The sequence below is a fragment of the Anomaloglossus baeobatrachus genome, chromosome 5 (genome assembly GCF_048569485.1).
Source record: "Anomaloglossus baeobatrachus isolate aAnoBae1 chromosome 5, aAnoBae1.hap1, whole genome shotgun sequence".
NCBI classification, from domain to species: domain Eukaryota; kingdom Metazoa; phylum Chordata; class Amphibia; order Anura; family Aromobatidae; genus Anomaloglossus; species Anomaloglossus baeobatrachus.
In genome coordinates this window covers 571,010,231-571,080,681 of record NC_134357.1, presented here as the reverse complement: position 1 = coordinate 571,080,681, position 70,451 = coordinate 571,010,231, and the positions used below count along the sequence as shown (strand labels likewise).

At 47.4% G+C, this 70,451-nt stretch overlaps 1 pseudogene; it reads right to left on the bottom strand.

Moving 5' to 3' along the window:
• Positions 1–41,098: 41,098 nt before the first annotated feature.
• LOC142313066 (uncharacterized) lies at positions 41,099–59,928 on the bottom strand (annotated as a pseudogene).
• Positions 59,929–70,451: the final 10,523 nt, after the last annotated feature.

Sequence of the window (70,451 nt, the reverse complement as noted above, 5' to 3'; positions counted from 1 at the left end):
GAAAGGCACGCGTATTTTTGAGAGTGCTTCATGCAAAGCATCTTTTTCTTTTTCAAAAGGGGGCTCAACCGATGCCAGTCAAGTGGGGTGTGTGTGGCCCAGTTAGTGGAAACGAGGGAGACTGTGGTTGGAGTCCCCTCGCTGTGTCTCTAAAAGAACCAAGATGAACAAGTCATGGCTCTCAGAGGACTTTTCTTCCCCTGGGTCAGCCAGGGGACCGGAAAGGCACGCGTATTTTTGAGAGTGCTTCATGCAAAGCATCTTTTTCTTTTTCAAAAGGGAGCTCAACCGATGCCAGTCAAGTGGGGTGTGTGTGGCCCAGTGAGTGGAAACGAGGGAGACTGTGGTTGGAGTCCCCTCGCTGTGTCTCTAAAAGAACCAAGATGAACAAGTCATGGCTCTCAGAGGACTTTTCTTCCCCTGGGTCAGCCAGGGGACGGGAAAGGCACGCGTATTTTTGAGAGTGCTTCATGCAAAGCATCTTTTTCTTTTTCAAAAGGGAGCTCAACCGATGCCAGTCAAGTGGGGTGTGTGTGGCCCAGTGAGTGGCAACGAGGGAGACTGTGGTTGGAGTCCCCTCGCTGTGTCTCTAAAAGAACCAAGATGAACAAGTCATGGCTCTCAGAGGACTTTTCTTCCCCTGGGTCAGCCAGGGGACGGGAAAGGCACGCGTATTTTTGAGAGTGCTTCATGCCAAGCATCTTTTTCTTTTTCAAAAGGGGGTGGGCAAACGATGCCAGTCAAGTGGGGTGTGTGTGGCCCAGTTAGTGGAAACGAGGGAGACTGTGGTTGGAGTCCCCTCGCTGTGTTTCTAAAAGACCCAAAATGAACAAATCATGGCTCTCAGAGGACTTTTCTTCCCCTGGGTCAGCCAGGGGACGGGAAAGGCACGCGTATTTTTGAGAGTGCTTCATGCAAAGCATCTTTTTCTTTTTCAAAAGGGGGCTCAACCGATGCCAGTCAAGTGGGGTGTGTGTGGCCCAGTTAGTGGAAACGAGGGAGACTGTGGTTGGAGTCCCCTCGCTGTGTCTCTAAAAGAACCAAGATGAACAAGTCATGGCTCTCAGAGGACTTTTCTTCCCCTGGGTCAGCCAGGGGACCGGAAAGGCACGCGTATTTTTGAGAGTGCTTCATGCAAAGCATCTTTTTCTTTTTCAAAAGGGAGCTCAACCGATGCCAGTCAAGTGGGGTGTGTGTGGCCCAGTGAGTGGAAACGAGGGAGACTGTGGTTGGAGTCCCCTCGCTGTGTCTCTAAAAGAACCAAGATGAACAAGTCATGGCTCTCAGAGGACTTTTCTTCCCCTGGGTCAGCCAGGGGACGGGAAAGGCACGCGTATTTTTGAGAGTGCTTCATGCAAAGCATCTTTTTCTTTTTCAAAAGGGAGCTCAACCGATGCCAGTCAAGTGGGGTGTGTGTGGCCCAGTGAGTGGCAACGAGGGAGACTGTGGTTGGAGTCCCCTCGCTGTGTCTCTAAAAGAACCAAGATGAACAAGTCATGGCTCTCAGAGGACTTTTCTTCCCCTGGGTCAGCCAGGGGACGGGAAAGGCACGCGTATTTTTGAGAGTGCTTCATGCCAAGCATCTTTTTCTTTTTCAAAAGGGGGTGGGCAAACGATGCCAGTCAAGTGGGGTGTGTGTGGCCCAGTTAGTGGAAACGAGGGAGACTGTGGTTGGAGTCCCCTCGCTGTGTCTCTAAAAGAACCAAGATGAACAAGTCATGGCTCTCAGAGGACTTTTCTTCCCCTGGGTCAGACAGGGGACGGGAAAGGCACGCGTATTTTTGAGAGTGCTTCATGCAAAGCATCTTTTTCTTTTTCAAAAGGGAGCTCAACCGATGCCAGTCAAGTGGGGTGTGTGTGGCCCAGTGAGTGGAAACGAGGGAGACTGTGGTTGGAGTCCCCTCGCTGTGTCTCTAAAAGAACCAAGATGAACAAGTCATGGCTCTCAGAGGACTTTTCTTCCCCTGGGTCAGCCAGGGGACGGGAAAGGCACGCGTATTTTTGAGAGTGCTTCATGCAAAGCATCTTTTTCTTTTTCAAAAGGGAGCTCAACCGATGCCAGTCAAGTGGGGTGTGTGTGGCCCAGTGAGTGGCAACCAGGGAGACTGTGGTTGGAGTCCCCTCGCTGTGTCTCTAAAAGAACCAAGATGAACAAGTCATGGCTCTCAGAGGACTTTTCTTCCCCTGGGTCAGCCAGGGGACGGGAAAGGCACGCGTATTTTTGAGAGTGCTTCATGCAAAGCATCTTTTTCTTTTTCAAAAGGGAGCTCAACCGATGCCAGTCAAGTGGGGTGTGTGTGGCCCAGTGAGTGGAAACGAGGGAGACTGTGGTTGGAGTCCCCTCGCTGTGTTATACATGCTTTTAGAAGGGCATGACATGGCTTGGAGGTTGACTTTCATAAAATGCAAACTGTTGGCTACCAAAATGCTGCCTTTCCAACAACTGTGGTTATAGGCAATGAGGAACATACTGATGAAGATGAGACGCAGATACCCGATTGGGATGACAACTTAAATATTCGGTCAGGGCAAGAAGAGGCTCGGTCTGAGGGGGAGGGGAGTGCAAACACAACAATTGATGATGAAGTTCTAGATCCCACCTACTGTCAACCCCCAGTCAGGCACTCGAGGAGGTCAACAGAGGCGGTGGAGGAGGATGCAACCGACGACGAAATTACCTTGCGCCTTCCTGGACAGAGTCGGAGCACTGGTAGCACGTCTACAACTGCATCCTCAGCCACCACTCTGCCTATGAGCATTATTCGGGGTGCATCAACAGGTCGCATGGCCTCTAAGCCTTGCCTAGCCTGTTCCTTTTTTGACATAGAAAAAGATCGCCCAAATCATGTGATATGTAAAATTTGTCATGATTCTCTTAGTAGAGGTCAAAACCTCAGCAGTTTGACAACTTCTTCCATGAATCGTCACATGAATAAATATCATAGGTCCCGGTGGGAAGCTCACTGTGCTGCAATGCGGCCTAGCGGAGCGAACCATCCACCGCCCGCCCCTTCCAGTGCATCCGCGCGCTCTTCATCTTCTAGGACTGTGGGGACAGCTGTCACACCTGTTTTTCCACGCAAAACTTCCACCACTGTAACCGCAACAGGCAGTTTGCTTGGTAGGTCGTCAGTTGGTTTGGAAGGGGAAACAAGTGAGTGTGTACAGCTCTCTCAGACATCGATAGCACCTACGTTGGATGAAGGCAACATCATGTCTCCGCCTGCACTTTCCTCACAAACCTGCATTTTTCCAGGGACACCCTACTCAACACCGTCTACACACAGCAGCCAGATCTCTGTCCCTCAGATGTGGTCAAATAAAAGGCCACTTCCTCCGACCCATGACAAAGCTAAGAGGTTGACTCTATCCCTCTGTAAGCTGTTGGCTACCGAAATGCTGCCTTTCCGCCTAGTGGACACACAGGATTTTAGAGACCTTATGTCTGTCGCTGTGCCCCAGTACCAGATGCCTAGTCGCCACTACTTCTCTAAGAAAGGTGTGCCCGCGCTACACCAGCATGTCGCACACAACATCACCGCTTCCTTGAGAAACTCTGTGTGTGAACGGGTGCATTTCACCACCGATACTTGGACCAGTAAGCATGGACAGGGACGTTACATGTTGCTGACTGGGCACTGGGTAACTATGTTGATAGATGGTGAAGGGTCTGCTGCACAAGTCTTGCCGTCCCCACGACTTGTGTGTCAATCCTCTGTCTGTCCAAGTTCCGCCACTGCTTCTGCATCCTCCACCTCATCTGGGTCCTCCACCTCCGCCCCAAGCCTGCCTGGTCAGGCCACCAGCGTTCTCACTGCGCAGAAGGAATCACGCACCCCTCATTACTATGCTGGCAGCAGAGCGCAACGGCATCAGGCGGTCTTTAGCTTGACATGTCTTGGGAATAAGAGTCACACAGCTGAGGAGTTGTGGTCAGCTCTGCGGTCCGAGTTTAATAAATGGTTGTCTCCACTCAACCTGCAGCCTGGTAAGGCCGTGTGCGACAATGCTGCAAACCTGGGTGCGGCCCTTCGCCTGGGCAAGGTGACACACGTGCCTTGTATGGCTCACGTGTTGAACCTTGTTGTCCAGCAATTTTTAACACACTATCCCGGCCTAGATGGCCTTCTGACCAGGGCACGTAAACTGTCTGCAGTGCTCACTTCCGCCGTTCAACCGCCGCAGCTGAGCGACTTGCATCGCTCCAGAAGTCTTTCGGCCTGCCGGTTCATCGCCTGAAATGCGATGTGGCGACACGCTGGAATTCAACTCTCCACATGTTACAGCGACTGTGGCAGCACCGGCGAGCCCTGGTGCAATACGTCATGATGTATAGCCTGGGCCAACGAGATGCAGAAGTGGGGCAGATCACCCTGATGGAGTGATCTCAGATCAAGGACCTATGCACCGTTCTGCACAGTTTCGACATGGCGACGAATATGTTTAGCGCTGACAATGCCATTATCAGCATGACGATTACAGTCATTTACATGCTGGAGCACACGCTAAACACTATTCGGAGTCAGGGGGTGGGACAACAGGAATGGGAGGAACTACAGGAGGATTCATATGCGCAAGACACAACAACATCACCAAGGTCCAGACGTTCATCATCACCAACGCGGCAGGCATGGGACCATGGGGGACAGGGATCAACAAGGGCGCATGGTAGCAGGCGAGATGTTGAGGAAGGTGCAGGAGGACATGAAGATATGGAGGACGAACTGTCCATGGACATGGAAGACTCAGCGGATGAGGGAGACCTTGGTCAAAATTCAGTTGAAAGAGGTTGGGGGGAGATGTCAGAGGAAGAAAGAACGGTTAGCACCTCTATGCCACAAACACAGCGTGGACTTGGTCCGCATGGCTGCGCAAGACACATGAGTGCCTTCTTGTTGCACTACCTCCAACATGACCCTCGGATTGTCAAAATTAGAAGTGATGATGACTACTGGCTTGCCACACTATTAGATCCCCGGGACAAGTCCAAATTTTGTGACATAATTCCACCCATAGAAAGGGACGCACGTATGCTGGAGTATCAGCATAAGCTGTTACTCGATCTTAGCTCGGCTTTTACACCAAACAACCGTGCAGGTGAAGGGAGTGATTCTCCCAGTTGTAACTTGACAAACATGGGACGGCATCGTCATCTTCAACAGTCTACCCGTACCAGTAGGACCGTATCTGGTGCTGGTAACAGCAATTTTATGGAATATTTTCAGAATTTTTTTAGACCCTCCTTTGCAAGGCCACCAGAGACAACAAGTCTGACACATAGTCAACGGATGGAGAGGATGATACAGGAGTATCTCCAAATGAACATCGATGCAATGACTTTGCAAATGGAGCCTTGCTCCTTTTGGGCTTCAAATCTAGAAAAATTGACAGAGCTCTCCAGTTACGCCTTGGAGATTTTGTCGTGTGCAGCTGCCAGCGTTGTCTCTGAACGTGTCTTCTTCAGTGCTGCTGGGTGTGTGCTGACAGATAAGCGCACGCGTCTGTCCAGTGACAATGTGGACACACTGACGTTCATCAAAATGAACAAGTCATGGATCCAGAAGGAATTTACTACCCCTGTGTCAGCCTGGGGAGAGTAAATGCTTGTGGATTTGGAATGTGCTTGATGCAAATCAAAACATCCTGTTTGCAACTAGGGCACAAGTGCTGCCACTGATGGGGTGTCTGTGTGCCCAATGTTGGGAAAAAAGGTAGACTCCGCTTGGAGTAACCCTTGCTTGATGTGTTTTTTAAAAATGATACAAGATGAACAGATCTGAAGGCAAGATGAAGGCAACATCATGTCTCCGCCTGCACTTTTCTCACAAACCTGCATTTTTCCAGGGACACCCTACTCAACACCGTCTACAGACAGCAGCCAGATCTCTTTCCCTCAGATGTGGTCAAATAAAAGGCCACTTACTGCGACCCATGACAAAGCTAAGTGGTTGACTCTATCCCTCTGTAAGCTGTTGGCTACCGAAATGCTGCCTTTACGCGTAGTGGACACACAGGATTTTACAGACCTTATGTCTGTCGCTGTGCCCCAGTACCACATGCCCAATCACCACTGCTTCTCCAAGAAAAGCATGCCCGCGCTACACCAGCATGTCGCACACAACATCACCACTTCCTTGAAAAAATCTGTGTGCGACAGGGTGCATTTCAACACAGATACTTGGACCAGTAAGCATAGACAGGGTCATTACATGTCACTGACTGGGCACTGGCAAACTATGGTGAGAGATGGAGAAGGGTCTGCTGTACAAGTCTTGCCGTCCCCACGAGTTGTTTCAATCCTTGTTCTGTATGTAGAAGTTAATACACTGCTTCTGCCTCTTCAACCTCGTGTGGGTCCTCTACCTTGGCGCAAACCCTGTGTGGTCAGGCCACCCTTCCTTGCAACTGCGCACAAGGACTACCACACACCTCCTTACTATGCTGGCAGCAGAGCTCAATGCCATCAGGCGGTCAAAGCTTTACTTTGAAATGTATGGGAAATGTGAGTCACACCGCTATTACAGAGAATAGTAGTCAGGCAGGGTCAAAACATTAATTGAGGAACAGGAACAGAATGGGACGGCCAGGAAAGAATCAGAAAACAAGCAGAGTTGAAATGCGTATCGGCCAACAAGGTACATAAACAGCAAGCAGGAAAAGTAGTCAGGTAACAAGCACACAAAATCATAAAACTGAACTGGGGGTAAAATTAACCAGAGGTTCATAGCTATGTCTGGCAGTGGTCTGCAGACAGGATGGGCATAAAAAAGGGTGTGGTGTCTTCCCATTGGTTGTAGCTGAATGATGGTATTTCATCTGTGAGATACCCACCAGCTACATTCAGCCAGAGATTCTGCATCTGTCAAGGTAATGCAGCCCAGTGGGTGAGCATAACCTGCGTCCACCTGCGCCGCTGGCATCGACTACTCTCACATCATCAGCACTATTCATGAAAGGAACACGTTGTCACCTGGCAACCGGAGTACAAATTGACGGAGCGGACTACGTTGGTGACTTAACAGCCGTGTGCGGCAATGATGCAAACCTGGCTGCGGGCCATCCTCAGGGCAATGTGACACACGTGCCTTTTAGGGCTCACGTGTTGAACCGAATTCGCCAGCAATTTTTAAAACACCATCACGGCCTACATGGCCTTGTGCAGTGGGCACGCTCGCTATGTGCTCACTTCCATCGTGCGCACACAGCAGCTCAACAACTTTCATCACTCCGGAAGTCTTAGGGTCTGGCAGTTAAACGCCGTAAATGCGATGTTTCGACACGCAGGAATTGGAATCTGCACATGTTGCAGCGTGTGTGGCAGCACCGCAGAGCCCTGCTGAAATACGGTAAGACATATAGCCTGGGATAACTTGATCCAGAGGTGGTGCAGATCACGCTGCTGGAGTGGTGTCAGATCAAGGACCTATGCACCCTGCTACACAGTTTTGAAATGTCAACGAAGATGTTTAGCACTGGCAATGTCATTCTCAGCGTGACAATTCTGGTCATCTACATGATGGAGCACACTGTAATTATTATTCTGAGTCAGGTGTTGGGACAAGAGGAAGGGGAGGAAGTACAGGAGGAGTCATATGCGGAAGGGATAACAAGATCTACGAGGTCCAGATGGTCAGCGGCACCTATGCGGCATTCATGGTGAGGGAGAGGGATTAACAAGGGCGCATAGTATCAGCAAAAAGTGTTGATGAAAGTGCAGGAGCCCATGAAGAAATGGAGGACGAACTGGCGATGGGCATGGAAGACTCAGCAGATGAGTGAGAGCTTGCTCACATTTCGGTTGTGCGAGGTTGTGGGTAGAGGGCAGAGGAAGGATGCACGATTCTCACCTCTCTGCCACCAACACACCAAGGACTTGGTCCTCCTGGATGCACAAGACACATGAGCGCCTTCTTGCTGCACTACCTACATGACCCTCGGATTGTATGAATTTGAACTAATCCTGAATACTGGGTTGCCACACTGTTAGATCCCCGGTACAAGACAAAATTTGGCGAACTAATTCCTGCCATAGAAATAGACGCACGTATACAGGAGTATCTGCAGAATGTGGTACGCAATCTTAGATCTACTTGTCCACTAAACACCAGTGCTGCACAGAGTGAATCTCAACGCTTTGTCATGGATAGGAGGAAATGGTCTTTTACTTGTCCACATCGGAGGGACCGAGGGATGGCTGCTGTGCTGAGATGGCGTTGAGTACGGTGTCCCTGCACAGTTGCACTTTTGGTCATATCCCAAAATGAGTTGAAAAAGGACAGATGCTGTTGGAAAGGGGAACAGGTGTGTTGGAAAGGGGAAAAAAGTTTTGGTCCGTGGATTTGGTGGTTAAGCAACTGTAACATTTGCTGAAGAAACAACATCTGTTACAGTGGGACTGGCAGATTTGGATAAAGTGGTATATAATCTGTGACCGCTATATAACGAAAATTAATAAGAAAAGAAAGAGAAAGGTATATATCCCCATCAGCAGTCAGTGTCCACCGTGCTCCCAGTTGGAAAAGGAGAGGTTGGCAACTTGAAGGTTTGGTGGAGGATACAGAGCTGTGTGGCTATGAAACTAATAGTAGCCTGAACCGAGTTAGACGCCATTCGGATCTGGAGACTGTGAGCCCTGTTAGCGTCACAGGGTCCACATGCCCACCCAGCCCAGGAACTCCCTGTTAACAACACAGGGGCCATTGAGTACGCTGACCGTGTGCGTAGGGGCCACACCTGTGGACAGCAGGCGCATCAGCAGCAGCAGGCCTGTTAATGCCACTGGGCTGCACAAGCAGGACTGTTAGGACAGGAGCTGGTCTTAACCGTTCTGCGTTACCAACTGTGGTGGTGGCCTGCATCCACCACCCGATCCCTGCCTACCTCTGGCCTAAAGCCGCAATGGGTTCAACACATGGAGGTGTGCTCTTTCGGAGCATAATAGAAGACTGCGCACCTCCTTGTTGGCTCCAGCCCCTTTTATAACCTGGGTCCGCCCCAAACCAGGGTGAACCACAATGCACCTCCTGGAGACAAAAGTAGAGTGACACGTCATGAGTGGCATAACTAGCGTCCTATTTGGAAACGCAACTTCAATGATGACCTCATGGCTGCCATGACCCAAACACCTCACCAGTCATCGTCTGAGCATCAATAATGCGGTGACAAGTCATAGGTGTGGGCCTCTGCAAGCCATTTGGGAGGACACCTGATGCCCTGTGGTCTATATGGGACCCCCACATCAGGGCCAGGGCCAAAGAGTTCATTACCGGACCTAGTCTCTGATGCAGGAAGTGCCTGAGCATGCTCAGTAGCATGAAATACAGTCTCTGAAAAAAGACTATCAGCTTTAGCATGGTGTCTATGCCCAAAACAGGACTTAGACCCGGCACGGAATGCAAGCACCTGTGCAAAGAGGCTTTTCACACTTAGTGTGGGAGCATGCGCTGTATCCCGAAATGAAAACTTAGCGTCAGGAATGGCACAGTCAGGCTGAGCATACTCACTAGGCGAAACACTGTAATTATGCTGCAGCTGGGGTACATCGGCACACGCATGCGCACTAGCTGCCTCTCCAGACTTAGACGTGGAGGGGAAATTTGTCTTGGAGATGCTGTCTATGAACAGAAGGAAAAGCTAAAGGAAGCCTGACTTTCTATCCCTCCGAATTATGAAATGCAGCAATGAATTCCATGAGTTTGCTATAACATTAGCGTAGCAAAATGTGCATGAGGGTGTGATGTAGAGGTGCTAGAAATAGCTTGTCACCAGTGGGGCACTAATGGAATACAACAGCCAGTTCTATGATGCCACAAAATGGCAGTATTTTGTGCTATCATTATAGCTTATTAAAAACAGAGCACGAGGTTGTCATGCAGAGGTGCTGCACATAGATTTGCAGTAGTGTGAATTGACAAAAGTACAATAGCCACGTTTAGGATACAACTAGGTACAGTGAGTGTTTGCTAGTAAAATTGCTTAGTTTAAAAAAGTTGTAGTGTGCAATGCAGGCAGACGTGCTATGCAAATGTCTTTGCACTAGTGGGACTATAGCAAAGTCCAATAGCCACGTATAGGATGCCACTAGGTACACTGAGTGTGTGCTAGTATAATGGCTTCGTTATAATTTGTTGGAGTGTGCAACGCAGGCAGATGCGCTCTGCAAATGTCTTGGCACTAGTGGGACTATAGCAAAGTCCAATAGCCACGTATAGGATGCCACTAGGTACACTGACTGTTTGCTAGTATAATGGCTGAGTTTAAAAAAGTTAGAGTGTGCAATGCAGGCAGACGTGCTGCAAATAACGTTCCAATACTGTGAATTGACAAAAGTACAATAGCCACGTATAGGATGCCACTAGGTACACTGACTGTTTGCTAGTATAATGGCTGAGTTTAAAAAAGTTAGAGTGTGCAATGCAGGCAGACGTGCTGCAAATAACGTTCCAATACTGTGAATTGACAAAAGTACAATAGCCACGTATAGGATGCCACTAGGTACACTGACTGTTTGCTAGTATAATGGCTGAGTTTAAAAAAGTTAGAGTGTGCAATGCAGGCAGACGTGCTGCAAATAACGTTCCAATACTGTGAATTGACAAAAGTACAATAGCCACGTTTAGGATGCCACTAGGTACACTGACTGTTTGCTAGTATAATGGCTGAGTTTAAAAAAGTTAGAGTGTGCAATGCAGGCAGACGTGCTGCAAATAACGTTCCAATACTGTGAATTGACAAAAGTACAATAGCCACGTTTAGGATGCCACTAGGTACACTGACTGTTTGGTAGTATAATGGCTGAGTTTAAAAAAGTTAGAGTGTGCAATGCAGGCAGACGTGCTGCAAATAACGTTCCAATACTGTGAATTGACAAAAGTACAATAGCCACGTTTAGGATGCCACTAGGTACACTGACTGTTTGGTAGTATAATGGCTGAGTTTAAAAAAGTTAGAGTGTGCAATGCAGGCAGACGTCCTGCAAATAACGTTCCAATACTGTGAATTGACAAAAGTACAATAGCCACGTTTAGGATACAACTAGGTACAGTGAGTGTTTGCTAGTATAATGGCTGAGTTTAAAAAAGTTAGAGTGTGCAATGCAGGCAGACGTGCTGCAAATAACGTTCCAATACTGTGAATTGACAAAAGTACAATAGCCACGTTTAGGATACAACTAGGTACAGTGAGTGTTTGCTAGTATAATGGCTGAGTTTAAAAAAGTTAGAGTGTGCAATGCAGGCAGACGTGCTGCAAATAACGTTCCAATACTGTGAATTGACAAAAGTACAATAGCCACGTTTAGGATGCCACTAGGTACACTGACTGTTTGCTAGTATAATGGCTGAGTTTAAAAAACTTGGAGTGTGCAATGCAGGCAGATGTGCTCTGCAAATGTCTTAGCACTAGTGGGACTATAGCAAAGTCCAATAGCCACGTATAGGATGCCACTAGGTACACTGAGTGTGTGCTAGTATAATGGCTTCGTTATAATTAGTTGGAGTGTGCAACGCAGGCAGATGCGCTCTGCAAATGTCTTGGCACTAGTGGGACTATAGCAAAGTCCAATAGCCACGTATAGGATGCCACTAGGTACACTGAGTGTTTGCTAGTATAATGGCTTCGTTATAATTAGTTGGAGTGTGCAACGCAGGCAGATGCGCTCTGCAAATGTCTTGGCCCTAGTGGGACTATAGCAAAGTCCAATAGCCACGTATAGGATGCCACTAGGTACACTGAGTGTTTGCTAGTATAATGGCTTAGTTATAATGAGTTGGAGTGTGCAACGCAGGCAGATGCGCTCTGCAAATGTCTTGGCACTAGTGGGACTATAGCAAAGTCCAATAGCCACGTATAGGATGCCACTAGGTACACTGAGTGTTTGCTAGTATAATGGCTTAGTTATAATGAGTTGGAGTGTGCAACGCAGGCAGATGCGCTCTGCAAATGTCTTGGCACTAGTGGGACTATAGCAAAGTCCAATAGCCACGTATAGGATGCCACTAGGTACACTGAGTGTTTGCTAGTATAATGGCTTCGTTATAATTTGTTGGAGTGTGCAACGCAGGCAGATGCACTCTGCAAATGTCTTGGCACTAGTGGGACTATAGCAAAGTCCAATAGCCACGTATAGGATGCCACTAGGTACACTGAGTGTTTGCTAGTATAATGGCTTCGTTATAATTAGTTGGAGTGTGCAACGCAGGCAGATGCGCTCTGCAAATGTCTTGGCCCTAGTGGGACTATAGCAAAGTCCAATAGCCACGTATAGGATGCCACTAGGTACACTGAGTGTTTGCTAGTATAATGGCTTAGTTATAATGAGTTGGAGTGTGCAACGCAGGCAGATGCGCTCTGCAAATGTCTTGGCACTAGTGGGACTATAGCAAAGTCCAATAGCCACGTATAGGATGCCACTAGGTACACTGAGTGTTTGCTAGTATAATGGCTTAGTTATAATGAGTTGGAGTGTGCAACGCAGGCAGATGCGCTCTGCAAATGTCTTGGCACTAGTGGGACTATAGCAAAGTCCAATAGCCACGTATAGGATGCCACTAGGTACACTGAGTGTTTGCTAGCATAATGGCTTCGTTATAATTTGTTGGAGTGTGCAACGCAGGCAGATGCGCTCTGCAAATGTCTTGGCACTAGTGGGACTATAGCAAAGTCCAATAGCCACGTATAGGATGCCACTAGGTACACTGAGTGTTTGCTAGTATAATGGCTTCGTTATAATTAGTTGGAGTGTGCAACGCAGGCAGATGCGCTCTGCAAATGTCTTGGCACTAGTGGGACTATAGCAAAGTCCAATAGCCACGTATAGGATGCCACTAGGTACACTGAGTGTTTGCTAGTATAATGGCTTCGTTATAATTTGTTGGAGTGTGCAACGCAGGCAGATGCGCTCTGCAAATGTCTTGGCACTAGTGGGACTATAGCAAAGTCCAATAGCCACGTATAGGATGCCACTAGGTACACTGAGTGTTTGCTAGTATAATGGCTTCGTTATAATTAGTTGGAGTGTGCAACGCAGGCAGATGCGCTCTGCAAATGTCTTGGCACTAGTGGGACTATAGCAAAGTCCAATAGCCACGTATAGGATGCCACTAGGTACACTGAGTGTTTGCTAGTATAATGGCTGAGTTTAAAAAACTTGGAGTGTGCAATGCAGGCAGATGTGCTCTGCTAATGTCTTTGCACTAGTGGGACTATAGCAAAGTCCAATAGCCACGTATAGGATGCCACTAGGTACACTGAGTGTGTGCTAGTATAATGGCTTAGTTATAATTCGTTGGAGTGTGCAACGCAGGCAGACGTGCTGCAAATGTCTTGGCACTAGTGGGACTATAGCAAAGTCCAATAGCCACGTATAGGATGCCACTAGGTACACTGAGTGTTTGCTAGTATAATGGCTTCGTTATAATTTGTTGGAGTGTGCAACACAGGCAGATGCGCTCTGCAAATGTCTTGGCCCTAGTGGGACTATAGCAAAGTCCAATAGCCACGTATAGGATGCCACTAGGTACACTGAGTGTTTGCTAGTAAAATTGCTTAGTTTAAAAAACTTGGAGTGTGCAATGCAGGCAGATGTGCTCTGCAAATGTCTTTGCACTAGTGGGACTATAGCAAAGTCCAATAGCCACAGATAGGATGCCACTAGGTACACTGAGTGTTTGCTAGTATAATGGCTTAGTTATCAGTTGGAGTGTGCAGAGGACAAGAGGGTACAGTGGCAGGATTGTGGTGCTCTGGGTAGAGGAATGGAAGCCTGCCTTTCTATTCCCTCCTAATGGTGAAATGCAGGGAGGAAATCCCTGACCTGGGCTACACAGACGCTGTTGCTGTTTGCAGGACCTGTCACCTATGGCTCTCTGACCCTGCCGGTACGAGCCCTTAAAAGGACTGCTAGAATGTGCTCTCCCTAAGCTGTCTAACGCTGTGTATGCAGCGCATACAGCTGTATCGGCGATAGGACAAAGGACGGAACTGCGACAGTGATGTCTGACACCAAAGACGCAGAAGGCAGATAATGGCGATCGTGAAGAAAATGTCCGGTTTTATAATGCAGGGACATGTGACATGCAGATCCTATCACACATGCCGTTGCTTCTCTGCCTCAAAGTCCACTTAGGTGTGTGTGTGTCTGTGATTGGCTGACATGCTGGCCAGCCCCACAAGACGCGCGCGCTTAGGGAAGGAAGACAAGAAAAAAAAAAAAAAAAAATGGCGATCGCCATTATAGAAACAGCAGTGATCTGAAGGCGCTGTTCACGCACACTATACACTGAAATGTGATAATAGTTTGATTCACAGAGTGACTTACACTATTACAGCAGAAACCAAGCTAAGATTTAGCTGTTTTTTGGCTGCTAGAACCGTTCTCGAACGTTTCTAGAACTATCGAGCTTTTGCAAAAAGCTCGAGTTCTAGTTCGATCTAGAACATGCCCCAAAATCACTCGAGCCTAGAACTGGAGAACCACGAACCACGAACCGCGCTCAACTCTACTAAACAGTAATGCTGGCAATAGTTTGCAAGTTACATCATACCATCAGCATATATTTCATAGTGAAACGATACAAGTTACATCATAATGCAAGTTACATCATATCATCAGCACACACTTCATAGTGAAACGATACAGACCTAGGTAATGGTTGCGGTTCCCACCCACCGCGCCTCAACGCGTTTCACTGCCTGGGCTTCGTCAGGAGGCGGACACTTACCCTGCCAGGCCGTTGCTCCTTATATATCCACCTCAGAGTGTATCCACGTGGTTAGTGATTGCGGGCGCCGCTCCATGCCTACGTTGGCGCGGGCATACTTCCGGTCGGAGGAGATAACAAAAGTGACCTCACATCACTTCCGGCCTGGGGCGGGACGCACGCAGGCCCCGCAGCCACGGCAACGCAATGCCGAAGCTGCAGAGCATGCGCACAGCCCACATCCAGCGGCCGTACTATGAAGCGAGGTGTCCCCCAGCCTGAATTCAGCCGTGCACAGTAGTGATGGTACAGCGGTACAAAACCTCCTACAGCCACCAACCACGTCTATCCGAACATAGGATCGAGGCTAAGCAGTCACCATCATGTATTTTAGGCCGTCCCCGTCCCGCATAGCAACTGCTACTTTGTTTAACCCTTAATGGGAACCGCAATCACTACACAGTAGATAAAGGATAACTATGGACGGGGGCAAGGATAAATCAATCATGAACATTGCAGCACACATATCCATGTATAAAGGGTTTCCCATAATGTACACTTAGTCAAAAAACCTTAACATGGCATAACGTATAATAATTTGCCCCTACCATGCAGCTGGATACGTTCACGGCTATCAAAGATGTGCATTTATTTGCCCGCAAGCTGTTGTTCAAACGAATATTTAATCAATCTACTACGGGGGGGCCAACAGCGGTGGAGAGGGAAGAGGAAGCACTAGAGGCACTTGAGATACTAGCGGAGGAAGCAGATGGTGCGACTATAAGTAAGTTCCCCACCCATCTCTACTCTAAATCTAAAAGGTTTCCGCCCCTAAGCCAATGTCCTGCAGTGGATGTCTTTGTGAATATGGTGTCACGAGACATCGAATATCTTAACCATAACCCCAATAGATTTTCAAACCTAAGTATATTAGAGCGGAGGGCGTTGGAGGAATTAAAAGGATGGACAGATGTACAGTTTAACCCCTTCACGACCATGGACGGATCTTTCCGTCATGGATCGTGTCCCGGTAAGCCCCGCCCCCTGCCGCGGGCAGGCGGCGTGGATCGGCACACATATCAGCTGTTTTCAACAGCTGACATGTGTGCCTACATGTTCCGAGTGGAATCGCATTCCACCCGGAACATTAACCCCTTAGATCTCGCTGCCAAAGTCTGGCAGCGAGATCTATATGCGCGCGGCCATGTTTTTTACTTACCGCCGCCCCCTCCGGACGTCACGTGAGTGATCACGTGACGTTCGGTGGTTGCCATCGTAGCACAGGGTCATGTGATGACGCCTGCTGGTACGAAGTTTCACTTTCATTCTTCCTCGGCCGGGAGCAGAGGAAAAAAGAAAGTGACTATTTCTGCTGTTTACAGCGGTATAGCTGTGATCAGCAGATAGCGATCAGCAATCGGATTGCTGATCGCTATAGCCCCCTAGGAGGACTAGTAACATAAAATAAAAAAAGTAAAAAAAAAGTTTTAAAAAATTTAAAAAAAAACAAAAAACCTAAAAGTTCAAATCACCCCCCTTTCCCCCCATTGAAAATTAAAGGGTTAAAAAATAAATAAATATACACATATTTGGTATCGCCGCGTTCAGAAATGCCCGATCTATCAAAATATAAAATTAATTAATCTGATTGGTAAACGGTGTAGCGGCAAAAAAATTCCAAACGCCAAAATTACGTTTTTGGTCGCCGCAAGTTTTACGCAAAATGCAATAACAGGCGATCAAAACGTAGCATCTGCGCAAAAATGGTACCATTAGAAACATCAGCTCGAGACGCAAAAAATAAGCCGTCACTGAGCCATAGATCCCAAAAAATTAGAACGCTACGTGTTTCGGAATATGGCGCAAAATGTGCGCCACTTTTATTGGACAAACTTGTGAATTTTTTTTAACCCATTAGATACAAGTAAACCTATACATGTTTGGTGTCTGAAAACTCGCACCGACCTCAGGCATCATACCCACACATCAGTTTTACCATATAGTCAACACCGTGAATAAAACTATTGTGCCATCACACTTTTTTTGCAATTTTTCCACACTTGGAATTTTTTTGCTGCTTTCCAGTACACCATATGGTAAAACTTATGGTTTCATTTAAAAGTACAACTTGTCCCGCAAAAAACAAGCCCTCATATGGCAAGATTGACGGAAAAATATAATAGTTACGGCTCTCGGAAGAAGGGGAGCAAAAAACAAAAACGCAAAAACTGAAAGTGCCCCGGGGCTGAAGGGGATAAGCCAGCTGACAAGGGTGGCAACCTTGTCATCTGGCCTAATAATATGTACGAAAAAGAAGCCAGCAGACAACTTAATAATAAAGCATGCTACAGGAGACTGTATATGGACTCGTTGTCGGGGTTCCAAAGCGAACTAGTCAGTATCCTGGAGAGTGCTTTGAGGGAAGGCATCATTCCTAAAAAACTATTTGAGTGTTTAATTGTTAAGCACCCAAGGATGCCAACCCTGTATTTAACACCCAAACTTCATAAGGACAATTGCTGCCCACCTGGACGCCCAATCGTATCAGGGCTAGATGGATTATGTGAGGGAGTATGCCAGATGCTCGATTACTATCTGAAGCCTCTGGCTGCCGCCCTCTCATCATTTATCAGGGACACCACTGAGGCATTAAAAAGATTGGACAATATCATACTTGAACCCGGGACCGTCATGGTGACTGCGGACGTAGAAACTCTATACACGTCCATCGGTCACCAGGACGGTCTCAGGGCTGTAACACAATTTTTGAACACCAGCGGGCTTGATGGCAGCCTGGTTGAACTCTTATTAATATTATTAGAGTTCATTTTGACTCATAACGTGTTCACGTTCAAAGGAGCGACGTATATCCAGAAGCAGGGCACAGCCATGGGGGCGGCTTGTGCCCCGGCGTATGCAATCTTTTCTTGGGGGCCTGGGAGAGGGAGCTATTCCTTACGGAACCAGATGTCAACATCCATAAAGTTAACAACTGGATGAGGTATATTGATGACATCTGGTTCCTGTGGGATGGCACCCCCAAGGAATTGGCTGAGTTCATCGAGAGGCTTAATCATAACCCCATCAATATCTTCCTCACATATCGGTTTGGGAGGGAGATTGATTTTTTGGATTTAAAAATCCAAACAACTGATGATGGTAGGCTTACAACAGAGATCTTTAGAAAGCCGACGGCGACCAACTCTTTTCTGCATGCCCAGTCGTCACATTTCCCGGCAACGATTAGAAGTATTCCTATCGCCCAATTTCTGAGGGCCCGAAGGATCTGTTCGACGGAGGAGGCATTCTCGGTGCAGGCAGAGGACCTAACACAAAGGTTCCTGCATCGAGGATACAGTAGACGAACGATCAAGAAAGGCTATGATAGAGCCAGAAAATGTACGAGGAACTCGTTGCTGTACGCTAATTATGTGCAACCCGAAAAACAAAAGCAAAATGTGGTTCGCCTGATTACGACGTACAACAATCGTTGGCATGATATTGTGAAGATTGTTAAAAAACACTGGGGGATTCTAACAACAGACCCTGTGTTGAAAAATAATATCTCACAATATCCACTGATTACAGCACGTCGGGCTAGGAATGTGAGAGACCATCTGGTGCGGAGCCACTATGGGGGTACACCAGGTAGCCAGCAAAAAGATGGCCCTGTGGGCTTTTACCCATGTGGATTATGCAAGGCCTGCAACAACATGCGTAAGGCAAAGACGTTTCATGGTGCCAAGGGTGATAAGGAATATGATATCAGGCTACTGTTAAATTGCTCCTCTAAAGCTGTTGTATACCAAGCCACCTGTCCCTGTGGGCTGTACTATGTCGGTATGACCACTAGGGAATTAAAAATTCGAGTTGGGGAACACGTTAGAGATATAAAAAACTCAAAAACAGCATCTAACGATGAAAAACTTAAAACGATTCCAAGACATTATAAGGAGTTCCACAACTCTGACTCCCGCCAACTGATCGTTAAAGCTATTGATCAGATTAAAATTGATGTGAGGGGTGGAGATATTGGGAGAATCCTTGCACGTCTGGAAAGCCGGTGGATTTACCGGTTGGGAGCAGTGGTTCCAGACGGTCTTAATGAAAACTTTGGGTTTAACGCCTTTCTGTGAGCATACAATAGCCTATACTGCTTGATGTCTTTTTATTCTCTATTTTAATTATTTATGTCTATGTTGGGGTTTATGTGAATGTACTATAAGGGAAGACACGCCCTGCTCAGGTTGTTAATACTATCTCCTGTGTTTTTTCGAGGTTATATCCATTGTGCATGAGGTCCCTTAGTCGGCTAACAAAGATTGGTGACAATATATATGAAGATCCTGCACCAAGGGGACCGAGTCATCTTTTTCTGGATATTTACATACTTGGAATGAATCTGCAGGGATGAATCACATTATATGTATATGCAGCACCACTTGTTGGACTACCCATAGTATTCTACATGCATGACTTGCGATGCTGAAGCAATTGTTGACAAACGACCACTGAACTTAATCCCAGATAGTCAATATGTGGACTCTACACCCGCTCATTACATCGCAATTGGATGGAGTATACATTTCCATCTTTGTAATAACTTATTCCACCACAGGCTTGGCTTGTAGGATTTATGTAAATCTGGATCTAATTGGATGTGGAGGTGGGATGGTTAGGTCATATAATTGTGACTGGGTATGTGGGGAGGTGGGGTTTAATATACCCTTCCTACCACTTCTTTGGTATGGTTTCTACATAAAAATGGTTTGAAAATGCGAACAGGCTGGGTATTATTCTCATTATACGTTATGCCATGTTAAGGTTTTTTGACTAAGTGTACATTATGGGAAACCCTTTATACATGGATATGTGTGCTGCAATGTTCATGATTGATTTATCCTTGCCCCCGTCCATAGTTATCTTTTATCTACTGTGTGGTGATTGCGGTTCCCCTTAAGGGCTAATCAAAGTAGCAGTTGCTATGCGGGACGGGAATGGCCTAAAATACATGATGGTGACTGCTTAGCCTCGATCCTATGTTCGGATAGACGTGGTTGGTGGCTGTAGGAGGTTTTGTACCGCTGTACCATCACTGCTGTGCTCGGCTGAATTCAGGCTGGGGGACACCTCGCTTCATAGTACGGCCGCTGGATGTGGGCTGTGCGCATGCTCTGCAGCTTCGGCATCCCATTGCCGTGGCTGCGGGGCCTGCGTGCGTCCCACCCCAGGCCGGAAGTGATGTGAGGTCACTTTTGTTATCTCCTCCGACCGGAAGTATGCCCGCGCCAACGTAGGCATGGAGCGGCGCCCGCAATCACTAACCACGTGGATACACTCTGAGGTGGATATATAAGGAGCAACGGCCTGGCAGGGTAAGTGTCCGCCTCCTGACGAAGCTCAGGCGGTGAAACGCGTTGAGGCGCGGTGGGTGGGAACCGCAACCATTACCTAGGTCTGTATCGTTTCACTATGAAGTGTGTGCTGATGATATGATGTAACTTGCACTATGATGTAACTTGTATCGTTTCACTATGAAATATATGCTGATGGTATGATGTAACTTGCAAACTATTGCCAGCATTACTGTTTAGTGTGGTAGACGCCTTGCTCAGCTTCTGTGCTCCAGAGGTTAATGATTGGTGGGTGTGCGCTTTCCTGCCTTAATTCAGTGTGGGGATACTTAGTACCCACCAAGTTATAGTATTTGGCTAATAGGAGATTTGGGGGAGTAACGGTTTGCATATAATTCCTAGCCCAGATATTACAACTCAGAAGCTGAGGAACTCCAATTGGTATATGATATGATGGTGACATGGCTAGAATGGACTTCCGCATACCTCTCACTGTGACCTTTAATTGTGCGACACAGTGAGGTAATATTTATGTAATGGAATTTTTTCCGTGTATGAGGGTAACTGTTGCTTGCGGTATGCGGTAGGGAGATCCGGTGGTCAATATACTAACACTTATTGGTGCCATCTATTAAAACTACTTGGTTAATAAATGTATGAAATTAGGAGTGATCCATAAGTCTCCCCCTATACCCTGTGTATGGACTCTGAGCATCTCGTCTATCAATACTATGACTAGTTTTCCAGCATAATTATTGCTATACAGGCCAATAATCCCTATTTACTCATTCTTGGTACTTTGCGTGTCCCAACCCACCTTTTCCCCAATGTATGGGAGTCACAGTTGTACTTCTTCCTACCCTGTTGTGCCTTTTCTGTTTGTACGTATAATTTTTATACTTAAAGTTTCATGAATAAAATAATTTTTTTAAGGAATTTTGGCATCATATATTCCTGGTTAGGATATAAGTGGTTTCATTGCTGATTAAGATGCAATTCTGATCACGGTTAGACAAAATATGTGGAGTGTGTGTTTATAGCAGGAAAAAAAATACTGCAGGACACTAAAAAACAGACACCCCCAAAAGAGAGAAGACAGAAGTCCCTGCAATCATACTCACCAGACAAATGGGAGGACCTGCACATGCATACATATCAGATTGCGCGCGCGCACACACACACCACATCCAGTGATACGGATTGTTTCTGGCCAGCAGAGAAACCTGGGATGCAGTGCACTGGAGTGAGAGGACCTGCGGTGGAACCCATGGAGGACCTGCGGTGGAACGCATTAGAGGACCAGCGATGGAAAGCATAGAGGACCTGCGGTGGAAGGCCGGAAGCAACCAGTATCGCCAGATGTGGTGAGTGTGTGTGGGTGTGTGACCTGATGTTTGTACGATCAGATGTAGGTGTGCAATCTGATGTGTGTGTGTGTGCGATCTGATGTGGTTTTGCAATCTGATGTGGGTGAGTGTGTGTGTGTGCAATCTGACGTGTGTGCGATCTGATGTGGGTGTGCATATGTGTGTGATCTGATGTTGGGGTGTGCTTGATCTGAAGTGGGTGTGTGATCTGATGGGGGGGTGTGACGCCCTGGCCTATCAGGTCGTCACAGGGTATTGTGCAATCTGCCCATCTGCACAGTATCCAACCTCCTTGGTTACGGATCTGTGATACCAATGTGATATGACTGAAGACTGAATGTGATTTAGATAGGGATCATAATCAAAAGATATAGTGATCCCAGATATTATTTGATTCATCAATAATTCAGTATCAAAGAGAAGATGTCCTCTGGATAACCAATTTCACTATGACCAAAGAATACAAGTCAAACAGATCTTAAGCAAAACTACAATAATGAGGAAGTAACGTTTACAGTTCCACAGTCAGGAAATTTGTGGTTATTTGACAACAGTTGCAAGGAAGCTGGCCTGTAAAATTAACGTCTCCTTGCAATATCTCCAGGAAACTGTGGTCGACCAGTTGTCAACTGGCAGGATGTACAAGTAAATGTGCAGGGAGCTGCTGGTGCCCACAGCAGTTTGTGGTCAAGTTACATGAACATGACTCAGCTGTCACATGCTGGTGACCATTTAAACACAACCTACAAAGTTTTCCTATAAAATTACACCGGACTCGCTTAATGGTAGGGAAACCTTCCAGGACATTGAAGTGTACGCACTGCTCCTGTGATGCAAGATGCCATGTTGTTTCCTTATCATTAAATCGAGTCCCTCCGATGTGAAAGGATTGCTACAACAAACGGTAATGTTAATGCATATTTCTGTTATTGTATAAGATTCTATGCTAATGCCTATATCTACTATTGACTATTCACGTGCTATTAAAATAAATAGTATCTTGCTATAAAGAATATTAGTATTCGTGCCTGATTAGGATATCAGTGAGCGCTTCGTAAGTACGGGCTTTCAGCCCCCTTTTTAGTAGAATTTAGCAAGACATAAATTGGTGTAGTCGGCAGGATTACTTCTATAAGAAGTAATTAACACATTTTTGTAATTTAGAAATTAAAAACATATATTTGGCAAAATTCCAGATATTTTTTCAATCTTTTTGCATAGTGTCAAAATGTTCAGAAAACGTAAGTATAATGTTAAGGAGGTTGTTGTGGAGATCCCCAGCTGGACTGAGGCTCCCTACAATCTTATAGCACATGAATTGGTCAATTGTGGATTGGCAGAACAATGGCAGAATAAGCTTAAGGGTTGTGAAGCTACTGATGTTGTGAATGTACTCAGTAGTGCCCCTGTGAAAACAGGTGATGTAGTGTCTTGTGGATTGGCAGAACAATGGCAGGACAAACTTAAGGGTAGTGAAGCTACTGATGTTGTGAATGTACTCAGTAGTGCACCTGTGAAAACAGGTGATGTAGTGTCTTGTGGATTGGCAGAACAATGGCAGGACAAGCTTAAGGGTAGTGAAGATACTGATGTTGTGAATGTACTCAGTAGTGCCCCTGTGAAAACAGGTGATGTAGTGTCTTGTGGATTGGCAGAACAATGGCAGGACAAGCTTCAGGGTAGTGAAGCTACTGATGTTGTGAATGTACTCATTGGTGCCCCTGTGAAAGCAGGTGATGTAGTGTCTTGTGGATTGGCAGAACAATGGCAGGACAAGCTTAATGGTAGTGAAGCTACTGATGTTGTGAATGTATTCGGTAGTGTCCCTGTGAAAACAGGTGATGTAGTGTCTTGTGGATTGGCAGAACAATGGCAGGATAAGCTTAAGGGTAGTGAAGCTACTGATGTTGTGAATGTATTCAGTAGTGTCCCTGTGAAAACAGGTGATGTAGTGTCTTGTGGATTGGCAGAACAATGGCAGGATAAGCTTAAGGGTAGTGAAGCTACTGATGTTGTGAATGTATTCGGTAGTGTCCCTGTGAAAGCAGGTGATGTAGTGTCTTTAGGGCGGCGCATCTGGATTTTGGCAAGTGCATATAGTGTAATGCATGAGCGTAATCTAAAGATGCAGAAGAAAAGTTCCCAGATGGAACAAAAGATGATAGAATTAGGTTGCCTGAAAACAGTTCTGGAATGTAATACCAGACTGTTGAAGGATAAATTGGAACATTATCAGAATGTGGCAGAAAAAGCTGCCATAAAAATTGCTCAAAATAAGTACAAGAAAAGAAGAGGAAAAGTAAATAAAACCAAAATACATAAAAGTATCGCCTCAGCTTCTATAAACTGGAATCCCGATACTTGGGATGGGGATGTGTGGGATTCATCTTCATCATCTGATGAGGAGGATTACCATAAAGGGAAGATTCAGGCTAATCCCGTAAGGAGGCGCCTAGAGAGGACAGAGAATGAGATCATCCGGGAACATGTCCGGGATGGTCAGGGGAATCTGCAATATGACGAAGATGGTAATGCCATCACAAATGAGAGAACAATTCCTCATGTAAAAAATCGAGTAACCATTGAAGATTACTCTCAGGGAGAAGTTGATAGCATTTTAACACAGTTTAGACAAAAACCAGGAGGAGAAATTCCCTGGTTGGTCAGGGTGCACGATCTCGGAGGAGGTGGAGTGCACTTTGACGCCGGAGATGTGGCAAAATTTGTCACCATGTCTCGTGACCCAGTAATTCAGAGATCAATAAAAAATTATTTTGTTGATCATAATGAGCATGATACTCAAAACTTAATCATGATGATCTTAGCTCATGCTTTTCTGGACAAATACCCATCAGAAGCAGACTTTCCTATCAATGATAAACCTTGGTATACCTTAAAAGATGGTATGGAAAGGCTGAAGGAAGAAGCAATGAGGAATGCTCTTCCTCTTTTGGGAATGGATGATGATTATCTCCACTACCCATTGACAGCCAGCATAAGAAATAGGCTGGTTAAACATGCTCCTACAGCATACAAAACAGTTATTTTAACCTTAACATGTAGCGCTGACTGGAGAATCAATCGGTGTAGTGCTAGGGAGGATGAGGGAGTTACAGGATATGGGACAGTGGGATAAATCGTCCCCTGGAGGCCATGTTGGTAACAGTAAGCCAAACAATCCTGATTGGAAAGAGAAATCAGAAGGAAAGGCCCCACGAGTGTCTTGCAAAGACATGTTCCAGGCTTTGCTTAAAGCCGGGATCAATAAGGAAAGGATTGATGGAAAGGAGACAGGAGAATTATGGAAGTTGTACAAACAGAAAGTTCTATCCGCAAAGAAAGTGACCACTACAAATGTGGAAGGGGGTTCAAAACCCCCCAAGGTAAAGAAATCAGAGGGAAAAGGGGAAAACCCCCCAAAGAAAGTGTCTTGGGAAGATTTTCAGTCAGTTTACCCATGGGAAGAACTGGCTGCAGCCGTGGCCACAAAGGTCACGAAAGGAAGGGCTAATACACAGACTGAAGTCTGTGTAAATGAAAGTTCAGAAGGAAGTGATTTACCATAGATAGCTAGCCAAGCCCCCCTATTAATAAAAAGGGACGAACCTCCCTACGTCAATCTTAGCATACATTGGAAAGGGGGAAATGTTCAAAGAGTCCCAGCTTTGATTGACACGGGGGCGGAGGCTACTTTAATTCATGGAAACACAGAAAAAATAACAGGACCTCGAGTAAAAATTGCTGGACTAGGTGGTCAAGTGATCACCGGGGTTCAGACACAGGTAGCTTTGAAGATAGGTAATTTATCTATCAAGCAGCATATGGTGCTGGTAGTTCCTATACCAGAATATATTTTGGGAATTGATGTCCTAAAAGGGATGACTCTTAATCTAACAGAAGGAAAATTCTCCTTTGGGGTTATGTCTTGTCATAAGGAAATGCAGATCTCACATTATATCAATGATATAATGATACAAGGACAAGATGAGCCAAGTGTGAAAGATCGATTGACAAAACTGGTTGCTCATATGAGGAGTAAAGAATGGGAAATCAATGATGCCAAGGTTCAAGGACCGTCTCAGGTGGTAACATGTCTAGAGATTCAGTGGAACAAGGGGCACAGAGAGATCTTGCCCAATGCCAGACAGAAAATTATTAATTTTCAGGTCCCTAAATCCAAACAGGAGACTCAGTCTTATATTGGATTGTTTGATTTTTGGAGACAACATATCCCTCATTTGGGACAAATGTTGGCTCATTTGTACAAAGTAACGAGGAAAAAATATGAGTTCCACTGATGAGAGGAACAGCAAAATGTGTTTGAGATGGTCAGGAAAGTGTGGCAAGACATTGAAGGGATTATTCAATCTACCAAGATCAGTGTATTTCATGTCGATGCTCATGTCCCTACTAACTCACTTGAACGTTTGTTTAATTCAGAAGCAGATAAAGCAGCAGCCATCAGACAAGTCAGTCCAACAGTTGACAAGGCAAGGTACAGCTGTTTGGGCACACCAGAAAGAGCGACACCTTATTCAGCAGGTTTAGATCTCAGTACATTGGAAACTGTCGTGATACCTCCAGGTAAGGTAAAACCAATTTCAACAGGATTGGGTTGCCGTACACCAAAGGATCATTATGGTCAAATAGCCACTCGTTCTAGTTTAGTGTTAAAAGGAGCCATAGTGGTGGGAGGGGTAATAGAGGCAGATTATCAGGGAGAAATCAAGGTACTGATGCTAAATTTGGGAAATGAACCTTTGATATTGGTGAAACACCAGAAGGTGGCAAAGATGTTAATAATTCCAATAAACTTGTCTGAAAAAGAGAAGGAACTGCCCCGGCAGAATTAACAATACGGGGTACTAAAGGTTTTGGATCCTCTAATATTACAAATGTAGGAGCAAAAATATGGATTCAAAACCTCCAAGGACCGCCCTCAGAGACAGAGGTAATAGCGGTCGGAAAAGATCGTACTCTCCTGATAATGAGACCAGGAGTGGAGAAGTGGGAATATGTCCCACAAGAAAAATGTTATTTACGAGAATAATAGTGTATCTTTATTTGCAGATGGTGTTGTAAATAAGCGGAATCCATGGTATCGGTTACTGGAAAGAGCTCTATAGTGATGAGATGGAGAAATTCCTGTGTTTGATGTTTGCCTCTTTGGTCGTTGGATGGACGTCTACAGCAGGAGGAACCTATGGCGAATAAATTTCTGATGCACCATCACATTTTCAACACACAGATTGCTGGATCTGTACACATTCTTCGCTTACAGCCACCAGTATCCCTTATCTGGATGTCCCGGTATCGATGGAGGAAATCTTAAAGTGCAAAAGTTGTTCTGATCATTTTGCTGATAAAGACACTCGAAATGTTCGTCTATAGAATACTACAGTACCCATTTCCGTAGTGGGATGGATCAATCTTCCATGGTGGCAAGGCAATTTGAATGCAACAGTCACCAATTTGCAATATCTGGCTTTTAAGGGAGGAATTCGGGTACCAAGAAATAAGACTGGACTGACTAACCTGAGATTCATCCCTATGGGGAATATAAAAATAAGTTTTGGGACAGCTATAAATACTGTAGATGCTTTAAACCCAGCTTAGTGGAAAGGACAATTCATGATATGTTATGGCCTTATGCCAATATGTTCATAAATGGGACTAGTGAAACTTGTAGTAACATATCGGAAATGTAATGTGTAATGATTCCTTTGAATATCGAGCAAATGCCAAAACACATGATGTTCAAGGGAGCTTTTCAGATAATATTGCTTTTAGTTTTAATATACATAGTAGTGAAAGTGATTATATTTGTGATTCAACGTTTATTTAAACAAATCAAGAAAACAAAATTTGTGGCAAACGATATTTCTTGGTCATGGTATGGTATATTCCAAGTGATCTGCCTCTAGTGGAATACTGATGATGGAAAATAATCCCTGGGATCAAGGACCGATTGTAATACCAATGTGATATGACTGAAGACTGAATGTGATTTAGATAGGGATCATAATCAAAAGATATAGTGATCCCAGATATTTGATTCATCAATAATTCAGTATCAAAGAGAAGATGTCCTCTGGATAACCAATTTCACTATGACCAAAGAATACATGTCAAACAGATCTTAAGCAAAACTACAATAATGAGGAAGTAACGTTTACAGTTCCACAGTCAGGAAATTTGTGGTTATTTGACAACAGTTGCAAGGAAGCTGGCCTGTAAAATTAACGTCTCCTTGCAATATCTCCAGGAAACTGTGGTCGACCAGTTGTCAACTGGCAGGATGTACAAGTAAATGTGCAGGAAGCTGCTGGTGCCCACAGCAGTTTGTGGTCAAGTTACATGAACATGACTCAGCTGTCACATGCTGGTGACCATTTAAACACAACCTACAAAGTTTTCCTATAAAATTACACCGGACTCGCTTAATGTTAGGGAAACCTTCCAGGACATTGAAGTGTACGCACTGCTCCTGTGATGCAAGATGCCATGTTGTTTCCTTATCATTAAATCGAGTCCCTCCGATGTGAAAGGATTGCTACAACAAACGGTAATGTTGATGCATATTTCTGTTATTGTATAAGATTCTATGCTAATGCCTATATGTACCATTGACTATTCATGTGCTATTAAAATAAATAGTATCTTGCTATAAAGAATATTAGTATTCGTGCCTGATTAGGATATCAGTGAGCGCTTCGTAAGTACGGGCTTTCAGCCCCCTTTTTAGTAGAATTTAGCAAGACAGGATCCTAGTCCTTTGCTGTTGTTAACAGCTTGGCCAATCATGCCACTTGAACCTACCAGACACACCATTGGGAGGCCTGAAGGGAATAGGGCCACCCACATGGTGGGTTGGTGAGGAGAAAGTGAGGACAGTGACAGTTGAGAGTTGAGAGTGGAGAGTGAAGGAGAAGGAGGTGAAGTGGCTCTCGTGAGGAGAGGCCACGGAGGAGAGCTCCTGTATACTAGGTGGCAGATGTTGGTCTGGGCCTGGTAGGAACTGGAACCAGGTCGCAGGGGACAGTGTTAAGGGGCATGGACTGCGGAGGAGGGCAGCCGGCGGTCTTGAGCTATCACTGGGCAGGGGCCAGGGCACGATGAGTTACGTGGACCCCAGGCCGGAAAGTAGCTTCATGCGTTCCGGTAATTTACCCGACGGGGGTGAAGACTTCAAGTGTCATCCCCAACCCGCTCCAAAATTGGGGTACTAGCGCACCAATGGGATAGGACTTTCCCACTACAGTCCAAAGAAATCCTACGCATGAACCCTGAGAGCAAGCTCACTCCGTTAGCCATACGGGAGAGCGGGACCCGGGAAGTTTCATACCAACAGGTCCAATCGAGACTAAGGTGCCAGGGATAGGGCCACAGACCAACAACAACACCAAGGGCACGGATCCAGTCATGCTCCCCGCAGACTACAGTGGTGCTCAGAACTTTGGTTTACAAGTTGTCGGTGTGGTTATTCTGGGACTGAGTGAGTACATTGGAAACCCCTGTACCTATTCCCTCAACGGCACCCAAACACTATCCATCATCAACGGGCCCCGGGACACAAACCCCCTACCCACGGAGGGGTTAAACATCAGGCTGCCACACCATCGTCACCGGGCTCCCCAACAGCAGCCGTGGTCCCTCACATTACCACGCACTGTGGGTGGCATCACGAACTTTCCAAAATCCCCCTGTACATATCTTCCCCCCTTCTTTCAATCGAGTGGCCGCACGACCCCCAGGTCCGGAGACCCCTCGTGCCACCGCGGATCCGCATAAGAGCAGCGGCAGCAGCCCGGCTGCTTGCCCGGGGGCGGTACATGTGTGTGTGCGATCTGATGTTGGGGTGTGCGATCTGATGTGGGGGTGTGTGCAATCTGATGTGGTTGTATGCAATCAGAATGTGTGTGTGTGTGTGCGATCTGATGTGGGGGTGTGTGCGATCTGATGTGGGTGTGTGTGTGCGATCTGATGTGGGTGTGCGATCTGATGTGGGTGTGCGATCTGATGAGGGTGTGTGCGATCTGATGTGGGTGTGTGCGATCTGATGTGGGTGTGTGTGTGTGTGCGATCTGATGAGGGTGTGTGCGATCTGATGTGGGTGTTTGCGATCTCATGTGGGTGTGTATGTATGCGATCTCATGTGGGTGTGTGCGATCTGATGTGGGTATGTGTGTGTGCGATCTGATGAGGGTGTGTGCGATCTGATGTGGATGTGCGACCTGATGTGGGTGTGTGCGATCTGATGTGGGTGTGCGATCTGATGTGGGTGTGTGCGATCTGATGTGGGTGTGTGCAATCTGATGTGGGTGTGTGCAATCTGATGTGGGTGTGTGCGCGATCTGATGTGGGTGTGCGATCTGATGTGGGTGTGTGTGTGCGATCTGATGTGGGTGTGCGATCTGATGTGGGTATGTGTGTGCGATCTGATGTGGGTGTGCGATCTGATGTGGGTGTGTGCGTGTGTGCGATCTGATGTGGGTGTGTGTGTGTGCGATCTGATGTGGTGTGCGATCTGATGTGGGTGTGTGTGATCTGATGTGGTGTGCGATCTGATGTGGGTGTGTGTGATCTGATGTGGTGTGCGATCTGATGTGGGTGTGCGATCTGATGTGGGTGTGTGCGATTTGATGTGGGTGTGTGCGATCTGATGTGGGTGTGTGTGTGTGTGCGATCTGATGTGGGTGTGCGATCTCATGTGGGTGTGTGCGATCTGATGTGGGTGTGTGCATGCGATCTCATGTGGGTGTGTGCGATCTCATGTGGGTGTGTGCGATCTGATGTGGGTGTGTGTGTATGCGATCTGATGTGGGTGTGTGATCTGATGTGGGTGTGTGTGTGTGCGATCTGATGTGGGTGTGTGTGTGTGTGTGTGCGATCTGATGTGGTGTGCGATCTGATGTGGGTGTGTGTGATGTGGTGTGCGATCTGATGTGGGTGTGTGTGATCTGATGTGGGTGTGCGATCTGATGTGGGTGTGTGCGATCTGATGTGGGTGTGTGTGCGATCTGATCTGGGTGTGTGTGCGATCTGATGTGGGTGTGCGATCTGATGCGATCTGACGCCGAAGATCACAGAAGGACCTGGGAGCCACGCAGGCGTCCAGGGTCTGGTAAGTATGATTCTCCTGGGGAAGGGGGTCTGCTTTTTGGGGAGCTAAATTTCCCCCAACCGTGTTTAACCAAGAATAAGCCCTACCCCGAAAACAAGCCCTAGCGCTTTTTTCGGGGCAAAAAATAAAAGTAGACAATGTCTTATTTTCGGGAAAACATTGTATATGTATATATAAACCTATTAAGTCTGTTACGTCCTTTTATCATGCGGCCCTGGAGAGACGGCAGCGCTCAGCTATTTCCTGTGCTCCCATAGTTAATGATGGAGCAGAGGCCGAGCACAAATGTGAAAGGGAAGGAAAAATTAAAGATGAAAGACAAGAGAATATTAGAGCCCCTGCACCTACCTCCACCTGCAGAGCCGCACACTAGATATATGGCCGCTCTGTGCTTACAGGACCTGTGATGATGTCACATGGAGGGGAGGAGTCAGGGGTCACATGATCAGCTCCTCAGTGTATGCAGTGTTTACAGTGTGGATGTAGCAGAGCCGTGTGTGTACGAGGTGTACGGAGCAGAGCCGTGTGTGTACGAGGTGTACGGAGCAGAGCCGTGTGTGTATGAGGTGTAGGAAGTGGAGCAGCATGTATGCGACTTGTACGGACAGGAGCAAGATGTGTACGGAGCCCAGCAAAGTGTATACAACACGTAGGGAGCGTAGTCCTGTGTGTATGACGTGTATGGAGTGGAGCCGTGTGTGTAAGATACAGGGAGCGGAACCGTGTATGGAGGGGATCCGTGTTTGCACGATGTGTAGAGAGCAGAGCCACATGTGTATGGAGTGAAGTCAAGTCTCTACAACGTGTACGGAGCAGAGCCGTGTGTAAGGAGCAAAGCAGCTTGTGTATGTGGCAGTGCCTCATGTACGCTGTGTAGGGTGCGTACCTGTCTGTGTACATTGCGTATATAGTGGAGACTTGTGTGTATGTGCCGCCCCCGTGGCAGCAGCCGAGCTGCTCGGATCCGGGTTCTCAGTGGCTCGAGGGTCTCTGGACCCGGGGGTCGTGCGGTCACTCAAATGAAGGGGGTATTTACAAGGGATTATAACGTTTGTGACGTCACCCGTGGTGTGTGGTAATTAGGAGTACCACCACTGCCTGCAGTTGGGAGTACCCGGGGATGATGGAACGGGGCAGCAAGGTGTTAGAACCCTCCACGGATAGGGCGGAATGCCCCGGGACTCGGTGTGTGGAGAATAAGGCCGTGGGATGCAGGAATCACTCTTGTACTCACTCAGTCAATTAAGCAGACACCGACAACCAAGTAAACCAAATCTCTGGACACCGCTGCCGCTGAGGGGAGCAAGTTCGGGTCCCGTCCCCAATGGTGCTGCCTGATGATCCGTGACCTTCCTCCTGGCACTAAGTTTACTTCTCTGGTGGTCCCGGTAGTGTGAAACTTGCCGGGTCTCGCTCCCCACTATGGCTAAGTGTGGGAGCTTGCTTACCCCGTCGTGTCTTGGTCTCAGCCCGGTGATGGTGCAAGGCCGTCGGCTGTCCTGCTCGACATCCGTGCCCCTTGCCACGATCCCCTGCGACCGGGGGTCCAACTCCTCTAGGCTAAGACCACCGTATGCCACCTAGACAGCCTTCTTATGGGAGTCCCCGCTCCCGGCCTCCTCAGAGCTCCTCACAGCTCGAGGGCCACTCTCCAACCTCTACTCTTCTACACAACAACTGACTACACTCCTCACCTCCCCTCCCTGATCCCCCAAGTGGGCGACTCTATTCCACTCAAGCCGTCCACTTGTGTGTCTCGTGGGTGTGGTGCAGGGTGTTTCTAGGATTTGATTAGCTGATGTAGGCAACACCATTTGGTTAGGGACCCATAACCAAGAGGGAGGTGGTACTGCACGGGAGGGTAGATTGTGCAATACCCTGTGACGACCTGATAGTCCAGGGGTGTCACATGTACAGTACATTGTGTGTGTGTAGCGGAGCCACGTGTATCTGTCATTACTATGTTATAATAACTGATGTCCACTCCGGTGTTTTCGCCCTGAGACTTTTCTCTAGAAATACAATCACATCTTGTCCTCCCGATCTCTGTGCATCGCTCTCGTCTTTCTCTGATCGGGATCTGCTCATCACTCTGCAGCTTTCTACAATGGAGAGAAGAGCAGAAGTACAGGAGATGGAATGTGATGATGAGTGGGAGGAGCCTTCATGAGGGCAGCGTCATGTGATCAATCAGAGCTGACAGAGTGCGATAATAATTGTTATACAGCAGGTGAAATAAGTATTGAACACATCATCAATTTTATAAGTAAATATATTTCTAAAGGTGCTATTGACATGAATTTTTCACCAGATGTTGATAACAACCCATGCAATCCATACAGGCAAAAAAATCAAACCATAGATGTCCATACATTTTGTGTAATAATGAGAAATGACACAAGGAAAAAGTATTGAACACATTACTGAAATTGATTTAATACTTCATACAAAACCATTTATTGGTGATGAAGCTTCCAGGCGTCTTCTGTATGGAGACACTAATCGCCTGCATTGCTCAGGTGTGATTTTGGTCCATTCTTCCACACAAACACTCTTTAGGTGCTGGGCTCCTTCTATGAACTCTGAGCTTTAGTTCCTTGCGGAGATTTTCCATTGGATTCAGGTCAGGTGATCGGCTCGGCCATTCTAACAGCTAATGAACAGTAATAGTAAGGAAGGAAGAATAATCCAGCCCAATGGCCATGCAATGACTTTTTTTAAAATATCTTAAATTGGACAATTTTCTGATCCTGCTAATTGCCTTTGTCCTATTTGTAGTACAATGGGCTGCATATAGCCCTGCAAATGGTATAATGGCCCCCACATAGCCCTGTACACTGTATAATGACATCCACCTGGCCCTAAAAATAGAATAACATGCGGGACCCTCGCCTCAAGTTGATCAGAAAATAGTTAGAAAAATAAAAGAATGAAGTTCATAGAACATCAAAAAGTATTAGGTTATAGAAAGAAAAGCATTCTGTACGGTTCTTACATATCGTTTTGTCAATTGGAGCTTGATGGGACCCTTGGGAGATTCTAAGGATTTGGAGAGATCTGAAACCACTTTTCGTCCTAGGAGGGAGGGAGATCTGGTGAATAAGAAGGGTGGTCACCAGCTGGAAGCCCAGCTCTGCCAGTTTTGCAGAGGCATTGTTTTGCAGGAACAACTATTCCTTTGGGTAGCTCGCCACGCCTTTTGGCCTTCAGAGCTGCCTTCAATTTGTTGAAAAGTTCAATGTAATACCTTGCATTGATGGTGGAACCCTTTTGAAGGTAGTCCACTACCAGCACTCCCTCCTTATTCTAGAACACAGACGCCATCACCTTAGTGGCTGATTTTTGCACTTTGAACTTCTTTAGATGAGGAGAACCACTGTGCCTCCACGCTTTTGACTGCTCCTTTTGACCGGGAAGTTTTCACTCTCATGCTTCTCTGATCTGTTGTGAAACATTTGGGGAGCCACTTTGCAGATCGCTTCCTCATTTCCAAATGTTCATGGATAATGACACAAACACGTTCATGGGAAATCCCCATGATGTCTGCTATTGCTTTAGCTGAACTTCGTTGATTCTCTAGTACAGGGGTGGGCAATTAATTTTCCCATGGGGCCGCATGAGAAATTGGGATTGGTTTAGAGGGCCGGACTAATATAATTACCTCAGTTCTACCCAATATATTACATCACTACACCCCCTCCATATACTACACCTGTAATAAACTACACCACTACACCCCTATATACTACACCTGTATTATACTACACTCCCTCCATATAAATGTAATATACTACACCCCCATATACACCTGTATTATACTACACCACTATATAATACACCTCCGATATACTACATCATTACACCCCTATATACTACACCTGTAATATACTACATCACTACACCCCATATACTACACCTGTAATATACTACACCTCCATATAGCACACCTGTAATATACTACATCACTACACCCCATATACTACACCTGTAATATACTACATCACTACACCCCATATACTACACCTGTAATATACTACACCTCCATATAGCACACCTGTAATATACTACACCTCCATATAGCACACCTGTAATATACTACATCACTACACCCCTATATAGCACACCTGTAATATACTACACCTCCATATAGCACACCTGTAATATACTACACCTCCATATAGTACACCTGTATTAAACTACACCCCCCCATATGTCACACACCCTGCTCTCCATACAGCCTGCACCCCCATATCACACACACTACACCCCCATATGTCACACACCCTGCCCACATATTTCACCCTGCCTGTACCCCAACTTACCCCTCTCAAACACTCTGCACCCCTTCACATCCTTCCCTCATATGCCACTCACCCTGCAACTCCATCTTCCCTCATATGCCACTCACCCTGCAACTGCATCTTCCCACATATGCCACTCACCCTGCAACTGCATCTTCCCACATATGCCAATCACCCTGCAGCTCCATCTTCCCACATATGCACTCACCCTGCAGCTCCATGTTCCCACATATGCACTCACCCTGCAGCTCCATGTTCCCACATATGCACTCACCCTGCAGCTCCATGTTCCCACATATGCCACTCACCCTGCAGCTCCATGTTCCCACATATGCACTCACCCTGCAGCTCCATGTTCCCACATATGCACTCACCCTGCAGCTCCATGTTCCCACATATGCACTCACCCTGCAACTCCATGTTCCCACATATGCCACTCACCCTGCAGCTCCATGTTCCCACATATGCACTCACCCTGCAGCTCCATGTTCCCACATATGCACTCACCCTGCAGCTCCATGTTCCCACATATGCACTCACCCTGCAGCTCCATGTTCCCACATATGCCACTCACCCTGCAGCTCCATGTTCCCACATATGCCACTCACCCTGCAGCTCCATGTTCCCACATATGCACTCACCCTGCAGCTCCATGTTCCCACATATGCCACTCACACTGCAACTCCATGTTCCCACATATGCCACTCACCCTGCAGCTCCATGTTCCCACATATGCCACTCACCCTGCAGCTCCATGTTCCCACATATGCACTCACCCTGCAGCTCCATGTTCCCACATATGCCACTCACACTGCAACTCCATGTTCCCACATATGCACTCACCCTGCAGCTCCATGTTCCCACATATGCCACTCACCCTGCAGCTCCATGTTCCCACATATGCCACTCACCCTGCAGCTCCATGTTCCCACATATGCACTCACCCTGCAGCTCCATCTTCCCACATATGCACTCACCCTGCAGCCCCCTCCCTCTCATGTCCCCTCTTTTCTCATTACCAGTCATCATGTGTCCATTATCTCCTTCAGGATTCAGTATCTTGCTTTCTGCCTGGCATCCTGTGTCTCCTCCCACACAGTCACATGGGCGTGACATCATCGCAGGTCCTACAGTGCAGGATGAATTATTCCTCTGCTGTGCTGCTTCTTCTCCTGCCCGGCGGGAACTTTTGAAATGACACACGCAGCGCAGTACTGACAACGTCAGAGCGCGCGCGTGTGTCACTGACAATTAGTGCCGGCAAGGAACAGAGGAAAGACTCCTGCGTTCCGCTGCCTGCACTGACTGTGCGGACCTGCACAGGATCTCTTCCTGCTCGGCACGCTGCAGCCCGGCTCCACTGCACCGGCTGAAGACGGGCGGGCCAGTCACAGAGAGCAGGCGGGCCGGATGTGGCCCGCGGGCCGCCCCTTGCCCAGGTCTGCTCTAGTATGAGGTTGTGAACAGCATCGTCGATCACCGGAACAACAACCACTCTCGATCGTCCAGAACGTTCCCCATCATTGGTGCTGAAGTTGCCCGGTTTAAATTTGGCAACCCAGTTCTTAACTGTGGAATATGAAGGGCATTGATCCCCCAATGTCTGCGACATATCACCATGAATATCCTTCGCTGACTTTCCTTACAGAAACAAGAATTTTATCACTCCTCTGCTCTCAGTTGATGTGAATATCGCATTAGACTCCGCCATCTTGTTTTCCCGCATGTGTAGAACACTGTTGCCATAAGCAACACAAAATGTTGATAACATTTATTAGACACATAAGGCTTTCATGTGATGTAACATTAGTTACCATAGAAACAAAAAAGAATTTACAAAGCCCAAGACTTATCAGCAGCCCCTTGTACAATTCATTTGTTCTTATAGAAACCATCTTGTCTTATAACTGAATAATGTCATAGGGCTCAGTTACCACTGATGAGCTGGGAGTTTTCCCATTTCTACACACGTCTGCGGATCTTATTGGTGCATAGTTATTTCTTTGTTTGGGATACTATATAAACTGGTCACATAGTGTAATTAAGCAGAAATTTCAGTACACCACAAAGCGTGTGCGCTGCAATGATTTCCCAAGCGCTTGTAAAACTAATCTTATCAATTTGGAGTTCCAATGGCATAGATGGTGTATCTTGTTCACAAATATCAAACCGTATTTGGTGAGTCTGGCAGCACAGAGATGTTTTGCACAAGCCTGGTTGAGCATACAAGTGAATGAATGTGATTTTGTATTGTAAATGTGCAGTTGAGTATCATGTCTGTTACTATGTCTATGTTCTGCCACAGCTGCCCTCTTATAAGTGGATTTAATTGTAACATCCAGGTTAGTGCTGGTCCCCTCTGCTTCCATCTCGGTTGCTGGGAGGCGCCTCGTCTTTGCTGCGGGTGATGCGGAGCAGCGGTCCTGTGACTGCTGGGTCTGCTGGTGCTTCTTAGTCCTAGCTCCTTTCTGTGAGCCCTGGGTTGGGCTGTCATCTATTTACACCCTTGAAACTCTGACTCTCACTACCAGTTAGTTTGGCTTCTCTGGCTCTAGGTTGTGCTTTACTTATTGAATTTCTATTGTCTGACCACGGCATGTTTCTTACCCATTCTTTGTCTTTTGATTTTGTACCTTGACTGCCCTCCTAGTTCTGACCCGTCTAACTTGACTTCTCTTGCCTCTGGTTGGCTCCTCCGGCCAGCAGCTTTTCTATGGAAGCAATCTAGTGCAATTTGCTGTAACACCAGATCCCTATACAAGGATTAAAGTGACTCCATCACCATGTTTTTGCTATGTCATCTGAGAGTAGCATAATGTAGTGACAGAGAACTTGATTCCAGCGATGTATGACTTACTGAGCTGTTTGCTGTCAGTTTGATAAAATCAATGTTTGCTGCAGATCTGCCATTATTTGAATGTAGAGCAGGGTTATAATGAGCTCATGCACACGCCAAGTAGTCATCCAATGGTAATCTCCTGCTAATTAAACAGTGATTTTATAAAAGCTACACTAAGCAAGCCAACAAGTGACACACCAATGGAATCAGTGTCTCTGCCACTTAATTGAGAGAAGCAAGATGAAGGAACAAAAACCTGGTGACAGAGCCCTGTTAAAGGGCGAAGCCTGGGATTCCTTTGGAGTGGCTATAGCCAAGTCTGTCCAAGGTTGTCTTTTTGTGCCAACAGAAGTGGCAGTAATGAGTCACTGTTTAAACCCATCCAGTTGGGTAAGAATTTCCTATGAAGGGCTTGTTGTCATCTGACAGGTCCAATGCTATGCAGATAGTATATCAGGTTTTAGCTACTGGAACAGTTATTCTTGATCTGAGAGTTCCAGGTTGCCTTTTATTTCTTAATTCATAAATCCAAATACATCTTGACAGAGGAGAGTAGGAAAGTGTTTGACGGGAGGCAGCCGTTTCGCATTCGCTAACTCTTTGTATAGCTGAATGAAAAGAGGTTCTGGAACTCAATGGTGGATGATGAATTATTTAAAATTTTATAATGTTATTCATTTGTTAGGCATCACCAAATGACTAGATCAATCTGCACCAAATTAGGCACATCGGTAAATCAGGCACTTAGGAAGGCACAACACAAAGCCAAATATTAATTTATGATGAAATGATTGGACCGTTCTGCCCCAAATTTGCATCATAGGGAAATCAGGCCTTTTCGAAAATTTTAGAACGGGATTCAGATCTGTAGAGGCAATCATTCTCGACAAAAAGGAACACAAAAGCAAAAATAAATTTACGGTAAAATGTTTGGCCCAATCTGGCACAAATTTGCTACATAGGTAAATCAGACACTTCGGAAAGTGTTAGACCGGATACCAGCTCGCTAGTATTTTCTGTTCTCAACATATTTGCAAAAACTGAAATACAAAAGCAAAACTTTTTAAATTTCTTCAGGATACCATTACAGAGACCTAAAATTTCTCCCATGTTGGACCAGATTTGATCAGAGTTTGACCAGATTGTGGTCCGAGTATCATCAGTTTTTCTTGAATGGTAAGAAAAAAAAATACAAAATTTTCATTTATCTTTGTAACAATTTATTCTAACATGCTGTATATAAGAGCCCAGGCCGCTGTGTAGAACGTAAAAAAAAAAAATTTATAATACTTACCTAACGGTCGCTCTGCGGTGGATTCTAGTCAGATGGGCGTCTCCGTTCTCCAGTGCCGGCGCCTCCTCTTTCGGCCATCTTTGTTCTCCTTCTTCTGTAGCCAGGGTGCATGACGCATCCTACGTCACCCACACTCGCCGGCATTGAGGTCCTGCGCATGCACACTTTGATCTACAGGGCAGATCAAAGTATTGTAGTGCGCCTGAGCAAGACCGGCGAGTGTGTATGACGTAGGACACGTCATGCACACAGGCTTCAGAAGGAGGACGAAGATGGCCGAAAGAGGCAGCGCCAGCACCGGAGAACGGAGACGCCCATATGGCTCAACTCCACAGAGCGACCATAAGTATTATAAATTGTTTTTTTATGTTCTATACAGCGGTCTGGGCTCTTATATGTACAGCATTCTAACATGCTATATAAGAGCCCACTGGTGGTGGCCACGGCTTATAGGCCGAAAAACTGCAACGTGGAGAAGACTGTGGAAAAACCAAGCGCAATAGGGTTTTACCCCAATATGTACGGGGTGGGGAGGGGGGAGTCAAGGTACTCACCAAATGCAGTTGTGCAAGCCACAACTACTATAAAAGCATGTATTTTGCGGATCCCAGGCAGAAGCCACCAGCAGACAGCAGATCACAGAGAGTAAAGGAGGAAGGTGTTCACTTGCTGCGCCAAAGAGATCACTCCAGCAGATGTTCAGATTAATGTCACTTTATTAATCATATGGGTCAACGCGTTTCTGGAGCTTCTGCCCCCTTCATCAGGACCATCAAGAACAAGAAACATCAATCAGGGATTTGATGTTTCTTGTTCTTGATGGTCCTGATGAAGGGGGCAGAAGCTCCAGAAACGCGTTGACCCATATGATTAATAAAGTGACATTAATCTGAACATCTGCTGGAGTGATCTCTTTGGCGCAGCAAGTGAACACCTTCCTCCTTTACTCTCTGTGATAGGCCGAAAAACTGGTGACAGGTTCCCTTTAATGTAATTCCTGCTTCTATTTTATACAAACTTGATACCAGCTCTCCCTCAACTATACAGGTTCTAAGGCAAGATCTTAACATGTAAACAGTAAACAAATATACATGCAAACAGATGACTATTAGTATTAAGGGTAGATGTATATTAATCTTTGGTTACCAGTTTTGAAATGGTGGTCCAACGCCTGACTCTTCCATGAGAGCTGGCATCAGGTGTGGGTAGATGCTTTTATATTTGATTAGGACAGTAGAAAAGGGAACCATCCAATTTCCTAAATATTTCCCCAATCTCAATGTGAAAATAGTTTCTCCTCTGTGTGTATTATTTGATTCATACCAAGAGTTCATTTACAGGAACAATAATTCCCAAATTCTGGACATCAAAATGGATTATTTCTTGTATGAGTTCTCAAATGTAACAAGAACAAGGAGTATAGCATGTAAACATTTTTATTTGTATAAATATTATTCTAATTTAGTTCAAGTGACAAAGGTTATGTCAAAAAAAGTCAAGCACAAATAAAACAAAAGAACAGTGATCATGTATAAATTAGGAAAATGGCATATCCTAGGCAATATGGGGGATAAAAGGCAGCCTAAAGTACTTGGTATATGTTAATAATAAAGTGCAAGTGCAAAGTTACCAAATATAGCAACATAAATAACATGGACAAAATAATCCTGGTCCCATATTAGTCACTCAGTGATAATACACAAAGCTGCATAGGAACCCACTCCATGTTGTGGAAAAGGAATCCAAGACTGCACTATGTATTTCATGTATAAATAGGCCACCTCCCCCCCTAAATAAGACAAGAACATACGTTTCGCTCTGTTACCAAATTGCCATGTAAAAATAGTCAGCTTCCTCAGGGGGATACTAGGACTGTCTGTGGTGAGGGGCTATATATACTATCCATGATCTAATTAGTAGACACAGCCGTGCAAATGGCGTCTGCGCATCTCACTACCGCACTCATATCCGGCCGCGTGTATGGCGTATGCGTGGACCGCCGAGAGGAAACACAATCTGGCTGGAGATCCCAGGCTCTACGGAGCATGCGCGGCTTCCAGGACTTGTCACCTTTGAAACTGTGCGTGCGCCCACGCCCAATAATTCCCACATTCTGGCCATCAAAATGGATTATTACTTGTATGAGTTCTCAAATGTGCAGCAAGATATAATTTCTTGGAAAAACCTTTCCCACATTCTGAACATGAATATGACTTCTCCCCTGTGTGAATTCTCAGATGTACAGTAAGAGATTCTTTCTTGTTAAAACATTTTCCACATTCTGGACATGAAAATGGTTTCTCCCCTGTGTGAATTCTTTGATGTACAGTAAAACTTGCTTTCCGGGTAAAACATTTCCCACATTCTGAACAAGAGAACGGTCACTCCCCTGTGTGAATTTTCTTATGTGCAACAAGTCCTGTTTTGTAGGGAAATTTTTTCTCACATTGTGGACATGAAAATTGTTTCTCCCCTGTGTGAATTTTATGATGCGCAGTAAGTTTTTTTCCTGTTAAAACATTTCCCACATTCTGAACAAAATATGGCTTCTCGCCTGCGTGAATTTTCTTATGTGCAACAAAACATTGTTTGCTGTTAAAACATTTTCCACATTCTGGACATGAAAATGGTTTCTCCCCTGTGTGAATTCTCTGATGTACAATAAAACTTGCTTTCTTGTTAAAACATTTCCCACATTCTGGACATGAAAATGGCTTCTCACCTGTGTGAATTTTCTTATGTGCAACAAGAGATGTTTTGTAGGTAAAATTCATACCACATTCTGGACATGAAAATGGTTTCTCCCCTGTGTGAATTTTATGATGCGCTGTAAGAGTTCCTTTCCTGTTGAAACATTTTCCGCATAATGAACATGAAAATGTTTTCTCCTCTGTGTGGATTATCTGATGGTTAACAAGTTGTGATTTAATGCTATAAGAGTTTCCACATTCTGAACATGAAAATGGCTTCTCCCCTGTGTGAGTGCTTTTATGTTTAACTAGATCTCTTTTGTTAATAAAAGATTTCCTATACTCTGGGCATGAAAATGGCTTCTCCCCTGTGTGAGTTCTTTTATGCTTATAGATTCACTATAAGAACAGCGGCAGCTCACTCCATCGTATGCACAAAATATCTTTATTCTGCAGTAGCAGACAACTTCAGGAGCAAAGGGGAGAGAGAGGGGAGTGCAGGGAATGGAGAGCGGACGACAGCCTGTTTCGCGCTGAGTAGCGCTTTGTCGAGTCTGGACTCGACAAAGCGCTACTCAGCGCGAAACATGCTGTCGTCCACTCTCCGTTCCCCGCACTCCCCTCTCTCTCCCCTTTGCTCCTGAAGTTGTCTGCTACCGCAGAATAAAGATATTTTGTGCATACGATGGAGTGAGCTGCCGCTGTTCTTATAGTGAATCTATGGACATTGTCTTGTGTTGCCGCTGAGCACCACCCCACCAGGCACTTTACATTCAGGTGCATACGAGATCCAGGAACATCTGATTCCACGTAACTGTGAGTACGGCTCCACTGTCCGGCAATTCCTGCTCTGCAGTGCCCGATTCTGCTCTTACTACTTTTATGTTTATCAAGATTTCCTTTGTTAGTAAAACATTTCACACATTCTGAACATGAAAATGGCTTCTCACCTGTGTGAATTCTCTGATGTACTATAAGACTTCCCTTTTTGGTAAAACATTTCCCACATTCTGAACATGAAAATGGTTTCTCATCTGTGTGAGTTTTGCTATGGCTAAGAAAATTTGTTTTGGAAGTAAAGCATTTATCACATTCTGGACATGAAAATGGCTTTTCCCCTGTGTTAGTTCTCCAATGTACAGTAAGATTTGATTTATGTTTAAAACATTTCCCACATTCTGAACATGAATTTTATTTTTCCTCTGTATGAACTTTTTGATGTTCAGCACCCCTTTTTTTATTTTTATTTTGCTTAACAGTCTTTAATAAATCAGAAGATAGGTCCTGTTGATGAGGAATAGATGATAGATTTTTCTTGGGAAGGGCTGATGGGAGATCTGGAATGATGTCATAATCTTCATATATATATATGGCGTGATATCATTATTAGCTGCTTCAAAATTTGTAGATGTCAGATATCCCTCTGATGCACAGTCATCTGACAAGAATAAAAAAAACATTTTTTTTTTTAGAAGTGCTGCATTTTGAAACAAATTAATTTTAATACAATTTACTAGTTGAAGAAGACAGTGGTACATACTGCAGCCATCAATGCAAGGACTAAGAAATATTAACCTCTTAACAAACACTCATACTCCTTTCACCGCGGCCATTAAGGGGCCTTAATCTTCAGCATTGTAAAAAAGTGGCACCAAGGATTATGTTTATAGTACCCCCAGAGAGTGAAAATCCCGCAAGTGACAGCTGTGTATGACATGACAGCTGACACTCTTTGGCATCAGCTCTAAACAGTTTTTGAAATGATCGAAGCCAATTAACCTGTCAGATGACACTGTTAATTGCGACAGCAGTATCTACATGGTTAAAACACTTAGTTTACCATTATCACTTCCTTCCAGTGATCATAATTGCAGGTGATTATAGTTGCCAACTTACATCACACCCAAAGGACATCTGATAACCCCAGGGTGTGCTGACCTGTAAACTATATATGCTTAGTCTAAAACAGGGGTGGGGAACCTCCGGCCCGCGGGCCGCATGCGGCCCGCCATGACCTTTAGTGCGGCCCCCGGGCAGATTCCCGGGGGCGCAGTACTCCGGCCACCGCCGTGGTTTTACCGGCCGCCGGCCCTTTAAATCTCCACATGTGCTGCTTGAATGCACCAATGAGCTCTTTCGCTGGCAGGTGTCAGCGTGCTCAGAACTCGACTCTGTGGGTGGGTTTAGCACTCTGCGTGCGCTTCCGTCCCACAGCATTGTGACGCCCCCCTCACCGCCCCTTCCCTGGTACAGCGTGCCCCATCAGTGAAGTGTGCCGCCCGCTCCCCTGCGCCTCCCGCTCACCGGTGCAGCGTGCCCCATCAGTGGAGTGTGCAGCTCTCAGTATGTGTACCGCACGCTCCCCTGCGCCTCCCGCTCACCGGTGTAGCATCGTGCCCCATCAGTGGAGTGTGCAGCTCCCAGTATGTGTACCGTCCGCTCCCCTGCGCCTCCCGCTCACCGGTGTAGCATCGTGCCCCATCAGTGGAGTGTGCAGCTCCCAGTATGTGTACCGCCCGCTCCCCTGCGCCTCCCGCTCACCGGTGTAGCATCGTGCCCCATCAGTGGAGTGTGCAGCTCCCAGTGCTGTCTTCTTTCCAATGCTGTGTACCCCCTAGTGATGTCTGTGCCCCCCAGTCTCCTAGTGATGTCTGCGTGCCCCCCACTTAGTGATGTCTGCGTTCCCCCCACTTAGTGATGTCTGTGTGCCCCCCACTTAGTGATGTCTGTGTGCCCCCCACTTAGTGATGTCTGTGTGCGCCCCACTTAGTGATGTCTGTGTGCCCCCCACTTAGTGATGTCTGCGTGTCCCCCACTTAGTGATGTCTGCGTGTCCCCCACTTAGTGATGTCTGTGTGCCCCCACTTAGTGATGTCTGCGTGCCCCCCACTTAGTGATGTCTGCGTTCCCCCCACTTAGTGATGTCTGTGTGCCCCCCACTTAGTGATGTCTGTGTGCCCCCCACTTAGTGATGTCTGTGTGCCCCCCACTTAGTGATGTCTGCGTGTCCCCCACTTAGTGATGTCTGCATGTCCCCCACTTAGTGCTGTCTGTGTGCCCCCCCACTTAGTGCTGTCTGTGTGCCCCCCCACTTAGTGATGTTCGTGCTCTCTGTGCTGCCCTAGTGATGTGTGTGCCAGCCCAGTGCCGTCTGTGCCCCACAGCAATGCTTACGCCTCCCTGTGACCTAGTTATGTCTGTTCCCCAGCCCCTCTTGTCATGTATATGCCCCCAGCATCTCCTGTCATGGATATGCCCCAGCATCTCCTGTTATGTGTATGCCCCAACCCCTCCTGTGATATATACATCACATTGGAGATGCTAGGAGGCATATACATCACACGCTGGGGTATATACATCACATTGGAGATGTTGGGGCTGTACATATCACAGGAGCGTCTGGGCGCATATACCTCACAGGAGGGGCTGGGCGCATATACCTCACAGGAGGGGCTGGGGGCATATACCTCACAGGAGCGTCTGGGCGCATATACCTAACAGGAGCGTCTGGGCACATATACCTCACAGGAGGGGCTGGGCGCATATACCTCACAGGAGGGGCTGAAAGCATATACATCATAGAAGGGGGCTGGGGGCATATACATGTGTGATGTAGGTGTCTCCTGTGATGTATATACAGCAGTCCCAGCGTCTCCTGTGTGATGTATATCCCAACAGCCCCTTCAGTCATGTATGTGTCTCCTGTGATTTATATACACCAGCCCCTGTGTCTGTTGTGTGATGTATGTAGTCTACCAATATTATTATCACAAAGAGTTGCCTGCGCTCCAGACCGAGACAAACCTGGAAAAGAGAGAAGCAACATAAGTATCACCGAACATCACAGCCGCACCAAAGAGAAGCCGCTCCAGTCATTACAGTAAGGGTGAGTTAATAAACTGTTTGACCAAATATAGTTGGTTCATTTTCACATTGATAATTTTGTGCGGCCCCCGAAGGTTGGCAGAAATTTCCAAATGGCCCCCGGCAGAAAAAAGGTTCCCCACCCCTGGTCTAAAAGGTAGATTCTAAGAGGTTGTCAGTGAGAAACTGACAGGTCTAAGGGTACCTTCACACTTAGCGATGCAGCAGCGATCCGACCAGCGATCTGACCTGGTCAGGATCGCTGCTGCATCGCTACATGGTCGCTGGTGAGCTGTCAAACAGGCAGATCTCACCAGCGACCAGTGAACAGCCCCCAGCCAGCAGCGACGTGCAAGCGACGCTGCGCTTGCACGGAGCCGCCGTCTGGAAGCTGCGGAGACTGGTAACTAAGGAAAACATCGGGTATGGTTACCCGATGTTTACATTAGTTACCAGCGCACACCGCTTAGCTGTGTGTGCAGGGAGCAGGGAGCCGCGCACACTGAGCGCTGGCTCCTTGCTCTCCTAGCTACAGTACACATCGGGTTAATTAACCCGATGTGTAATGCAGCTACATGTGCAGAGAGCAGGGAGCCGCGCACACTGCTTAGCGCTGGCTCCTTGCTCTCCTAGCTGCTGTACACATCGGGTTAATTAACCCGATGTGTACAGCAGCTACATGTGCAGAGAGCCGGAGCCGGCAGCACAGGCAGCGTGAGAGCTGCAGAGGCTGGTAACTAAGGTAAATATCGGGTAACCACCTTGGTTACCCGATGTTTATCTTGGTTACAAGCTTACCTCAGCTGTCAGACGCCGGCTCCTGCTCCCTGCTCGCTTCATTTGTCGCTCTCTCGCTGTCACACACAGCGATCTGTGTGTCACAGTGGGAGAGCACCTTTGAAGAAAACGAACCAGGGCTGTGTGTAACGAGCAGCGATCTTGCAGCAGGGGCCAGATCACTGCTCAGTGTCACACACAGCGAGATCGCTAATGAGGTCACTGCTGCGTCACAAAAAGCGTGACTCAGTAGCGATCTCGGCAGTGAGCTCGCTGTGTGTGAAGCACCCCTAAGGCACTGCAGTGCAGAAGACCAAACATCAAAGTAAAATATATTCAGGTACCACCGTGGGATTAAGTGACAAAAGTAAAAGTTAAATAATTTTATATGTAAGTGCATAAAAAACAAAAAAACTCGTTTTGCCACTAGAATGCAGCTTTTGTGTTAAAACAAAAAAAACCGTACACATAATTAATATTGCCACGTCTAGGATGACCCGAGTTATAGAACAGTCACATTATTTATTCTGTATGGCAAACACTGTTAAAAAAATAAAATATATATTTTAAAATAAAAAAAAAATAAAAAATGTAGCTTTCTTTTCAGTTCAACACATAAAAGAATGTAATAAAAAGCAATCAAAAAGTCATATTCAAAAAACAAACAACAAACCAAGGTAGAACTGAAAACTCCAAACCGTCCTGCAAAAAAATGACCTATTCAACAAAAAAAAAAAAAAAAAAGAAATTACAGCTCTCAAAATATGGTGATATGAGAACAAATTATGTATTGTAAATCATTGTTTTTAGTGTGGAAAAGTAGTAAATATGCAGTGGGGAAAAAAGTATTTAGTCAGCCACCAATTGTGGAAGTTCTTTCACTTAAAAATATGAGGTCGGCCTGTAATTATCATCATAGGTGACCACAACTATGAGCGACAAAGTGAGAAGACCAAACCAGAAAATCACTGTGTCTGATTTGGAAAGATTTTGTTTGCAAATTATGGTGGAAAATAAGTATTTAGTCACCTAAAAACACGCAAGATTTCTGGCTCTCACAGACCTGTAACGTCTTCCATAAGAGGCTCCTCTGTCCTTCACTCATTACCTGTAGTAATGGCACCTGTTTGAACTTGTTATCAGAATAAAAGACATCTGTCCACAACCTTAAACAGTCACACTCCTAACTCTACTATGGTGAAGACCAAAGTGCTGTCGAAGGACACCAGAAACAAAATTGTAGCCCTGCACCAGGCTGGTAAGAATGAATCTGCAATAGACAAGCAGCTTGGTGTGATGAAATCAACTGTGGGAGCAATAATATCAACAATTTAAGTCATACAAGACCACTGAATCTTCCTCGATCTGGGGCTCCATGCAAGATCTCAAGATATCACCCTGTGGGGTCATAATGATCAAAAAACGGTGAGCAAAAATCCCAGAACCACATGGGGAGACCTAGTGAATGACCTGCATAGAGCTGGAACCACCGTAACAAAGGCTACCATCTGTAACACATTACACCACCATGGACTCAGAATCTGCGGCGCCAGACGTGTTCCCCTGCTTAAGCCAGTACATCTCTGGGCGTGTCTGAAGTTTGCTAGAGACAATTTGGATTATCCAGAAGAGTATTGGGAGAATGTCATATGGACTGATGAAACCAAAGTAGAACTGTTTGGTAGAAACACAACTGGTCGTGTTTGGAGGAGACAGAATGCTGAGTTGCATCCAAAGAACACCAAACCTACTGTGAAGCATGGAGGTGGCAACATCATGCTTTGGGGCTGTTTCTTGGCAAAGGAACCAGAACAACTAATCCGTGTACATGAAAGAATGAATGGGGCCATGTATCGTGAGATTTTGAGTGCAAACCTCCTTCCATCAGCAAGGGCATTGAAGATGAAACATGGCAGGGTCTTTCAGCATGATAATGTTCCCAAGCACACTGCCAGGGCAATGAGGGAGTGGCTTCGTAAGAAGCATATGAAGGTCCTTGCCTAGCATAGCCAGTCTCCAGATCTCAACCCCATTGAAAACCTTTGGGGGGGGGTTGAAAGTCCATGTTGCCCAGCGACAGGCCCAAAACAACACTGCTCTAGAGGAGATCTGCATGGAGGATTGGGCCAATATACCACCAACAGTGTGTGCCAACCTTGTGAAGACTTACAGAAAACGTTTGACCTCTGTCATTTCCAACAAAGGATATAGAACAAAATATTGAGATGATCTTTTGTTATTGACCAAATACTTATTTTCCACCATAATTTGCAAATAAAATCTTGCCAAATCAGACGCAGTGATTTTCTGGATTTGTTTTCTCATTTTGTCTCCATAGTTGTGGTCACCTATGATGTCAATTACAGGCCGACCTCATCTATTTAAGTGGGAGAACTTGCACAATTGGGGGCTGACAATACTTTTTCCCCCACTGTACATTCGCTATAATCGCATGGACCGCAAGAATAATCCAACCTTGTCACATACAAAAATATATTTATATTAAAACATTAACTGAATTGCTGGTTTTTGGTCATTATGCGCCTGAAATATCTAAATAAAAAGTGATAACAAAAAACGTTATGGACCCCAAAATGGTACCAACAAATTTCCTCAAAAAAAGCCCTCACACAGCTCTGTTCACCAAAAAAAATAAAAAAAGTTAGAGCTCTCACAACAAACAAGCATTTTATTTTAAATAAAATGATTGATTGCTCTCAGTGAGAGAAACAAAATTAAAATTTTGTAGTTGTGATACCTTTTAATGGCTAACTAAAATAAAAATAAAATATGATGTTATAAAGCAAGCTTTCGAGACATCTCAGGTCTCTTCCTCAGGCATGGTATGACAAAATATCTGAAGAAACACAAATATATACACAAAACAGGGCAGAGCGATGCATAGTAAAAGGACATTTAAATAAACAAACACTGAGCTTGGAAAGTGAATCCTTAATTAGCTTTGATTAGTGGTGTGAGTTTTATTGTCCCAATATCCATGTGGGATCAGAGGTCTGGTGAGTCTCTGGAGCTGACCTCTCAGATTTTATAATGAGTCATAAATCCTTCTGAGAGATTGAGTCCTGTGTCCACGAGATTATGGGCGGTGCTGTGATTTTCATCAGCCCATAATCTCGTGCCCGCGCTTTCCCCTCTGCCTCCACCATTCTACGCATGCCCTTGCCAGATGACCGAACGTCACCTCTTTCCCATCTAGCCCTGGAGCAAGAAATAGATGGGTGGAGCGGAGCAGGACACCACCAATCATCTGGTCATCTGGCCAGGGCATGCGCAGAACGGTGGAGGCAGAGGGGAAAGCGCGGGCACGAGATTATGGGCGGGAGCTTGCTGATGAAAATCAAAGCACCGCCGATAATCTCGTGCCTGTGTGGCGCCCCTGACCTGGTCAGGCACCACTGAGTACTGCACCCATACTGGGGACAGTACAAAACAGGTAATCCAGAAGGCTGACCGAGGTGTGACTACACAGGCGCATAGTGATCAGGTCTCACACATGTACCTATGAGAGGACCCCTGGGGATCCCAGGAGGGGGAAAAGCCTTCACCTCCACTGGAATAGTGGAGGGGGCCAAAAGCCTCCATCTCCTCTCAAGGGGTGTGGTAAGAGAGCCTGGTTGCTAGGTGGCGTAGGCAAGAACAGGAGAGGAGGAGCAGTGAGCCGGTTCAGTGCAGAGTCCAGGGAGCTCCGAGGAGAGCTGACCCCTACCCCTGGGGCTGTTGCAGTCTGACAGCGTCCGCGCAGTGGCTACCGACGGGGGAGAACGGTCACCTAGGAGTGCTACCCGAAACCCATCTCCAGCTAGAGAGAGAGCACAGAGTGGGAAGTAAGGAGACTGCTAGGGAGAACCAGGCCCAAACGGGCGGCAGATCCCGGAGCGGGGATAGATCCACCTTTCCTTGCTAAACCTGCCGGTGTGGGGCCCTCAAAGCCCACACCACAACACCTAAAAGCCGCAGCCACGTAGCCACAGTTAGGGCCCATAGTTCACAGGAGGCAAGCAGCTGGAGTGATCTGGCCCAGGCAACAAGCAAACGGCAAACGAAGGGGAGAGAGGCTTCAGCAACTTCCCTGGGTGACCCCCATAGGGACTAAAAGTCGGGGTTACCCCAAACCACCAAGGGCTAAGGAAGGCGAGTTGGTAGTCACCATCAGAAGTCAGCCTGAAGGATACCTGGTTCCCGCCTGGTTCATCCCAGCTACGCCCGGGTTACTCACCCTGCCACCTGAAGTGAGTAAAACCCCTGAAAGACATCCTGCGTGTGTGGAGTTATTCTGCGCCTTGTGGTACTACGCACCTACACAGGGCCCTGGGGCTTGCCTCACTCTCAGGAGGCTATTCCAACTAACTGCACTCACCATCAGCCCCAGGCGTCCCTCAACCTGCAGTGGCGGTCCCCACTGACCGCAATACTGAGAGTGGCGTCACGACAAATAGAAGATTCCCTACCTGTGACGAGATCCAGCCGAGTGGAGTCCCTGAAGGTAATGCACCGACACTACACCTGTGGGGCTTCACATCTGGCGTCACGAACAGGATAAGGACTAGACCTGTTCAGACAGGTGACCATGTGCCTGGGCGGTCCGCTTGAAAAATTGGAAGCGCCGCCATATTGCCACCATGAAAAGCGCGCTGAAAAACAACAGCAGCCCGCGCTGGGAGAAGTTACCGCCCACGAAGAGGTGTGGCTACCCAGAGATCCCCTGCAGAGTTCTGACCTCGCTTGTGAAGAGAGCGGAAGCGTCCAGAGACGGCGGAACGGAAAAGAAGCCAGCAGCTTGTTGCTAGAGAAAATGGCGTCTGAATGCAGAGACCCAGAGCCGGGCTCCGCTGCCTGGTGGTGCCGGGAGCTCGCCGAGTTCTGCGATCAACTGGAGGCCAGGGTCGGAAGGCTGATCAGAGAGGGACGGACGGAGTTTCTGTGGATGACCGCGGCGGTTCAGGCCTATGAGGGGAGAGCCGCGCGCCGAGTGCCAGACCGGGCGGTGACGACTCAGACCCCGATGCTGCCACCGATGGGTGAGTCCAGTGATGCCCCTGCCAGCGCGAGTGCCCCGACCCCTGCTGCCACGCCCGCAGTCCCTGAGGAGGTGTCCGGCGCGGCGACGCTGAAGCAGGCCGCAGCCACGCCAGGTGCAGCCCGCCAAGCTCAGGCCGCCGCAGCGATGCCCTGCTCGGCCCACCAAGACCCGGTCCCTGCAGCAACGCCCAGTCCGGCCCGCAAAGAACCGGCTGCCACCGCGACCCTCATCCACGCCGCAGGTGTGACGCTGACCCAGGCCGCCGCCATGCTAGGCCCGGCCCGCCGAGACCCCACCGCAGCAGCAACGCTCGTCCGCGCCGCAAGTGAGGTGCTGAACCAGGCCGCAGCCCCGCCAGGTGCGGCCCGCCAAGCTCCGATCGCTGCAGCGACGCCCAGCCCAGCCTGCACCGATCCCATCGCAGCTGCGACGCCGATCCAAGCTGCGCCAGAAACGCCCATCCAGGCCGCCGCCATGCCAGGCGCGGCCCGCCAAGATAAGATTGCATCACCATTTTCCCCGGCCTGCAAGGCCAGAGCAGACACCGCTCCCCAGTCCAAGGAGGTCCCTGCTAGGAAGCCCACGCTGGGGGAGGACCCTGCATACTGGCAGCTGAAAGCTGACATGGAGGCCAAGTTCCCACAGGAGATGGTGGATCAGTACATGCTCCCTCCGCACACCCCCAAGAGGATTCCGACAACTCCTGCAGCAACCACGCCAAAGAGTCCCCCGCCTGGGCCTGCTGAAGAAAGTCCATCCCCAGCACTGCCACCAAAGGAGTGCTTAGAAGAACTAAGGGGGAGGGGAGGCCAGGAAGCTGAGAAGCTGACTCAGGAGCCACCAGCAGTGGATCCATGCCCAGAGCCGGAGATGTTGCCATATTCCCGCTGGGATGAAGAAGACCTGACACCGTCTGCGGAAGAAGATTTGCCTAAGAGCCTCACCTGGGAGCTGGTAAGCTGTACCTCGCAGAATCCAGTCCGCAAGACACGGCGCCGTAGCAGAACCCAGTCTTTCCCTGCACCGCCATCCCCAGAGCAGAGAGAAGTCACGGCCCGAGACCTAGAAGAAAAACGGTTCCTGAGAAGAGCCAAAGCACAGGTCAGAGGACCCCTTTGTAGAGGAGTTGTGGAAGACTTTAACTTGAAGAGCGGATATGGCTTTATAGTGGCACCAGGTATGAAAGAGGGCATTTTTGTCAATAGAAGAGACGTCAGAGCCCATCTGCCCAGAGGACATCCAGGAAGAAACCTGAGGATGGGAGACTCCGTACAATTTACCATGCATCAAGGAGAAAGGGGCTGGTATGCGCTAGATGTAGCACCATGTCCTAAAGAAGAAGAAAGGAAAGACAGCGATAAAGAAAGAAAAGACAAAGGACCTACTGACGAGACTACCACAGATGAAGAAAAAGGTCAAGGAAGCAACAGGTGCCGCAGCCCTACAGGCCCAAGCCCTGGTGAGGAGGAATCTGCATAAAGTTCATGTAAAGTAAAGCAAGTTACCAGTTTGAAAAAGTTTGTTTTGCAACGTTTTACAAGTTTAAGAATGTGCCCACATAAACTCATGTGAGAAATGAACCTTAAGGCTATGAACTGGCTATAGCCACAAACTCTCGCAGTGTAAATAGTTACACCAGAGGGCACCACCGCCACCAGAGTCAGCCTGTTTAGGGGCTTGGCTCGTCTGCAACCAGGGAGCACGTCCGTATATAGGGCCTTGGCTTACCTGCAACCAGAGAGCATGCCTGTTTATGGGGCCTGGCTCTCCACCACAAAGAGGGTACCTGGTCAGCACCAACTGTGAAAGCCGCCTCTACATCCTGCCAGAAGTGGCTGAAGGCGCGGATCCACCAGGCCAGGTATGCCCTGAAGACCACCAGCCCATGAAAGCCGCCTCTACATCCTGCCAGAAGTGGCTGAAGGCGCGGCCAACGTGAAAGGGTTTGGGTGGGTTAACGGACTTGTGGGTGGAGGGTGGTGATGTATGGTACCTGGTGGTTTTAAAATGTTTTACCATGTTTTAATGTTTTATGCATTTTAAAATGTTGTCTTGCAGCCCGAGGACGTGCTGGTGATAACTAAGGGGGAATGTGGCGCCCCTGACCTGGTCAGGCACCACTGAGTACTGCACCCATACTGGGGACAGTACAAAACAGGTAATCCAGAAGGCTGACCGAGGTGTGACTACACAGGCGCATAGTGATCAGGTCTCACACATGTACCTATGAGAGGACCCCTGGGGATCCCAGGAGGGGGAAAAGCCTTCACCTCCACTGGAATAGTGGAGGGGGCCAAAAGCCTCCATCTCCTCTCAAGGGGTGTGGTAAGAGAGCCTGGTTGCTAGGTGGCGTAGGCAAGAACAGGAGAGGAGGAGCAGTGAGCCGGTTCAGTGCAGAGTCCAGGGAGCTCCGAGGAGAGCTGACCCCTACCCCTGGGGCTGTTGCAGTCTGACAGCGTCCGCGCAGTGGCTACCGACGGGGGAGAACGGTCACCTAGGAGTGCTACCCGAAACCCATCTCCAGCTAGAGAGAGAGCACAGAGTGGGAAGTAAGGAGACTGCTAGGGAGAACCAGGCCCAAACGGGCGGCAGATCCCGGAGCGGGGATAGATCCACCTTTCCTTGCTAAACCTGCCGGTGTGGGGCCCTCAAAGCCCACACCACAACACCTAAAAGCCGCAGCCTCGTAGCCACAGTTAGGGCCCATAGTTCACAGGAGGCAAGCAGCTGGAGTGATCTGGCCCAGGCAACAAGCAAACGGCAAACGAAGGGGAGAGAGGCTTCAGCAACTTCCCTGGGTGACCCCCATAGGGACTAAAAGTCGGGGTTACCCCAAACCACCAAGGGCTAAGGAAGGCGAGTTGGTAGTCACCATCAGAAGTCAGCCTGAAGGATACCTGGTTCCCGCCTGGTTCATCCCAGCTACGCCCGGGTTACTCACCCTGCCACCTGAAGTGAGTAAAACCCCTGAAAGACATCCTGCGTGTGTGGAGTTATTCTGCGCCTTGTGGTACTACGCACCTACACAGGGCCCTGGGGCTTGCCTCACTCTCAGGAGGCTATTCCAACTAACTGCACTCACCATCAGCCCCAGGCGTCCCTCAACCTGCAGTGGCGGTCCCCACTGACCGCAATACTGAGAGTGGCGTCACGACAAATAGAAGATTCCCTACCTGTGACGAGATCCAGCCGAGTGGAGTCCCTGAAGGTAATGCACCGACACTACACCTGTGGGGCTTCACACCTGCGCAACGTCACCAGCGGTCCCACTGTGCACAGTCCCGCTACAGTGGCACGGCGCATGAGCGAGACCTCGGACGCACTGGGCGGCGTCCTGAGGTATGTAAATGAGCGTTGGGGACGGCCTAAAGCGGCAGGAGGGACAGTAACGGACAACATACAGCCTGCCCCCGTGGTAGAATTAACAAGATTTTCAAACTGAAAGGTACCAGTTTATAAACTATTTATTTTGATCTAAAAGGGGGCAGAACAACTATAGGAACTTTGCTAGAATGCAGCCCAGGAGCTGCAGAAGGGGAAACTTTTAGGTTTAGGGCAGAATTTCTGCTGACAGGTTCCCTTTAATCGCTTATACCCCACAAACTATGGTGTAAAAATAAAAACTGTTCCTGTACTGCGATCTTTTTGTTCATTCTACTTCCCAAAAGTTACAATAAAGTTTAGTCCACATTTATCCTGCGTTGTCCGCTGGGCAATTAAGTTGGGGTTTCTGTGTCAATTCCTAAAAATACAATTCAAACAAACTCCCCATTGGAACCACTTACTATAACGAGATATAATTAACCAACAACCACCTATACATGGTATATTTATCAACCCACATATAATATATGTGTAATTTATCACAATAATAAGGAAAATTCAACCCAATGTACAGGATAGGACTGTGGGCAAATCGCACAATTAGCTAAACATCAAAAGGAAGAAAACGCGATCAAAACGCCCATAAGTAACATGCAATTATTTTTTATTTGTTATTTTGAGTCATGAAAAACATGCAAAGGGTGAAGCAATTGGTGCAGGAAAGAAAAGACCCCTAAGGTCTCGGATCCCTCCGTATGAAAAATCCAAATCCGCGGTCTGTGGAGTCCCTCCCGCTGATATCCTGCATCAGGCTTTCCTTGCAACCATGTAAGTTAAAGAAATCATTGTTCCTAATCATTTATGCTGAACTATCACGTATGTGTATTTAAATCTGTTCAGCAGCAGAATTGCTGGTTGCATCTAAGTGAAAGTTAGTATGAATATAGAGTGACACCTAGTGGACCATATGTGTACTCTTACTGTGTTGCCACTAATTTGATAATTTGGATTTTTCATACGGAGGGATCTGAGACCTTAGGGGTCTATTCTTTCCTGCACCAATTGCTTCACCCTTTGCATGTTTTTCATGACTCAAAATAACAAATAAAAAATAATTGCATATTAATTATGGGCGTTTTGATCGCGTTTTCTTCCATTTGATGTTTACTATAACGAGGCAGATGGAATCACTTTGGACTCTGTTTCAGCGGTATGCGATCATTTTAGGTGTCCTTTTAGCGCATGAGTATGGTCGGCCACATACAGTACAGACCAAAAGTTTGGACACACCTTCTCATCTCTAGAACAACTGTTAAGAGGAGACCTTGTGCAGCAGGCCTTCATGGTAAAATAGCTGCTAGGAAACCACTGCTAAGGACAGGCAACAAGCAGAAGAGACTTGTTTGGGCTAAAGAACACAAGGAATGGACATTAGACCAGTGGAAATCTGTGCTTTGGTCTGATGAGTCCAAATTTGAGATCTTTGGATCCAACCACCGTGTCTTGTAGAAAAGGTGAACGGATGGACTCTACATGGCTGGTTCCCATTGTGAAGCATGGAGGAGGAGGTGTGATGGTGTAGGGGTGCTTTGCTGGTGACACTGTTGGGGATTTATTCAAAATTGAAGGCTTACTGAACCAGCATGGCTACCACAGCATCTTGCAGCATCGTGCTATTCCATCCGGTTTGCGTTTAGATGGACCATCATTTGTTTTTCAACAGGACAATGACCCCAAACACACCTCCAGGCTGTGTAAGGGCTATTTGACTAAGAAGGAGAGTGATGGGGAGCTACGCCAGATGACCTGGTCTCCACAGTCACCAGACCTGAACCCAATTGAGATGGTTTGGGGTGAGCTGGACCACAGAGTGAAGGCAAAAGGTCCAACAAATGCTACGCATCTCTGGGAACTCCTTCAAGACTGTTGGAAGACCATTTCCGGTGACTACCTCTTGAAGCTCATCAAGAGAATGCCAAGAGTGTGCAAAGTAGTAATCAAAGCAAAAGGTGGCTACTTTGAAGAACCTAGAATATAAGACATATTTTCAGTTGTTTCACACTTTAAGTATTTCATTCCACATGTTTTAATTCATAGTTTTGATGCCTTCAATGTGAATCTACAATTTTCAGAGTCCTGAAAATAGAGAAAACTCTTTGAATGAGGTGTGTCCAAACTTTTGGTCTGTACTGTATATGTGCATGCGCAAAAAGATAGATATCACCGGAACATAAGTCAAATGGAGTCCAAAGTGTCTCCATCTACCTCATTACAGCGAGTGGGTTTTCGTCTGAATCACATTTTTGTGGGATATATGGAGGAAACCCCGTCGTAATGCTCAGCATTGAACACAATAACATGATCCCAGTTAGTGATCAAATAAATAAAAAACAAAAAGCCAGCACCAAATGTGCACTACAGCACTAAACATTCCAAACTGTACTTATTATAAAAAAAATTTTGAGATTTTTGGCAAAAAATTGCAATTTCTTGAGCTGCTTCGCCACGTCACGGCAAATCTCATTTGAAGCAGTCCTACACTAAAATATTTTTATAAAATGTGCCATACGGCCTCACATATGAATAGTAGAACTGCTCTTAGCAGCACTCACCTGGTCTATTTCAATCCCGTACCCATGACTGAGTCATGGCTGTGGGCGAGACAGGTCCAAGCAAATGCTGCATGAAGTAAATAGCCTGTGGACAAAGCCTGATGACTTAATGTGAACAGTCACCAACCGCCAAAATCCAGACAGATGGAATACATCCCAAATTGGGGTGCATAGCAAGGTGGAGGTCAACCACCGACCAATTCAATGAAGAAAAAACAAAAAGCCAGCACCAAATGTGCACTACAGCACTAAACATTCCAAACTGTACTTATTATAAAAAAAATTTTGAGATTTTTGGCAAAAAATTGCAATTTCTTGAGCTGCTTCGCCACGTCACGGCAAATCTCATTTGAAGCAGTCCTACACTAAAATATTTTTATAAAATGTGCCATACGGCCTCACATATGAATAGTAGAACTGCTCTTAGCAGCACTCACCTGGTCTATTTCAATCCCGTACCCATGACTGAGTCATGGCTGTGGGCGAGACAGGTCCAAGCAAATGCTGCATGAAGTAAATAGCCTGTGGACAAAGCCTGATGACTTAATGTGAACAGTCACCAACCGCCAAAATCCAGACAGATGGAATACATCCCAAATTGGGGTGCATAGCAAGGTGGAGGTCAACCACCGACCAATTCAATGAAGAAAAAACAAAAAGCCAGCACCAAATGTGCACTACAGCACTAAACATTCCAAACTGTACTTATTATAAAAAAAAATTTGAGATTTTTGGCAAAAAATTGCAATTTCTTGAGCTGCTGTGATCAAATAAATGTTATGTTCCACAAAATGATACCAATAAAAACCCTAACTTATACCACACAAAACCAGACCATGTTCAGGTCCGTCATTGGAAATATAGAGGTTCCTACATTAATGGTAGAACAAAGACTCTAGAAAAGCGAATGCTCCCACCCCCCCAAATAAAATACAGTGAACTCTGCATTCCCAAGTCCAAACGTCCCCCACACCTCCTCCTTAAGAGCCTACCTGTGCCTAAGCTGGAGTAAGCAGTGACATGTTTGGCATTACGATAGTGGGGAGAGCCTAACAAACAATTTAATGGATCTGTTTAACCAGAAGTACCAGCTGGGCACACTATATGGAGGCACTACAATATATGGAGGCACAATGTATGGTGGCGTAACAATTTATAAACTGGCATATGTGCAATTCTCCAGAAAAACAGCATTGTGAAGATGTTAGAAAATAGTCAGTGCAGCCATAGATTAATTCATTGAGAGGTGCAATTTCTACAATCGGGTCACTTTTGGGGGTTTCTGCTGTTCTGGCACCTTAGGGGTTCCACAAATGTCACCTGCCAACTATTGTAGCAAAATCTGCTCCAAAAGGCAACCAGTGCTTCTTCCTACTCAGCCCTGATGTAGAGATGCACAGTGGTTTGTGATGACATTTAGAGCATCACCGCATTCGGAAGAAAATATGCAATAAATTGTGGTGTCCAAATTCACCTGTTAACCCTTTTGTAACTGACAAATTTGCAGCTAATAAAAAATACCTTTTAACTCTAAAAATGTTCTATTTCTATGCATATTGGGACAGGAGCAGAAACTCACGGGAGGCGAGGAGGGACAAAGCGACAGCATTTGGTATCTTTATTCAAGAATTGGGGTTGGTAGACGTTTGGAGGATAAGGAATTTAGGGGTGACCTGTTTTTCCTGTCACTCAGCGACCCATGGTACGCTTTCCCGTATAGACCTGGCCTTGGGAAATGAAATGATGGATTCTGGAATTTCAAATGTTGAATATTTGGCTAGAGTAATATCGGCTGATAGTCCAATACTGGTATCTATTTAAAAACGGGGAGTAGGGGAGAGGCTAACAAGAGAATGAAAGCTACATCCGGTTTGGGTAAAAAGTATTGACATGGACGGTATAGCCAGTGAGATTCTGGAATATTTTGCCCTTAATAGAGGTAGTGTAGATCCATTGGTAGTTTGCGACGCCATGAAGGCTTACCTAAGAGGTCTTTTATTTAGAGACGTTTACCGGTGTAAGTCCACCATGTGTTGGCTTTGGGCAGCTAAGTAATAACCACCAAGGGTTAGGTAAAGCCAGTCCCCCTTCGTCCTCTGTAAATAATTTCATCCGTGGGTGCTTCTTTCCACAGATTAAGCCTCGGAAAATGGAGCTTATTTTATAGAACCTGTTCTGCGGTAGCCACACCGGGGCATTATGGAGCACATATACTGTAGCAGCTGGGGCATTAGTATCATTTTAATTAAATTGACTATCCCCATCACCATAAGGTATAGTTTAGACCAGGCAAGGAATTTTTGTTTGAACGTAAGTAAAAGGGGGGTGAGATTAAGACTCTCCTACTCAGTCAGTTTAGTGGAAATCATAATTCCCAGATATTTGAAATCTGACACCACCTGCACCGGAGCACAAGTCATCACCGTATTGGATGGTGCTTTCTCCAGAGGTATCAATACCGATTTGTCGCAATTTATAGTAAGTCCTGATATCTTTCCAAAACTAAGTATGACCCGCATTACTTCTTCCAAGGAACCCCCTGCATCTCCTAAAAACAATAATAGGTTATCCACATACAAGGCCACTTTCTCCTCCACACTCCCGTATCGGTATCCCACTATATCCGGATCCCGCCGCATCATCGCCGCTAGTGGTTCGATAACAATAGCAAACAACAGGGGGGACAATGGGCACCGCTGACTTGTGCCCCAGTAGAGAAAATCTGTCTGACGTGCTGCCATTTGCCCTAATTCTTGTCTTAGGAGCAGAGTACAGCAGCTGCACCCACCTAATATACACTTCCCCAAACCCCATCGACCGCATAAATACCCCTACTCTACACTGTCAAAGGCTTTGGCAGCATCTAAGGAAAGAATCACCCGCTGCCCCATATTTTCAGATGGTATCTGCATATTTAGGTACAGTGTCCTGAGGTTGGTTGCCATGGATTTGTTGAGCATAAACCCTGCTTGATCCAGATGTATTAGAGATGGCACGTTATGTTTTTACAATTTTTTTAATTTATTTTTGTTCACGGCAAGAAACAGGTATCTTCCCCATGCCAAAAAGCTTAGTGATTGGCTGTACTGCAGCCTTTCAACAAACTTTATTCAGCATCTAAACTCGGACACTAGTCTGTGTTCGAGCCCCAGATAGTAGGTATCCTGTATGAACCCTCAACTTTACAGTTCAGGTTCGCTCATCCCTATTTGTTAATACTTCTAGTGCTTCACAGGGATTAAAGGCCCTGTCACACACAGAGATAAATCTGCGGCAGATCTGTGGTTGCAGTGAAATTGTGGACAATCAGTGCCAGGTTTGTGGCTGTGTACAAATGGAACAATAAGTCCATGATTTCACTGCAACCACAGATCTGACAAAGATTTATCTTTGTGTGTGACGGGGCCTTAAAACAAAGTGGAAATAATAAATGAAAAATAAGTTATTTTCCAAAAAAATGCTACTTTAGTCCCAAATTTTTCACTTTTACTAAAGCAACAGAAGAAAACGGACCACACAATTTTCTGTGCAATTCCTCCTGAGTAGTGATGGGTGGAATCTCAGATCACTGGGATCAGTGGCTCTAACTGGATTTAAAAACAAACAAACAAAAAAAAATTCCGTCCAAGAACTGAAATCTGGCTGGACTCGGGTCCTCATATAAGTCTATGGGGACCAGAATCCCACGCTTAAAAATAGCGGTAGAAGGGATAGGGGGATTGGAGCAAGAGGCTATACTTACCGAGGCTCCGACACAGCTGTAACTGCTTCCAAGCCGCTCATTCTACTTCTGGGGCCGCTCATTATCCTCATAAATATTTACTGTTTTCCACGCCCATCGGCAGTCCTGGCGTCTAATTGGTTGAAGTCAGACGTGCCCCCAGGCTGAGTGACAGCGTGTCTGGCTTCTTGCAATCACAGAACTTGTCTGCGGGTCTATATCATGGTGTAAACATAAATAAACAAATAGTTGTAAGGTCCCCCATCTATTGAAACCAGCACGGATAAAGCATAAGGCTATTTTGATACCCATGATAAAGTCCGACAGTTGGGGCTGGTATTCTCAGGTTGGGAAGACCCATGCTTATTGAGTCTCCACCTAGCCTAAAAATAGCAGCCTGCAGCTGCCCAGGATTGTAGCATTAATCAGATGTGACAATCACGAACTTTACCTGGCTCATCGCAATCACCCTGGTGCGGTGGCAATCGGGGTATTAAGGGATTAATAACAGCCCACAGCTGCCACTAAGCCCTATATTAGTAATGGGGAGGGTCTATGAGACCGGAAGAAGAATGTGCGGCCTGCAAGCAGTTATACCAGCACTCAGGTTTGTTTCAAGTCACACGGATCCGGACTTTTACAGACCAGGTCCACCCATCACTATTCAGAAGGAAAATGTAGACTTTGCTGAAATGTTGCAGAACAGAACAACAGAACCCTCCCAATTTACAAACTGCACCCCTCAAAGCGTTTATCTAAGGGTGCAGTGATCATATTCACACCACAGGTGTGCAACAAAATTTTATACTATTGAACTATGAAGAAAAAATAATTACCATAATTTTCAGATTATAAGACGCACTTTTTCTCCCAAAAATTTGGGAGGAAAATGAGGGGTGTCTGTCTGTGCGGCTTTCTTGGGAAGCAGAATAAACAAATCAACAGCAGAACAAGAATTTGTTTTATTTTTTATGCCATTCGTAGTGCGGTTTAGTGGTTAGATGGCTTTATTCTTCAAGTTAGGGGAATTAGAGAGATACCAGACTTATCAAGTTTAAGTTTCGCTACTGTTACAGAATAAATAAAAACCTCTTTATTTTTACAAAAAAGTTTTCCATCACTATATTGTTAAAGCTATCATTTTTCTATATATCTGCTGACAATGTCATTTGAGGACTTGATTTTTTGCGGGATGAGTTGAAGTTTTCATTGATATTTTCAGGCACATCATTTTTGATCGCTTTTTATTCAGATTTTTCGGAGACAGGATGAACAAAAGCCAACAGTTCAGGCATTTTTTATGCGACTTCGTGTTTTGGATAAGTGATAAGACGGCTTCTATCCTCGGATCAGTACTATTTTAGCGATACCACATTTATGGGGGATTTGTTTATGTTTTGCCTCCTTCACACAATAAAAACAATTTTATAGTAAAAAAAATGATTTGTTTTGGTTTATTTTTTGAGGGATGAGATAACCTTTTTAGGGATACCATAATTGTATATATATTTGATCATGTTGTGCTCCTCTATGAGGCTACAACTTTTATTAGTCTGATCGCTGGTATAATATACTACTGTCACGCTCCCCGGTGCCGCTTGCCACTCATCGCTCCGGCACCCGGTCCTCCTGCCCGCGGCTGCTCCTCTCACTCCACCTTCTCTGCGTCCTCCGTGCCTCCCGTCCGCCGGCTCCGGCGTCCCCCTGCGATCCAGGACACTCTGTCTGGCTCCCCTGCATCTCCTTCACAGCGTTCTGTACTGGCCTCCAGCACCCGAGCCTCGCGCATGCGCATTAGGGCGTGCACGCTCACTCACCTTGTCTTAAAGGGCCAGCGTCCCGGGAACAGGATATAACAAGATACAGGTACAGGGTATATAAGACTTCCCTTTTCTGGTGGGCGTTGCCTGATCAACGTGTTCCCATAGCTAGGTGCTCAGGTCCCCTTGTGCTTTGTCTCTCCATTAACACTGTCTCGTCCACAGAGTCCGTCTGCTGGTCCTGACTACCGGTTCTCCAGGAAGTGTCCCGGTGACCGTCTGCTGAGAATCCCGCCATCTTCCGTCAGCCTATACCCGTCACCAATCCCCGACTCTGCCTGGTACATCCGCCTGCACGTCTCACTGGATCTGGATCCCGTCTGCTGTTCCTACCCGGCACCTGAACCCGGTTCCAGCCTTCCGTCCTGCCCACGGTGCCTTTGGACTTAGAGACATTCCCTGCAGATCCCTGAAGGACTCGTACCCCTAGTGTTCCGGCTACCGTGCATCACGGCCCTCTGGCGGGGTGACTGGACAGTCCCTGTATAGGGGTTAGCTCCGGGTTGCCTCACTGGAGGAGTCCGGTGCACGGCCCATGGAATCCACCACCAGGACGTTACAACTACAATGCACATAAATTGCAATACATTACACCTGTCAGTGCAACACTGGCAGAAATGCTATTAGATCATGCTCCTGGCATGGTCTAACAGAACACAGTAGCTGATAGATTAGGAGGTGATTATTTGACCTCCTGTTGTCATGGCAATCATTGGGCCTCAATGAGACATAGTGAGGGTGCCTATAAGGTAGGAGAGGGAGCCCCCTCTCTCTCCTAACTTGCTAAATGCTGCATTCAATATGGATCATGGTATTTAGAGGGATAAACAGTCGAGGCGGTGCGGGCACCAGATCTGGCTGTTACAGCAGGAGCTCAGCTATCTCTTAAACCGAGCTCTCAGCGGTGATCGTGCTGGCCCCTATCCTGTGCCCACATATTCGCTGGGATGTACAATTGTGTCCATTTGTGGCACCGTACTGTAATATGAGATATAATGTGTCGGAAAGGAGTTAGAGTAAACCCATTGGCAGGAAAATACAGTCCAATCTGCAGACACCATATTATAGAGCTGAGTAGACTGATGTATAGCATTATAAAAAGAAAGGGTGTAAATACTTATGCAACGACATGAGTTTAGATCTTTTTCCACTCAAAAACATTTCAGATTGTTTCTCAGCTGAATTGTACAGATTATGGGTGACATTAAAGGTGGAAAAAGGTCTGAAATTATTCTTCTTGGTAGGATTATTGTTACATGACAAAACCTGGTATTTTATCACAGGTGTGAAGACTTTTTAGATGCACTGTATTGTACTTTTTCAATGTTCATTCCATATCTACATAAGAAAGGATACTCATTCCACTATAAACTGCACATTGCCCATGTGACACCCCAGTGGTCCGGGAGCAACGGTGGCATTGCCCTCCTCACAAGGGGTGATGCTATACCTTGAAGCAAATAAGGGGTCTGCCAGGTTAGGTACACCAACATTCAACACTTCCTACCTCCTGGCCAGTAGGGGGAGCTCAAGAACCCATTTTGAGGGGAGCTTCCATATGCATTCTGGCCTGAAGGAGGGGTTACACACACACACACACACACACACACACACAGGAAGAGAAAGTGAGACACTTGAGACCAAGAAAGGAGAGGAGTAAGATGGTTGCTGGAAGAGACCTGTGACATATAGCTCTCTCAGGAGCAGTAATAAGCAGGACACCGGGTTCCTAGGCTGTGTGGGTGCTAAAGCCCAATCATTGAAGCCCGAAGGGCAGGAGATTGCAAGTCCCCTGGCCCAAAAGGAACACCCAAAAGGTTAAGTGTCGCGAGCGGAGGAGGGGACGCTGCACTCTCCCACTGCTCGGGTCCGGCTGCTGCTGCTGCGGCTGCTGCTCGGTGGTGGCTCGAGCAGTGAGCCGGATCCCGGGGACTCGAGCGGCATTCCTCGCCCGTGAGTGAAAAGGGGGGATTGATTGTGGGGATTTGATATTGTCTGTGACGCCACCCACGGTTGTGGTGAGATTGGTGACACCACCGCTGCTCTGGACGGGGATCCCGGGAGCAATGACAGGGAGCAGCCTTGATGTTAGTTCTCCCCTCCGTGGGTAGGGGGTTTGGTTGTCCCGGGGCCCGGTGATGGGGTAGGGATGGTTGGCAGGCGGGTTACGGGGCCTGGTGAGGTGCAGGGTCACGGGGGCAGCGCTGTGCCGCACGGCACGGTGGTACTCACTCAGCCAATGATGAGGACACAGTTCTCGGTAAAACACACGGCTGGATGGACGGGTCCCACAGACGGCTGCGGTGTTTCTCCTCCCGGCAGGTTGATGGTGACTGCCTTTCCCTGCACCTGTGTAAAGTGTGTACGGTTCCAATGGGTTCCCACCGGTAACCCGCTCCCCCAGCTTGGATATGGGCTGAAGGAGCCCCTTTTGCCCGCAGGCTCTGGCCCTGGGAACTTTAGCCTTGGCGGTGACTGTGTTTCCCTCTAACGGTTGGACGGTTGCCTTCTGTCGGGACTTGGCTGCTGGGAAACCCAGGAGGTTCCCTTCGCTAATGGATTTGGCAAATTCACGGCGACTCCTAGCCTTGCCGGGGTCCTTAAGCCCCTGCCGGATGGTGCTGGCTTCTCTTTGCGTACCGGTCCGGTACCGCCGGGCCACCGCCCATCCACGGCCCTTACGGCTAGCTCCAATAGGCCTCTCCTGCAGACGGTCACCACCGTCTGCCAACCTTGCTGATCCGTCCGGGCCACACACCCGGACCAACTTCAGGCTTCTCAACTGCTACTTCCCTCCTTCCACTTTCACTTCAAAACTCTATCTGCCTGCTTTTCCCGCCTCCAGGACTGTGAACTCCAACTGCCTGGCCCACCCCCTGGTGTGGACATCAGCCCCTGGAGGAAGGCAACAAGGGTTTCTGTCTGACTTAGGTGTGCCTGACCGGGAGTGCGGGGTGTGTTGGTGTAGTTACCTGTGGCCCCTGGCTTGTCCAGGGCGCCACATTCCCCCTTAGTAAAATGCAGACCGTCCGCGGGCTGCCCGTCCATCACCGGTTTTATTTTCACAAACTGAAAAAGATAAATGGTAAACATAGATTATAAGTATATTAACTTCTTCCCACATCGGGAGGTACTCTTACTTAAAACGTTGCAAAACGGTTACGGCTTCCGCTCTCTCCCACCCAAGCAACCTCGCCCTGATGCTGCCCCTAAGCAAACAGGCAGCACCCCTTGACCCCAGTCCAGCACAAGTTGCCCGAGCGGGTTCTGTCCTTTTCAGGGGACCCACGTCCATGGGGAGCCCCTGAAACCCCCGGAGGATCGCCACCGGTTACGGTAGTGGCGGGCCTGGGCCATCTCTTTCCTCCAGGCCCATCCTCCAAATCAGCCTCTCCGGAGGCGGTAACGGTTAGCCAACAAAAACACATTTTTATTTACAAGCCACTAAGTTTGTGGTTGCCCTGCCAGTTCTCGGGCTTGTCCGTAGTAGTTCCTACGCAGAAAGGGGTCCCAATGGGGACCAGTTGCTGGCAACGACCGGTGCAAATCAAGGCTTCAATCAGGTGAATCTTCTCGGTTAATCATTTACTTATCATTTGCTAAAACTTTCAAAAACGGTACTTTCAACACACACACAGTTCCCCTTTAAAGAGTAGTTTCCCGGTACCTAAGTGGGGGTCTACCTAGGTTGGGACGAGTAGACCTTCGAGGTCCGGTGTCAGTGGTGGCAGGCAGTGGGGCAGAGGAAACCATCAGTTCCTCTTCCCTGCTATCGTGTGGGGCAGGCGGAGGCATAGGGGAGTTGGGTACAGGTTCATCCCTGGGCACTGGCTCATGGTTGATTACTTCCATCACTTCCTCATCCACGGGTTGTGGGAACAGTATCACTGGAAGAATCACCGCGCCGTTCTGCGTAGGCCAGTCTGCTGGAAAATCACCCATCATGGTGTGGATTACCTCTTTTGCCTTCTCTGTCGGTCCGGGAAGCGGATCTTCAGCCTCCACCCTTAATGCTGGTGGGCACCTCTTTAGATGGTCCCGGGAAACCGTGGCCAGAGTTCCCCCCTAGTCACGACTGATCTGGTAAGTCTTCCCATTCTCCCAACCTGTGGGCTGTATGACATACGGGGTTTGCTCCAACTGATCATCCAGCTTGTGGGTTCTCCTTTTTCGTTTCAGTACCACATCTCCAGGCTGGAAAGGACCGGCAGACGCCTTCTGGTTGAAGCGCTGCTCCTGCTGTTCCCGACTCCGACTCAAATTCTTTTCAACATACTCCTGGATTTGTCGGTACTGCACCCTCTGCCGGGTGTCCCATTCAGCTGTCGAAGGGAGTACTTCTGGGGCTTCCAACCCCATGTCCAGATCCACCGGCAGCCGGCCGGGGCGAGCCCTCATCAGGTATGCTGGGGTGCATTTCGTTGAGCTGGACGGGATATTGTTGTACATATCGACCAGGTCAGGTAGTTTTTCCGGCCACAGGTTCCGCTCTTCTAGTGGCAGCGTCTTAAGGAGGCCCAGGACCAGGTGGTTAATCTTTTCACACATGCCGTTGGTTTGGGCGTGGTAAGGCGTGGTCCAGATTTTCTTGCAGCCGTACAACTGGCAAAATTCCTGGAATACTTCCGCTTCAAAGGCTGGGCCTTGGTCAGTAAGCACCTTCTCAGGGTATCCATGTGGTCCGCAGAAATAAGCCTGGAACGCTCTAGTGGCGGTGAGGCCGGTTACGTCCTTGACTGGAACAACCACCATGAACCTTGAATAGTGGTCTACGATGGTTAGAGCGTAGGTGTACCCACTTCGGCTGGGGGTGAGCTTTACATGGTCCAGGGCGACCAGCTCCAGTGGCTGATGTGTAACGATCGGGTGTAGGGGCGCCTTCTGGCTGGCCTCGTCCTTCCTTCTCAGCGTACAAGGGCCACATTCCCGGCACCAGGCCTCCACAGATTCCCGCATTGCGCTCCAATAGAACTGCTCTCTCAACAGCATCTCTAGCTTTTTCCATCCGAAGTGTCCAGCACCATCATGGTATGCTTGCAGGACGGTGGGCACATTAGCTTGGGGAATCACCAACTGGCGGATCTTCTCATGGGTCTTTGGGTTAATCAGCTCACGGTACAACTTCCCCTGGTGCAGATACAGTCGGGTTCGTTCCCGCCACAGGCGTTGAGCTTCGGCTGGGGCGGCGGGGTCTATCCCAACAGCACCTTGCTCCACTAGGATCTTGACTAGGCGGACGGCGGGCGCTTGGTCCTGAGCTTCTTGCCACTCCTGGCTGAGCAGCAGGTCCAGGTTTACCCGTTGTTGATGGACATGCACCTTCTCAGTTGGCAGCCGATGAAATGCGGGCAACTCAACCTCCTCGAGGTCGTCATCCTCAGGCCCTTCTTCCGACAGGTGGGGCATCCGAGAGAGTGCATCGGCATTAACGTTGGTACGGCCGGCCCTGTATTTGATGGTGAAATCGTAATTGGCTAGCCTGGCCACCCACCGCTGCTCCAGCGCGCCTAGCTTGGCTGTATCCAGGTGGATCAGCGGGTTATTATCCGTGAAAGCGGTGAACTTAGCTGCGGCCAGGTAATGGCGGAATCGCTCGGTGATAGCCCACACCAGTGCCAGGAGCTCAAGTTTGAAAGAGCTGTAGTTCTCAGGCTTCCTCTCAGTCGGTCGGAGCTTTCGGCTAGCATAAGCAATCACTTTTTCCTTCCCGTCTTGGACCTGGGAGAGAACTGCCCCCAAGCCTACATTGCTGGCATCGGTGTAGAGGATGAAGGGGTGGCTGTAATCAGGGTAGGCTAGGATTTCTTCTCCGGTCAGGGCCGCTCTCAGCTGGCGGAAGGATTCCTCATGCCTTTCTTCCCACACCAGTGGGGCCCCTAGGGGCTTACCACCTTTGGTCTGTCCCATGAGGAGGTCTTGCATGGGGGCAGCCATCTTCGTGTACCCCTTGATGAAGCGACGGTAATACCCCACCAGGCCCAGGAACTGCCTCACTTCCCTCACCGTAGTCGGCCTCGGCCAGTCCTGGATGGCGGTGATTTTCTCGGGGTCTGGGGCGACACCCTCCGCTCCAACCACAAGCCCTAGGTACTGCACTCTGGGTTTCACCAGATGACACTTGGAGGGCTTCAACTTCATCCCATATTTAGCAAGGGACGCGAACACCTCGGCCAGGTGCTCCAGATGGGCTTCATATGTCTGGGAGTACACAATCACATCATCCAGGTACAGCAAGACGGTCTCGAAGTTTAAATGCCCCAGACAGCATTACATCAGCCGTTGGAAGGTCCCAGGGGCATTGCACAGCCCGAACGGCATGCTATTAAACTCGCAGAGTTCCATAGGGGTGGCAAATGCAGTCTTCTCTCGGTCTTCTGGTGCCACAGCCACCTGCCAGTACCCACTGGTGAGGTCAAGGGTGGAAAAGTAGTTAGCGGTTCTCAGCGCAGCCAGGGACTCCTCAATGCGGGGCAGAGGGTAAGCATCCTTATGTGTGATCTGGTTAATTTTTCGGTAATCCACACACATCCGCATGGTGCCATCCTTCTTCTTAACCAGTACCAACGGGGCGGCCCAGGGACTACAGCTGTCCCTAATAACCCCTGCCTCCTTCATGTTCCTCAACATGTCCCTGGCACATTGGTAGTGTGCAGGGGAAAAAAAAGGCCTGTACCTCTCCTTGATAGGGGGGTGCTCACCGTGGGGATATGGTGTTGGACCCCTTTAATCTGCCCAAAGTCTAGGGGGTGCTTGCTAAAAACTTGCTCATACTCCCGTACCACCCGGTATACCCCTTCTTTGTGATGTGTAGGGGTATGGTCAGTGCCTATGTGTAGCTGTCGGCACCACTCGTCTAACTCCCCTGGGGATGGGTGAGTGCTGGCAGTAAGTGGTGAGGTTGGGGGAACGGCCTCGTGGATGGTGTGGGGATCCAGAGTGAACAACTTAGCAAGGGTAGCATACCGGGGAAGCCTGACTTCTTCCTCCCCGCAGTTCAGCACCCTCACGGGCACTCTCCCTTTCTTTACATCTACCACCCCGCGGGCGGCCATTACTGTGGGCCAGTGTTCCGAGGGCATGGGCTCTATCATGGCGGGGTAGTCTCGCCCCTGTGGCCCTACTGCTGCCCTGCACCAAATCATCATCTCACTCCGGGGAGGTACAATAAAAGGGGCAACATCCATCACTCGCACCCCGCCAATCTCTCCTCCTTTCAAACTCACATGTTGGCGGTACATCAGGGCTCGGATCTCACTTTGCACAGCTCTCTGTCGGCTCCCCGCCGCCGTGGCGGCCAGTTGCTGCAGTAGGGTCAGCACGTCACTCATACAGTGCTCCATCACGTTAGTCCCTAGCACTACCTTCGGGTTATGATCACTGGGTTCATTCATTATCACAAACATACCCTGGTGTTGCAATTCAGCTTGCCGCACAGTCATGGCCACTTGTTTGTACCCCACTTGGGTCAATGGGAGCCCATCAGCAGCAATCAGTGTTATGCTGGCGTCTGGGGGAGCCAGTTCGTCCTTTCCCCAGTACCGTTGATACAGTGTGTATGGTATAGTGGTTACCTGTAATCCAGTGTCCAGGAGAGCCATCACCGGTATGCCGTCCACGGCCACAG